At 36.0% G+C, this 63,984-nt stretch overlaps 3 protein-coding genes across 4 annotated transcripts; 2 read left to right on the plus strand and 1 right to left on the minus strand.

Annotated features, from left to right (window-relative positions):
* Window positions 1–6,191: 6,191 nt before the first annotated feature.
* LOC100887935 (transmembrane protein 187) lies at window positions 6,192–9,550 on the plus strand. Its single transcript, XM_003729653.3, has 2 exons — window positions 6,192–6,297; window positions 8,783–9,550. The coding sequence occupies exon 2, from the start codon at window positions 8,792–8,794 to the stop codon at window positions 9,431–9,433; it is 642 nt and encodes a 213-aa protein (XP_003729701.2). The 5' UTR covers window positions 6,192–6,297; window positions 8,783–8,791; the 3' UTR covers window positions 9,434–9,550.
* On the plus strand, window positions 6,214–25,746 carry LOC592866 (protein-cysteine N-palmitoyltransferase HHAT). 2 transcript variants are annotated; one of them, XM_030998601.1, is made up of 12 exons: window positions 6,214–6,303; window positions 15,617–15,813; window positions 16,281–16,348; window positions 16,761–16,877; window positions 17,286–17,480; window positions 19,744–19,977; window positions 20,888–21,059; window positions 21,830–21,980; window positions 22,392–22,427; window positions 23,188–23,389; window positions 23,796–23,940; window positions 24,754–25,746. In XM_030998601.1, exons 2-12 carry the CDS (start codon window positions 15,621–15,623, stop codon window positions 24,876–24,878), a joined length of 1,638 nt encoding a protein of 545 aa, XP_030854461.1. In that variant the 5' UTR covers window positions 6,214–6,303; window positions 15,617–15,620; the 3' UTR covers window positions 24,879–25,746. The 2 variants fall into 2 exon arrangements, with proteins under 2 accessions (XP_030854461.1, XP_030854460.1); XM_030998600.1 differs by lacking the exon at window positions 6,214–6,303 and adding an exon at window positions 13,246–13,344.
* A 2,086-nt stretch (window positions 25,747–27,832) lies between these two features.
* On the minus strand, window positions 27,833–45,848 carry LOC755969 (aldose 1-epimerase-like). Its single transcript, XM_030998448.1, has 7 exons — window positions 45,818–45,848; window positions 33,136–33,290; window positions 31,643–31,852; window positions 31,119–31,203; window positions 30,337–30,484; window positions 29,005–29,179; window positions 27,833–28,149 (listed from the first exon to the last, which is right to left on the minus strand). Exons 1-7 carry the CDS (start codon window positions 45,846–45,848, stop codon window positions 28,072–28,074), a joined length of 882 nt encoding a protein of 293 aa, XP_030854308.1. The 3' UTR covers window positions 27,833–28,071.
* Between the last annotated feature and the right edge of the window lie 18,136 nt (window positions 45,849–63,984).

Below are 63,984 nucleotides of genomic sequence, written 5' to 3' on the forward strand. Positions count from 1 at the left end.
ATCGTTGTAAAATATGATAATATGGGAGTGTAGAAGATAATACATTATGTCTAATACGTTGTATATCATTCTCCATGTGAATGATGACAAGATTGTATGGAAAGAAAAGAGAGGAAATATTTTTTAAAACCTGATAAAATTTTCTTTTTTGCTTAAAATTTGGTCTTTATAAAAAATGAAAATGTGGAGTATGAAAATGTCAAAATCTGTCAATGTTTTATTATGAAGCTTTCAACCCACTTAAAACAAAACTAATATTCATGATTTATGAAAAATAAACCATAACTATAAGAAATTAAATATTTTGTTTTCATGTTTGTGATTTTATACAGTAGTCTTTGTGTGCTTTTGTGCATTCAGGGAACTCTAAATTTCGAACTTTTTCATTATTGATGATATCTTCAGGAATGTATGGAAAAATACTCGTAAAAAGACATATTTGAAGGGGAAAAGTAATTGATAATCTTAAAATGGCTTTGCTCAAGGCATGGCATATAAACAAGATTGCAAAGTAATTGTATACATGTACAGACCCCATGAATAAGTAGATGTACAAGTCTAAAGAGGATATGGAGTATTGTGTAGTACATGCATGACGGTGAAGGATCTACCAACTCAGAGGTGAAGCTATACGCAAATTGCCTTTTCCCATGCGGAGCGCGGAAGCTTTGACGTTTCATTAAATTATTACTCGTAATCCTTGTCTGAATTCATTTTCGCCCATTACGGGTGCTGCCGGCAAATTTCAAATATTTCGTATAGCGCCTAAGGCTATTACATGGTAGTTGCGGCCATGAAAATATCAAAATATGAAGTTCTGATATATAATTTTCAAACGGGAATAGCAAATCGGTCGATTGTAATCACTGTTTTAAGGCTAAAGTAATAGCAGTCTTGAGAGGGCGCTATACAACATAAAGAGTTTATTATTTACAATTTTATCACGTTAGACTCGATTTCAACCACGACAACGATCGTTGACGTTTCATTAAATTATTAATTCAAGATTCAAGATTATTTTATTGGTCCATGCATGCAAACATTACTTAGAATTTTTTGCTTCCAATGGGTTTTTTTGACAGTGAAAATGCAAATGATAGAAAATACAATATAACATTTAACAATAGAAAACGATGTAAATAAATATGGATAATTATTTATCAATGTGCACGTGCCCCTCAATTTCACATTGTCAACAATTACCATGCGTCATAAATTACGTACCGTGCGGCATAATATTTCCCGTAAGCTCCCCCTTTCCTCCCTTCCATGCATTACCAAGCCTACAGGAGTTGCAGATGCTTCATCAACACTGATTGATAACATTTTTGCTAAACATGTCTTGTTGTATAGTAACCAGGTGTTATTATAGCCGACATATCAGACAACTATCTTGTGTACGTTTCCACCGCATGCATGTTCTACACGGTCACAAATCTGAAAAAGTTAAAGAGAAGATTCATTGATTTAAAAAACTAACTTTAATGTCATTATTGCAAAAGTGACACTTTGATTGGCCAAGGTTATCAAAAGCCAATGCTTAGACAACATTCAAAGTAATGATTATTAACAATTACAAAACGCTTAGATACAGCCCCGACATAGCACCTGGAAAGCTCTCCGGTCGCTGCTGAGATATGACGTCACATGTTGAACATGATGTGCACAAGCAGACGATGTCCCATGACATCTCACACAATTTCACTGCCTGTTTTGTCATCTTTTCTTCAGTTATTTCTCTTACTTCAATACCCTCAGGCGAAATGTTTAATCTATTGCCTCACTCTAAACCCCGTGCATGGTATTATTTGGATGAAAAATGCAAGGAAAAAAGAAGGAGAAGGAATCTGTCGCTTGTAAACAAAATAGGACGCCATTGTATTTTCAGCTGCATACACCGCGGCATGTTCGGCGTTTCAAGAGGGAACAAATGACGTCCATGCTATCATTCCGGAGGTTTTTTAATTTGAAAGTGTGGTTTCTTTGATTGTTCATTACATCCTATCCTGTGTATTTACAAACAAAAGAATTTAGTTTTCAGAATGGGGGTCATATCCCTTTTTGAATGATGTAAAATTCCATCACATTTATATACACTAAACTCATTATAATTTGAGAAATAAAAGCATTGCAATTATGTTCATTCGTCTGCTTGGGCAGGGTTGGTTCATATTGTGACGGCATTAAAACATCGTTATTTTTCCGGCGAATCTCTCGCATATCCCAGATGCTGTAGAGGTTGTTTTATTTGTATTTTTATAAATCACCCGATATGTAGTTGAACTAAAACTTGCACGATGGCCATCTGTTAGCTTACCAGTTTCTAGTAATACGCTATTTGCCATATTGTGATTTTCTATGAATCCGCACTTTAAGCGCACAACAGGATCACGTACTATGTCGGAGCAAAATATTTCTCGCTTCAAAGGCCCAACTTTACTGGTCTGAAGTACTTGATACCAATGACGTGGACTGTGCATGCGATAAGTTCATTGATACTCTGTTCAATACTCATTTTCTAATAAAACCACCGTCCAAACCCAACTATAAAAAAAAAAATCCCCAGGTCTCCTTGGATTACTAGGAATATTTTAAGAAGTATCAACCGGAAAAATATTCTTTTTACAAGTACAAATCCTGCCGCACGGATATATGCAGCTAAATTCAAATACACCTATCGTAATGTCTTGACTTCTGTGCTACGTCAGGCTAAAATGGATTATTTTTCTTCCCAGTTTTCTTTTCACAAAAAAAGATATAAAATCTACTTGAAAAATAATTAATGATGTACTTGGGAAAGTTAATAATTTGATAAAATTATATGCAATGGTGATGTCGTAAAATACTCCCTAGGTATTGCTGAAGCTTTTAATTCACATTTTTCAAATATTGGTCCGAATCTCGCCGTCAACATTTCCACGCCCACTAAACCCTTCTATACGTTTTTAAAGAATCGAAATTCTCAATCTATATTCTTTTTTCCTAGTCATGAAACAGAAGTAATTGATTTCGTGTCGAATATGGATCCAAAAAAGAGCGCAGGATATGACGGTTTCTCCTTTAACTCACATTTTTAATTTACAATTGCTAAATGGTATCGTCCCAAGTAAAATGAAAGTTGCAAAGGTTATCCCAATTTTCAAAAAAGGAAATGAAGATGAGTTAGGAAATTATCGACCAATATCTCTCTTAACAACTATTTCTAAATTACTTGAAGAAAAAAAATGAATATACCCGTACTATTAAGTTCCTTACTGGATGCAATATTTTGACAGATCACCAGTTCGGTTTTCGACAAAAACACTCAACCATACACGCTATTTTATTATTGATTGATAAAGTAGCCAAGGTAATTGATAATAAGTCACATACGTTTGGTATTTTTCTGGACTTCTCCGAGGCCTTTGACAAGAGATTTAAACTTGCCTATTATGGCATTCGAGGAACGGCCTTGGAGTGGTTCAAAAATTACCTTACCAACAGAACCCAATTTGTCTCTATTAATGATTGTAACTCAAGTATTCTCACATCCCAATCCTAGAATTCTTCTCGATTCCCTGAATTTTTAATTGCTTTTTGTAGTTAAATGGATACAAGCAAACAAATTGTCCCTGAATCTGAACAAAACTAATTTTATGATTTTCAGCAATTCACTATCGGAGCTACCAGGACAAGTTTTGGTTAGTGGCTTACCCTTAACCCAGATAAACTCCACTTAATTTTTTTTTTTTTTTCTTTTTTTTTTTTTTACTGTAAACTAACATGGAGTACTCAAATTGATATGTAAACTATTGTCTAGGAACGTGGATGTAATAAATAAGTTGAATCTTTTTTCCATCTCATGTCTTAAAAATATATTATTCAACTCTGCTGCTAAATTACGGGGTGCTAGCACGGGGAAATTGTTCAAAAACAAAAATCAATTCGATTTTCACTGATGATCAACAAAAAAAGCAATGAGAATAATAAATCAGATTTCCAGGCACACTACGTTTTATTTCTTGCAAATCGTTTTCTGAAAGTACCTGATTTTTACAATTATTTCCTCGGAATTTTCATGTATCAGCCTAGTATATTCCCACCCTCCTACGTTTGCTTTGAACAGCGTCATTAACTCCTATCCCACAAGACAAAGAGACAATTTCATCTCCCCCAATCCGGACATTTTTTGCCCAAAAAACAATCATGTACATACCGGTCTCTTTTTGGGGAATGGTTTGGATTCGGGGTTAAGGAAGCACCATCATCGTTAAATTGCTTTAAACGCAAACTTCGAATTTTTCTGTTATATTCTTACATTATGTTTGCCCTCCCCACAGTCCATATTTCTTCAATGCTAATCTTAATTGTTAATTAATGATGCATGTTCCGATTTTGTAATGTATATAACTTTGTGCTATGCTTACTAAATTGCTCGGGTAACTACGCATTTTGACTACGCATTTTTACCGGGTGATTCTGGGTATTGGTGCTATTGCATTATTTTGTATACAAATGTCCTTATTTCATTGTGTTTTAAATTCTCTCCTCTAAATTACATTTTCTCTACTGCTCCTGTTTTCATCTGCATAACTTATTTTTTCCGGCAAACCTATATTATACAAGCATTGGTTTTTAATAGCTTCCTCTACTTAAGCTATTATATGAATTGAGAGTCATTGAGATGTGCTCATTTATACTACAATTGTATTGTATAATTTCTTATTTTATATGTATATGTCTATATTTTATGTAAAATGTGGAACAATAAAAATTTGATTTGATTTTATTTGAATTATACACATGTATGGAATTGGGGATGAATGAATTACGAGAAAGTGAAAGGCGAGTACGGGGAGGACACAGTCTTATTCCAAAACGGTTGAACCTGAAACAATCTTCGAGAAGATGGGTATTGACTGTCTGTCATTATAGCTTGAACTTTGGCAAGTAGGCGTTTTTCATAAAGTGCTAGAACAGGGGCAGGTCTGGTCCTATAACCATCTGTGCAACTCTCCGAGTTCGATCGTCTCTTCCGGGCCCCTTTTGCTCGTTTGACATGTTACCAAAAGTGCAAATCAGGTTGAATGTCAACACGCGTTGGATGATCGATTGGTAGCTAGAAGAGTTTCTTTTGAAGCCGTTTGTAAGACAAAAATTTATACTGATTTATAATGTCATCACATTTGCAGTACGTGAGCGTTACATATGATGATTGTAATTTGTACTATGATTATAATTTGTTTCAAGAGAGAAAAGAATAAAAACTGACCATAAAAAAAAAAGAGCGCCAATTACAAGATGGTTCTATCGACATGAAAGCTCTTTAGTTTCCGAGTTTCCGTTCACTGGTAGTCAATGATAGGTAGGCCTAATGGTTGTCACACTAAAGGGCAAAGTCTTCAACTTGAGAGATGACTCAAGAGGGTCATTAGAGAAAGAAGACGATTCGTTGTTACTGTTTTCGTTTCTTAATCCTTGTCTGATTTCAGTTCCCCCCCCCCCTCCTGACAGGTGCGGAGGGAAGGTGTCGCACCCCCCCCCCCCCCACGACCCCCTTTGGCGACGACCTGGTTGTTATCCAATTGAATGCAATTCCTGATATATCATTGTTTAATTCTCTTTCATTTTTTTCCTTTCTTCTTTAACTCACAAAATTCTTTCTTTCCCCCTTTTTTCAATCTTTTTTTGTTGTTCTTTTTGTGCTTTTTTTTTTTAGGGGGGAGGGGCTACACGCCTGGCAAGAGGGACCCCATATCATGAACACTGCAAAATTGCGTCCCCCCCCCCCTCCACCCCGCCCCTTTGCCGGTAAAAATACATCTTCTTATAATATTATCCCCCTTTCTTTCTTTTCCCTTCTTATTATTTTCCTCTCCCCTTTTCTCTCCCCCTTTTTTCTTCTTCTTTCTTTCTTTCCTTTTCTTTCTTTTCCCCCTCCTTTCTCCCTCCTTTTTCTCTTTTTCTCCCTTTTACTTTTTGCCACTTCCCCCTTTTCCCCTCCACTTTTTTTTAAGAGTTTTTTGTTTGAGAGTAACGAGCAATTTTCAGCTTTCAAATAATGTAGGTCATTTATTTAGTTAAGCGTCTCAAAAACATCAAAATGTAATCTATTACCCCTGTTGCCGTTACCGTCACCCGCGAGACATGCAAAGTTTTCTTTTACCTTTTTGTTTTGGAGACACTGTAGGTGGCTGGCATATTGGTCGCTAGTTTCGAGAAGCGTCGACAAGAAAAGATTTTCGGAATAACCAGGACCTGAGTTATACGTGACAGAGAATAGGACTAATCACTTGAGAATATCAATTAATTGATAAGGTAACGGTAAGTGTAAACAATACATACTTCTAGGCCTAGATTCTAGTGACTATTAACATTATTAAAAACATTGACCTGACAGTGACATGCAAAGAAACGAGTGGGACTGGATATTCTCCAGTTCTCCGGATATTTTTTATGACAGTGCCCCCATCTGGGCTTAGCTTTAGAATAACCCACCAATAGGGTTAATGTACATAAACGTCGAAGACTAAGGGTTATAACGTCATTCACATGATACTTAGTTAGGGACAGAGCTAACTCCGGGCAGGAAGCTCCAACACCGGCGCCGCAGTTAGGCCTAGATTAGACAGCAATAACCATCTGATTTGGGTCATTTCTTTAATAAAACTGACATTTGTTGTCATTCCCCAATACAGATGGCAACCCAGAGATCTCGTACCGCGGGGATAGCTATAGCCAACAATGGCAGCTTTTTGTGTCAAAACATTTTCTCCCCGATTTTCTTTATTTAGATCTAATTTTCTGATTTCTAAATCAGATGTAAATTAGGTCGGTATGTCATTTGTCCTAATTACAGTTATCAAAATTTGATAACTTAATATTAAATAGACAATTTACGGACTTACTTAGAGTCTATATGAATTATCCAATTTGTATCTCAGATCCGCGAAGCAGTACGTTCATGCATTCGAAATATTACCCGGCGGCCGATATATTTCCGGGTCCACCACCAAAACATAGCCAAATGGCCAATCAGAGCACTCGTTTCGTGGGAGTTCGTTGGTCAAGCTGGGCCGACTCGTATGTAGCTACGGTAGCTATTGGACGTTCGAAAAGAAAAAATGAATATTCATCAACTAAAAACCAAGACGGATAATGTTGACGACGAGACTTTCTCGGATTAATCATTAATTTAGGATCTAAATGAGCAAGCTATCGTAAGTCAAATAAGCTATATATATGTTATTTTTAATTAGACTCTAAATTATTGTCATATTGCAGCATGTATGAGGATGTAAAGAGTGAAAATCTCGTTGCATATCTCATTCATCGCGGTCCGGTCGAACCGAACCATTTGTTCCGTACAGTGCCTCACAGAAAGAGGTCCCCAGACTTCAGTCTCTATAATCGGAGGTCTAGTGGAGCCAGACGTAGTCTCAGTGGAACAACCGACGATTAGAGAGACTGAAGCTTTCGGTCTAGGCCTAGATCTACTGTCTGTTAGTGTTAGGACAGACCCAAACTGGCGCTGAACGCTTCGGTCTCTAGACTTAGTCTTGGGGCTTATGGCTCTCTGGAGAAAAAAATTATGATATTGTATTCCAGATCAGAGCTCAGAGAGCCTTAAATGGCTCCCATATGAGCCCACGGAGAGGCATGTGAACAAAACCTAAAATGTGTCCCAAATCACACTTTCCCGCACCCGACCAATATTGGACAGTGACCTCGATAAATTTTATGGCACTTTTACTCCTAATTATCTCCAGAATTTCAAAATCTGAGGTAAAAATAACTAAATAATAGCAAATATCTTACCAGAACAATATGGCTTAGCTCCCTTTTCACGTGTAGCGTGTGATTTTACAATCTCTACACAATGGCATGGTGTTGACCTCTGACTACATGACTGGCACTTCCTTAATTGTGCTGCTTCCGTATGATGCGCTGTATGAGTGTTATTCGTCAAATCAACCTTTGGTCTGTCATATCATGACAAAAGTAGTGCATCATTGTCAACCAGTCTAGAATCTACTAATTTGATGACTGTCATAGTTTGTCAAAATGAAAAAAATGGTGCGTCACATAAGTCACCGTTTGTACCGTCATGTACTAGTTGAATGGTTCGTCAAAATGTTGACATGAGGCTGCGTCATGTAAACCCGATATCCGATTCACATAGGACCAATGACGCACAATTTCCGGAGGTTACAAGGTGCGTCTAACAATTGATAGGTGCATATACATGTAATTTCTTAAGTAACACTAAACCTAATCCTAACCTCAACTCTAACCCCAACCTTAACCCTAACTTTAACCATAGGTATTTGACATTTATGTACGTAAACCGTATTGGTTTTATAAATTATTTTTTCAGGAGTCATACATGTACCGGTATGTATTATGTTTGAAATACAGTATTTGGGTTAACTTCAGAGGCTGTGCAAAACCTATAAATTTTCTTTCACTTTTAATCTGACAGTCTAATCTTACTACTACATTTAGTTTGTCTCAGCTTAGGCTTCTTATCCTAGACCTAGGCCCCACCTAGGCTTAATTAGCGAAAGATAGGACTGCCATGTACAAACCTACATGTAGACAGATATCTATCTGGTATGGGGAATTAAATAAAACTGACATTTGTCAACCTTCCCCATACACAGACAGTAACCCTTGCCTCACTCAAGAGGAGGTCGGGGGGGGGGGGGGGGGGGGGGGGGGTAATTAACTGATTTTTGCCAGAATAAATTTGCCCTTGGTTTTCCTAATCCTTTTTGTTTCTTTCATTTATACCTATATCCAGGTCTCCACCATGGCACCTTTCACCAACCCAGTATTGCAGTCATTCGTCTCTGTGGCAATCCCTTTGGCAGTGATGGTACTGACTGCTCACTCAGGACTATTTGACAGTATAGAAGTAGAGACGGGTTATGACCATTATGCTGAACCAGCAGATTCCAAACTTGGTCCGATGCCTTTCCCTAGTTTCATCAAAATGCCAGCCAATGCCTTGGTAAACATTGGATACCTTCTTGTTGCCCTTTACTGGGGAGTCTACATATTCATTTCCAATAATAAGCTGGCATCCATTCAAAATATGGATGCATATTTGATGTACGTCTTAGTGTGGATGATGTTCCTTTACGGTCCCATCCAGTTTGCAAGGATTGTTACTCAGAACCGTGAGTGGGCCATTCTAGATCAGTGGGTGACACTTCCTATCTTTGCATGGGTGATGGTGACATGTAAGACATTGTTGACTGATTGGCAACCAAGGGTAGCTGTGCTAACGATGATGGCATCCATCATGAGCTACAATCTTGTGTTTACAATGGAGCAGGGGTTTGATGTTGCGCTACTGCCCCATATTGTGTACGCCGTCTCGTCCAGTTGGAATCTCTGTACAAAGTACACACCCCTGGTTACAAAAGAGACTTTGGTGCAGCTGTGTTGATGTGTGCTGGGTTTGTGGCCCTGAAAGTAGCTGATTTTCACCTTGCTCAGTTTGGAGCCTTTCAAGAATTCACTGGACATTTCTGGTCAAAAATCTGTGATGCTCTCCAGGCTCACTTTGCTCTGAAAGTGCTTTTCAAAGTAAGTCTTGTCAGGGGAGCAAGAAATCTAGCAAAAAAGTTGTTTTGATAAATTATGTTATTACCGTATGCAGTGCTGTGCCATATGAAACTGAAAAGACAATCAAAATTTATCAAATGAATGGCAATAACCTCCAATAATAAACAATTATTTGTAATACTTCAAAACTGTTGTATGTGTTGTGCAGTTTTCCATCAAAGATATTATTTAAAGTATGTTCAGAAAAGTCATTAACTTGTATGCATTTTAATAACGTATAACTTAAATGAATCCAAAGTACTTGTTGGCATAACAGAAATATAACCAAATGGCAAGTGAAAGGTTGATCAAAGAACTATGTGATTGATGTGTTTTTTGTGTGAATGTTTGAATTTATAACAGATTGTAAAAAGTATTTTTAAAATAGGGCAGCATTTTTTAAACATACATGTAATAATTAATCACCATTAATTACTCTTTGATGTATAGATTATTTTGTTAAGAACAAATGTAAAGATAACAATAATTACTTTGAACATTCCATGGAGTGCAAACAATGAGATTTAATCCTCATTTTTACAGTTTAGAATTTTTAGAATATTAGTACGTACATTTCAGCAGTGGAAGTAAAACTTCCACGTATTGCTTGAGGTTTGCAGAAATAATTTGTGCATACATTAAGTAGTATCGTTGCATGGGAAGTATGTATTGTTTGTACTTTATAAACCACATTGATGATAATAGACATACACTGTATGAATACATGACTGATTACTGGTAGTATTCAATCTTCCTGGCAAAACAAAGTTTCATTTGGAATTAAAGATAAAGAGTAAAAGATCGTAGTGGTAAAATTGTGGTTCAAAGGTTTTGGGTGCAAAATATCCATTCAATATTGTTTAAATATTGCCTCCAAAGGTTTAGATTGCAATACTTCAACCTAAATTCATTGTCTTATTACACAGGAGCCACAATACTTTCCTGTAATGCCTCCGTCTGAATGACAGAGCTTTATCCATTCATATGATATTGGTTGGTTGGCTTTTGTGCACCAGTTATTGGAAAATGAAACCCAACAAGCATTACCTGATAATCTTATTCACAACTGTCAGTCATAGGCTCAAAGCAATACAATGTACTTGTAGCTGCTACCGCTGTCTAACCAGTAAGGAGTAGGCAAGGTGTGCATCTAATTATTCATATCGATTCTAATATTCTATTGACATCAATGTTGTTTGTCCTTATACCCAGCCTTGAATGCCATCAGTTTTAGGAGCAGGCTGGCTGTAAGGACAAACAACATTGATATCAATAGATCAAATAGGTCTCCCCCCCCCCCTAAGACATGATCCCATTCTGTAGTGATTAATGAAATACATGTATGAGCACAGTAATACAGTAGTTCAGTGTTACTGACACACATTTTAAGGCGTTAAAACACTTTATTAATTAAACCTTTAAAAAGCCTTTGAAATTTCTGAAAGTAGAGAAACTTCTGATCCATTGCATCATGCATGTTTCTATATTTTCAGTTATTCCAGGGCTCCTTTTTTTATATTTAAAGACCCTGTCGGAAGTGAAAAATTAAATAGATGAATTATCTATCAAAGGGAAGCTTACAAGCCATAGATTACAATTATACCAATTACATTTACATATGCCATTTTAGTGCCTATAACCGCTCTCTGAAAACTCGAAATCTAAAGCTTTGAAAATCTGGAGTTTTTGACCTAAAAGCTAGCTATCAAATTGATGACATCATCTTATGTGGAGTACGCATATTCACAATGACTTTGCATTAATTAAGCACGGCTCATCGCCTCAGCTATATATAGGTGAGGCTATCGGGTGCACATATTACATGTATGTTGTCACTGGAACTGCGGCATATTTGACCCCTGTTGACCTGTAATTTGGAGAGGTGCAGAAAGTAAGGTTTCAATTCGCTTTTGTGCAATACTGCAAGGGAAAATATTTTGAATTCCTTTATAATTGCATTAGATGTTCATTCAGCTTTACATTGATAAAAAGTTGTATTTTCATTGGATAGGATCTTCAAAGATTTTAGACATCATTTAAGCATTCCAATGATAGAGTACATTTACTCTTCTGTTTCTCTCTTTTTTGTGATGGTTTAAAAGAAAACGGTGCTTTCAACATTTAAAACATGGTTTCCACATTTCACATCATACTAGTATTAAATGTATACAGGTATGTATGTACATCACTTGTATACTATTTGCAGTCTCACATTAATGGAATGCAATTTGGCATTATATTTTAACTAATAATTTGAGTCTTATCATTAATCCCAAAGGAGATAAATGTTTTTGATTTTAGGGTAAATTATACATGTATAAACCTGACTGCTTTCTCTTCTAGTTTTGATAAAGAATGTATTACTTTTAGATATGTACAACTACAAGTGATATTGTATGGTTTTAAAAATACATATTTTGTACTTTCATACTTTGCTGTGAAATTTTATGAATTTATATATGTAAATACACCGGGCAAAACTGTTCATTGACTAGTTATTTCATTGTCGTTGTTTAATTATAATTTTATCTCTGAGATAATGTTTGATGCTGGTTGAAAGCTGGTGATTAATTATGGAGAAGTGAAAGAGCCATCACCCACATCGAATATAACTATACAGTCCAACCTGTTGTATCGACCACCTGTATAGGAAGACAACCTGTATATAAAGACCACTTTTTTTTCTTTTTTTCACTTGAATATATGGCTTCTCATTGAAGCCTGTACTACAGGAACCTGTTCATATGGACCACTTTTCTTGTTTCCCTTGAGTGGGCTTTATATACATGTTTGACTGTACTTGGCAAATGTTCCAAATGCAGTGTCGGTGAACTCTTCCATTTTTGTAAAGAAAATTTTAAAAATGGTTGGATTGTTAACTATTATAACGACTGAAATATTAGGGGGGGGGGGGGGGTCATCAAAATTTGTGACTCTGAATTTTTATGGAGGCATTATATGAAGGGACTGGGGAAAGGGGGCATATTTCCCCCAAACAAATTTCCGAACAAGAAAATGAAAATGAATTGCGACTTTTCAGATGTATGTCTTCTTAAGATAAATAATGAAATCTGAAATATCCTCAAACATTCAAATCAATAGGTACACTGTATGGGTATGTAGGATGTGTGTGTGTGTGTGTGTGTTCATATGTCTGTTTTATTTTCCTTCATTATAAAACTGGTACATACTTCAACATTCAACAAAACTGTATATAAATGTATACCGGTATATATATATATATTATTTATCTTAGATTTTTCAGGAAAAAAATTAAAATGAGTTTATTGAGAAATTAAATATAGGATCACAATATTTCGAAATAAATTCAATTGCCTCATACAGTATGTATGAACAAGTTAGAGCAAGCGCAGGCCAGATTTGAATACAGTATATTTCATCAAAATTAAATACCGGTTACTAGAACACCGGGCTAAAACATGTTTCATCTGAACAAAAACAATTGACAATAATGTTTGTATCAGTCATATACCTGAAACTCAGGGTAGACTTTATACAACAACAACAAAATATATATAGTAGGTCTAATAATTGAATTATATCCTAGATAATACATAATTGCATGGTCAAACATAATAAACATGGTCAAATCAAATATGTTGTCCTTGGCCTTGCCTTTGCGTTTTCTGAATGGAAAACGATATCGATAACCATCACCATTCATGATCGGAGCTCACCTGCAGACGACAAAATAATACAATTTTGGAGCACCACGAAGCATAAGACTATACAGTAAATATAAAATGATTAGAGAATATTCTTTTTTATGAATATAATTTGCAAGAAACTAATTAATTAATTTTACATATGATTTGGTTCATACAGTATGATTTAACCTCCACTTAATCAAATTAATGAAACGTAAATGTTATAACAGTCCCACATGTTCATGTTTGGGTTTGCTGGAGGAATGGAGCAACAAATTCATGAATCATGGCAATAACTTAGTATTAGTAGGCCCTAGGCCTATACTATTAGTACAGTAAGTTACTTAATTCAGTTACTAGGTGACAATTCTCTGAAATGGAGGTCGTACATTCTCCTTTTATTTAGTTTTTAAAGAGGGAGAAAACCAGAGAATGAATAAGAGAAAGGTGAAGTTGTGGCAGCCGGCAGAGGCAGAGTCGGAGAGAGAGAGAGGGCCATCTTGCATTTAATATAATTTCTTATTAATGAGTAAGCTAACTACACTGTATTCTTGGACTGTCACCAGAAATAGGTCTAGTGGTCGAAATGTATATCGACCACTTGGAAGTTAGACTCGGAGCTCATTATTAGGGTCTAGATCTACTATTAGGTCAAGGAAGTTTCTGTTCTGCCTGGTCTAACTTCGGTGCGGAGCTCCCTGGAGTTAGTTCTGATCCTGAAGTCAAGGGATACATACATGTAGACTCTAGGCCTAGATGACCAATAAGAATTTTATCGTTCAAGAGAGAGTGAGAGTGTTTGTTGCATCTAAAACATTTTGAAATTGAGTCCCATTTCTCTGTTGTTTGTCCCTCCGCTTTTCGGAGATCAGCGAGTTTATCGCATTCAAAGTAGGGTCTAGTAGGCTGCTGTAAATATGTTATAAAATCCTTTGTTGGAGGGTATAGAGTGCAGGCGATGGGCATGAATTTTGTAAAGATAGTGAAGTGTCATCTTTAAAATAGAATCATTGACAGTTTAGGGAAGGGATGGATCATATGGCAAGAGAATGGCGCAAGTCAGATGGGAAGGGTCCTGGGTGTTGAGCAGTGGTGTATTTGGTGCAGAGTTGAGGACATTATGCAGGAGTCTACTGGCTCTGTCGATAAGGTCTTCCAGTAGGTTGACAGTAGTCGAGCAGGCAGCCACGTACAGCATGAACTACGGTATCCTCCTCGAGATTGCAGAGAGGACACTTTGTGTTGGTTGCTTTCTTAATCTTGGTGAGGTATGTTGGTGTGAGGAGCTGTGCTCTTATTGGTCAGTGCCTGTCTGATTATAGTTGATGGTGGGTCTTTGGGGTAGAGGTTCCTTGGGTTGATGGATTTTCCATGCCAGAATGCGAGCACATTGCAGTTGTGGGGAGGGACTATTACTTAGTACCCTTTTGATTGCTAGATCTATTGGCCGTATTGCATATATATCTAGGTCTAGATCTAGTTTAGACCCTATGAAATAAATGGGGGAAACAAATACATACTCTAAATGTAAATAGATCTAGAACTTACTCATGAATTCGACTATGAAAAATGAGAGAACCAATATGGGCGAATGTTTGAGCAAATCCGATTAAAAATAGGAAAGTTATGAATTTTTGTAGTTGTATATCAGTGCATGCAGTGAAACACAAATTTGCAACACTGTGACTAGGCTAATAAAAGTGGTGCAAGGTGAAGAGTGGAGTGCCCCAGGGCAGCGTACTCTGCAAAACACTGTTTGTTCTCTACATCAACGATCTCCCTGAGTTCAGTGTTTGACTCCACTGTAAGAATCTATGCAGATTTGGGCCCCCCCCCTAAGAAATCTTGGATCTGCGCCTGTTCTCCTGCGTCTCTACTCCCAATCTAAGGCAAACATCTCAGTCCTCACAGTGGCAACTCCAGTTTAACGCAAGAAAATGCAGTGTTTGCATTTTGGATCTCGATCTGGAGATTGTCAGGAGCACCACACAATTGGGAGTACAGCCCTGAGTGCAGTGTGAAGAGGAGAACGATCTAAAGATTCTTATTGACGACAAACTGAAGTTCCGGCCAAGCTGTTTAAGAGACTAGTCCAACCGCCTCCTTGAGTATGGAAAGGTAATCTGATCACCAAGGAATATTTCAGATGCAAAGGACATGGAGAGAGTGCAGAAGAGAGCAACATAAAGGAGATCTGAGATCTCCACAATGAAACACCTACCTTACACAGAGAGCAAGCTACAAATTTGATTCATGAAGGAAATTAATGTTACTTCTTTCTCTCGCTAGTCCAAGTCAGAGACTTATCGAAAACCAGTACTACATCATTTTCTTTTAATATATATTTTCTTCTTCAGTACTATGCTTAGACATAGGAACCAGGCTCCATTGCAAGGTGAAGATGAGGCACCAAAGACCACTCCTAGTCCTATTATAGCAAGATATGTCAGCAAGGAGTATGCACCGTTGCCTCTTTTGGAGGTATTCATCTATGCTGCATTCATCATCACAGTGTTTTCCAGGGCTTTCTTTGCAGTTTATGAAGCATCTAAAGGTGAATGATAATTTCTCATGTTTTCTTCACATTGTTCAGTGTACTCTTGCAATATGCAAAAATTACATATTTCTAGAATATTGTGTAAATTTAAAATAACACAAATTAAAATGGCACAGGGCTTCTTCTTCTTATGTGTGCAAGAATAGCTTGTGAACGCATTGTCAATACTGACGGAAGGATTACTATCAAACTCGGGACATGTATGCATCTTGTAGAGCCAATGAACTGATTAGATTTTTAGGGTCATGAGGTCAAAGTTCAATGGGTCATCCATGTATATGAGAAATAGTTTGTAATCACGAGACTCTGAGAACCTGTTAATGGATTACAATCAAACTTGAATTTGCAAAATTGCTTCTCTTTTGGTTTGTTAAATCGCATCATTTTCGACTGCATGCAGTCAAAAATCCATCTAGTTTAATCTTGAGTTCAATTTATTCCTTTCTTATCCATTTTTTGTACAGAATACAAAGATGTTCTCTATTCTTTCAACTTTGAAGAAGGCTGGTACATATTTTGGCACAAAGATAAGGTATAGTCTTGTACTTGATATTTTGCTTGCAATGCAGAAAACTATAATTTGTACAATATTAACAATGGTAGGCAGTGTCTATGAAATTTTTGTTGACATAACTGTTGCCTTTAATTGCTTAATAGGACCTGTATCCTTTTTGACTTGCTGTTTCTTTTGAAATACTAGTTCACATATAAGTGTATGTAATTCATTATCTTTATCCAAATATTATGGATTAGCAAAATTTGTTCAACTTTCATGATCTTGAAAAGATTAACTTTTTTTAAGGTAGCACCTTGTGAAATTATGATTCCTGCTAAGCCTTGATTGTTTCAAATATTAATACCTATTTACAGTAGGAGATGGAGAAACTGAATACTTACATCAGTTTGACATCATATATTTGTTTTTGATTTGTATCATTGTGAAGGATATTGGGGACTTTGAGTGGACTCATTGGAGGAACATCTTCTTCTCTCCTGGTGTATTGGTTGTGATGGTTCTCCATGCTGCTTTAGGAAGGATTGTCGGCTATGTTTATCCAAAGGTAAAATAAGATACATTCAGTTAAATGTATTTAGATTTTGAGGTAATGCCTGTTGACATACATCTACATGTATGCAGGCCTTAAATTTCAATATTTTTAGGGCAAGGCCACTTTCCTGTAGGGCACATTCCTATATTACAGCACAAATAGGAAGATTTGGAAAGGGCACAAAAAATATCCCAAGGCCAATGAGGAGGGCATTAAGGCCAATCAAAGGGGCATCCAAGGCCATGACCTTGGTGGCCTTGGATTAATTGAGTCCCTGTGTTTGATCTTATTTGATTGTGTTAATAGATTTCTGTTACTTCTGTCTATAGTGGAGAAATACATTTTCCTTTTTTGAGAATCAGCAATTTCAGATTTATGTATATGATTATATTAATCATTTATTGTTTCTGTGTCATGCAGTATAGGACATCGTTCCTGCTCTGCTTTGCTGTGGTCAGCATCTATTTGTTTGTGGGTCTTCGACTCCTTCTGTACTTCCTGTGTCACTCTCTGCTCATGTATACTGTAACATGCACTGCCAGCATGTCGACTGTTTGGTGCATTGTGTTGATGCAGATAGCTTCTATCAACCTTGACTTCTTTCTTCGATTCCAGGTATTTACAAGGAATAAAGAATCAAATGTAGGATTTTATGAATTGTGTGTATCCGTAAATATATGCTAAGAAGTAATGTGATTTCACCACCTTTTGTATGTGTTTTAATTCTTCATAAATGAGACTTATAGATGAGAGGGTTACTTTAATTAAACAGTATTAAATATTCTGTTCCATTAGTATTTAACAAGTGTAAAAGTTCCTAAATATGTAAAAGAAGATAATTTTTTTTTAAAGTAAACAAGAATAGAAATGTTGTTTACAATAGCTATTTCAACTGATCAAGTCCTCAAGTAAATTGAATTAAAATTTTGAACAGAAAGTTACCAGATGAAATTCTTCCTAAGTTTTATACATTCAATTAACTTCTTGTGCAATAATTATATAATGTGATACAACCAAATAATTTTTCACTCATGAATCCGGACATTAACAAAGCTTTGTGCAACTTCAACATCCCATGACCTTAAAGGGACCCTGTAACTTTCAGATCCTTAAACAAAATCCTTGATTTAGCTCATGCTGCAATCATAATTATAAACCTTTAGGTCATTCAGGAATCCCCTGACTTTTACAAGCCGATTGCCTATCTGGTTATCAAGAGATTTATGATTGAAAATCGAAATTTTATTTTGCGTTTTCCTAACGGTTTTCATAACACTACAGTCTATGGGGGAAAATGATTATGGTAAAACCGTTCACTCAAAGATTTTTACTTTTTTGAGGCACTTCATGATCAGTTTGAAGCGCAATTTGATTTAGGGCTTCAATATTACATCATATCACAGACACCTCAGATTTAACATTGTTAAACGATGCCTTTAAAGGAGCAGCATTATCAAGTTACCCTTTTTATGCCTCCGCCACCGAAGGTGGTGCCGGAGGCATCATGTTTTCGGGTTGTCCGTCCGTACGTCCGTCCGTCCGTACGTCCGTCCGTCCGTCCGTCCGTACGTCCGTCCGTACGTCCGTCCCGTTTGACCGTTATCACAATATCTCAAGAACCATTTAAGATTTAAACTTAAGACTCGGGAATAGTATTTATCACCATAGGAAGACGATCTGATTAGATTTTGGAGTACGTAGGTCAAAGGTCACAGGTCACAGAGGTCAACTTATGAAATTCCTTGTATTGAGTTTGTTAGCGCGATATCTCAAGAACCATTTGAGATTTAAACTTCAAACTTAAGGATAGTATGTATCACCATAGGAAGACGATCTGATTAGATTTTGGAGCACGTATGTCAAAGGTCAAGGGTCACAGAGGTCAACTTATGAAATTCCATACATTGAGATTGTTATCATGATATCTCAAGAACCACTGGAGATTTAAACTTCAAAATTAGTGATAGTGTGTATCACTATAGGAAAACAATCTGATTAGATTTTGGAGCACGTATGTCAAAGGTCAAGGGTCACAGAGGTCAACTTATGAAATTCCATACATTGAGATTGTTATCATGATATCTCAAGAACCACTGGAGATTTAAACTTCAAACTTAGTGATAGTGTGTATCACTATAGGAAAACAATCTGATTAGATTTTGGAGCACGTAGGTCAAAGGTCAAGGGTCACAGAGGTCAACTTATGAAATTCCATACATTGAGATTGTTATCATGATATCTCAAGAACCACTGGAGATGTAAAAACTTCAAACTTAATGATAGTGTGTATCACCATAGGAAGACAATCTGATTAGATTTTGGAGCACGTAGGTCAAAGGTCAAAGGCCACAGCGCACATTATGAATGCAAAAACAGCTTGTGATCGCGTTATCTCAAGAACCGATTGATGGATTCATGCCAAAATTAGGTCATGTTTGTTACTTGCAGAGCCAATGAACTGAGTAGATTCTTGGTTCATAAGGTCAAAGGTCAAAGGTCATGGGCCCATTATGTATGCAAAAATAGCTTGTGAACGCATTCTCATTAGAACTGACAGATGGATTACTATTTAACTCAGAACATCTTGCAGAGCCAATGAACTGAGTAGATTTTATGGTCATGAGGTCAAAGATCAAAGGGTCATATATGTATATGAGAAATTGCTTGTAATCACAATATTCTGAGAACCTGTCAATGGATTACCATTGAACGTGAATTCAATTTTTTTTTCTGTTTTGGTTTGTAAAATTGCTCTACATGTATAACGGAGGCATCATTTTCGACTGCGCGCAGTCAAATTCCATCTAGTTTTTAATGAAAGATATTTACGCCTGCAGAGAAATGATCACTAAAACAATTTCCTTCAATGTCTTTCTAGCGTTACATATTTACAGATGAGGATGATCTTAACATGATGGTCTTCACACTTGCCATGTGTACTCTAAGACACATCAGTTTTGCCTATGAGTTTTGCCACTTCCATTCCACACCAGTAGCCAGGAGACCTAATGAGAAACAGTACTGGGGCATCCTAGATTTTCTACTCTACATCTATTACCTGCCACTCTTCTTTGGGGGACCTGTTCTCACCTATGATAAATTTTCCAGACAGGTAACCATAAAAGTGAAAGATATGACATAATATTTGTTCAAGCATAAAAGCAGACAATGTGTAGGCTTGCTCATGGAAAACCACAGCTTTTAATTACCACAGCGGTTTTTAAACATACTTTAGCCTAGAGTGATCAGCATTCTGGTATCATTTAACACACAGATAAGTGAGTACCGGTATATGTTGGACCTGCATTGCATTCAGCTAACTTTGTTATCCATACTTGCCATTCATTAAGTACACAAAAAATTGCAGGCATTGCAGCTAATTGTAGGGGCATTACATCAATATAAAGTTTGGTCTGGAGGCCTTACTATGTGCTTGCAAAAAAAATAACCGTGTAAACAAAATGTACACTAATCTGAAACCAGTCAAAAAATAAGAACAAATTAACCTGCTGAAAATACACTTAAAGATATAAACTTGAGTTCTGGTAAAAAAAAAAAAGAAAATGAATTCTCACAGAATCAAACGAAACTTAAACTGAATGTTCAAGATTACAAATAAATGTCATGTGCCAAACAATTTTGGAAGAAAATGTATATTTAGCTGAGCAAAGGGCATAGAAAGATAAGAAAATCAGGTAGTACTAGCCCCGACACCATTTGTGTAGTCCCGTATACATCTTTCTGTGTACAGTGCTTGTTACTTTACCAAGACTGGGCCAAATTTATATTTGGATGATTCCAGAACCTTGCATTGCACACCAATACTTACATGCTACATGATCAACTTTTTCTGATCCATTCCACACCTTTTCTTTCACAATACAATCGCATTACCAGAACTCACCATTATCTTTAACAAATTAAATTGTGATTTGGAGTCTGTGTTTACAAAACACATACTTATTCTCTAAACGGAACTTGTAAAATAATTGAAGAAAAATTGGTTTCACCTCACCATGCAGATAAATTTGAGTATCCATATGTTGAATTCAGTTGAGTGGAAGCACATCTTGAAGGAGCTTTTCAGGTATATCTTCTGGGCCATGTTCATCGAGACAGTGCTGCATTTCCTCTACTTCCCAGCATTTCACCAAAGACCATTCCTACTCAATAGCATGTCATTGTGGGCTGTGGGTAAGTGATTGCTTTCAAGTCTTAGAAGGAAACTCTGAACAAAACATGTCTAAATGAAAGTTAGCAGTGGTAATTGATGCTTGTTCAAGAAAGTGAGATGAATATGAAAAACAGTTTGATGTTGTTTTTTCTTATTTGTAATTAATTTATTAGAACAACATGTAATCTGGAAACAATCCAAACCTCTGATTCACACAGCCAAAATACAATTAAAAACAGATTTCTAAAATAAGTACATTGATCAATAACAAACTTATTCTTTTAACCTTTGTACAGTGTTTCAAACTTATTCTGTTAGGATTTGAACAGGGGTATATGTTCATAGATAGGAATCAGGTTATGATGTATCCATTTCTAATTGAGAAGAGAAAATGAACACTTTTGCAATTTCACAAACAAATGTACTTTTTTATTGGTGTGATACCTGTGTATGACAGTTTCCTTCATTAAACTTTGAATTTGAATTTATGCATTTTTTTTTGGTGGGGGGGGGGGGGGTAGGGGTACATTAATCATAGCTATTTAAAATTGACAATTGTTTAAATATGGCACCAGTTTCGAGTTTTCAATATCAGTGAGGGGACATGGAGTTCCTGTTACAGCACACTCATTCAGAACATGCTCAGCAGTCTGAATTTCACCACCTGGACAAAGGCCAGAGTCTTTGAGACCGCAGAGCTTCATGCTTGCTGCCAAATGGCCTAGCTGTATCTGATTGTTGACAGTTCAGTTGATGTATAAACTGTTCCTATCTGAAATTTTTCCTAAAGGGGGTTTGGCTCTTTGCCAGCTACTGTTCTTTCAAATGAAGTACACGGTGATGTATGGACTACCAAGGGTCCATGCCATGTTCGATCACATCAATGCTCCTCTTCCACCTGTCTGTATCCTAGGCATGTACTTATTCCAAGACTTCTGGAGGTATGTCTTCTGATTGCTAGTTTTTTCTTGTGTGGTTCCTCTGTATTTATTCTGTACTCAACCTCCCCCGAACTGACTGGATGTACCCTCTGCACATACACAATTTAGCAGAGATATATCTTTTGCTCATGCTTCTACAAAGCTTTTAAACACAGTTAGATTCCTTTACATGATGTTCCAAGTCACTATGTAGCTGTGATGTGGCAATTTGTTCAGATGTGTACCCTCAATTTCATCAGAAATCTTGAATGGAACCTCAATATCTTGTACATTTATATTTCGATGCAAAAAGAAGAATATGGGACTAAATACATGTTTCAGTCTGGTTTCCATTTTGCTACCAAAAATGTACTTGGGCTTTAACAGAAAATGACTTGCTTTAATCTATTTAATATTTCCATTTATATTCAGATACTTTGATAGGGGTCTACATTCATTACTTGTGAGGTAAGTTTGTGTGTTTGATTGATAATAATATATGAGATTTGTAAGGCAACAAATCCACATAAAATTAGATGCTTAAGGCGATGAAAAAAAGAAAAAAAGAAGAAGCCTCTGCAATATGAACAAATGAACAGGAATGAGATGGAACAAAGAAACATTAAAGAAAACAATTAATTAAATGCTGAATCAACCAGATATGTTTTAAATATTAATTTTGAACACTTCAACTGATCTGTATTACCTACCGGTATGCGTATTGAACGGACATGACACTTTTGTCCCCATTTTATGAAACCCCTATGGCTTTGCCTTATGTTCCATAGGCTATCGAAGCTCATATCAGTCACCTATGTTTGCTTCATCACAATTTACCACCAAAAATGTGAATCTGAAGTGCTAAAGGTGTGAAATGATAATGAGACCCCAAATTCTTGCTACATTTCACCCTAAAGGTTTTTTTTTAAATAAAATCATGCACATCCAGAAAAGTATCTCAATCTTACTGATATACCACTCAAATCAAAGAGGAGAGCTTGTTGAGCTCTGTTGTTTGATACTAAATGTGTCAAGGTAGCCCAAACATTACTGGCAATCATGCCCACTGACTGACTTGTGAACATTTTCTGTGAATTGCCCAATGGAAAATTTGTTGTGATGGGTGGGGCTAGGAATAGACTACTCATGCTATGAGATATGTCTCATTCCAACTGATAGTATTGTTTGTAAACTGTTAACTTACTTCATATTTCAAACTTTATTCTAGATGTATTTACATCCCGCTTGGAGGCTCTAAAAGGGGTTTTGTATGGCAGATAATGGCCTCCATATGTTGCTTCTCCTTTGTGTGCTTCTGGCATGGTGCTGATAAACACCTTGTATACTGGGCTATCTTCAACTGTGTAGGACTCCAAATGGAAGTTCTAGTTGGCAAAATTGCACATTGGACATGTCTCAATAATTTACTGGTAAGCTGTATTTTCCTTGCAGAGTTAAGGTTTGTTGTCTAGCCCGATAAAAATCCAAACAACTAGGATCATTCTCATTTCTTTTTCTTCGTAACATTGGATAACAATTTCACAAATTCCAACATACTATAAACATTGATAATTTAGATTATTTAGTGCAAGGGTAAATATGACAATGACCCGGAATATATTACAGGGATAACAAAAATAATCAAATTACTTGTAATACTTGTAAACCTAAATTATTTTTTATACAGTAAAGGGATCGAGCCTCAGTTTGAGAGAAAGCGAGAGAGAGAAAGAAAGAGGGGGGGGGGATCTACCATTATCTATGTTCTAATATTAATCTTGTAATAATATCTACATTCTAATTTTGTTCAATTGATTTGATATGTTTATCTTTCAGTTGAGGTACTTGTCTGGTGCAATGTATAGAAGATTGATAGCTCTACTCCTCACTCCTAACTACATGTGCCTTGCTCTGTCCAACTTGATCTTCCTCTGTGGGAATGATATATCATACTCATATTACAATAATCTCATATGGAATGGTGAGTTATGAAATCTTGCTCATTCTCATTCAGCACTCTTTGCTGGTGTCCAGCATTATAATCTATGTTTTATATAACGTTTTCATATTAACATACCCTCTTGGTACACTACTGCCTCTGAAGAAGAAATGTTTGTATGAGCTTAATACCATATCACTGTCAGCCCCCATGATAACATGTAGAACAATAACAAAATTACAAAATAATTGAGTGTTATCATGCATACCTGCAGAACAAATAAGTTATTGACTATGTTATTGGGGAAAGATAATTAACAAGTTGATGGTTATCCCATTTGCATTTCCATAATATTGGCATTTGATGTTTGCTGAAGACATGTAGTTTTTTAAGTTTATGGAAAATGCAGTTCATTTTTCTTTTCCATAATAATTAAAGTTCCTTTGCAGTGGTTTAGCTGTGTGTATGCCAATGCAGTTTTTATAATGTTGTAATTGTGAAGTATTTCGTGATGTTTGCCTTGATGTGAGGTAAATATGTACCTGGTAGGAATTGATCCCTTGAAATGCTGGAGTGCTGTAAGTGTAATGGCAGCTAGGCTAAAGATAGGGTAATAATTAATGCGCCTCGGAATAAAAATGTTAGATAGACGGCGCTACAGAAATGCCTATAATTATTATTTAGAATGTATACAAATTTGAAATGAATATGTCAGAATTTCTGTTGAAAAGGTCAGTGAGCCTGTAGTATTCATGTAGAGTTTTGTTAACAATGTTTAAATTCAAAGCATGTATGCATGGATATAGCTGTAATTTGTTGGGATTTTCTTCTTTTTTCCTTCCTTTATTCTGGTAGGTTGGCCCAATACTTGTCTTGCTACATTCTTTACATTCTATTGCACCATTCAACTCATCATGTCCATCAACAGCAAGTATGGCAAGGATTTCATGTGCAACAAGTTCTATTACCGCACATGGTAAGAAAACCCAACATTCAAATTTAAAGAGAAATTCAAGTTCTGGGGAGAGATAACAAATAATTTGTGAGCTTTTTCATTCTTTTTATGTTAGTGTGGAAGAACATCGGAGAAGAAAATGTTCACTGAAAAGCATGGCTCTTCAAATGCCCTCATATTCTAAATATGTCATGTAACAGCGTAAAGTTGTGGACCACATTTTTATGCCATATGTTTACGTACCGTAGTCCGATATACATCTTTCTGGGTATAGTGCATTCGACTTTTACTAAGACAGGGTAAAATATTTTATCATTTTGATGATTCCGACACCGCCATATACACTAATGTGCTACGTGATCACCCTTTTCCGATCGATTCCACAACGTTTCTTTCACAATGCAACCAAATGACCAGAAGTCATCTTTATCTTCAAAGCAAGTGTCTACTGTGAATTATTGCTCCAAGACTGCCAAGTTTTTAGAATGTAAGAAAATCCTCAATAGGGGAGAGGATTTTTTGCTGAAAAACCCAAATGATCAATAGATTATTCACATGTATTTAAAACAAGTATTTTTATTTTTACATGTCTTTCATGATGGGTTTACAAGGTGTGTTTTTTATATGAAAATATGTGTATCTTTAATTATTTGATGAGTAATTGTATTGGCCTGTACATCAAGTCCTGATAAGATGTTTTAGTATGACAATTACTTGTTTCCATTATCAGTATTTGCAGAGAAACTTTACCAATGCTTTTAATGCTCAGAATTTTTACCTAAGGTAATACAAAGGTTTTGGTATGGGGGACATGAATTTGGTTCAAATGAACATGTTGGAAGCATATGCGATCCTACAATATGTAGTGATCTTTGTCGCGGTTGAAATTGAGTCTAAAGTGATGAAATTGTAAATCATAAACTCTTTATGTTGTATAGCTCCCTCTCAAGGTCAAGATATTAATTTAGCTTTAAAACAATTTTTCTTGACAAAAATAGATTGATTGGCTGTTCCCCTTTGGAAATTATATATCACAACTGCATATTCTGTGATGTTCATGTCGCAGCTACCATTGGATGGCCATATACTATAGGGGCTATTTGTAATTTATCAAAATTTACCGGGAGCACCGCTAAATTTTGATATTGAATTTTTCTCAAAAGCAGAAGTGTTTTAGGGGCTAAATTTTCTAGTGCTTTTATAATACATTCTCAGGGGCATCCAAATTTATGAAAATTTTAAAACTTTGTATTACCTTTAACAGTTTGCCAAAAATATTTTTATGGCCATGATATTGCCTGCATCGCAACGTTTTTCATTGACGAGAAATGTAATTATTTGTGTGTTATAGCAACTCTGATTTATTGAAATTGAATTAACTCAGTGAAATGAAATGCTTCTGTTGGATTTAAGATTCAGGATACAATATTATTTTATTTCTAGTACAGAAATTTGCTTTCCCTTTGTGTTTCATGCAATGTAAACATAAACAAAACATGTTATTGTGTGATAAGTTTGAGAGGAGTATTAAAGACTGTGTTTACAGTATGAGTAATCATCCTTCTGACTCTCAGCAGGTTGTAGAACTCGACATTATGAAAAGAATTCTGAGTCACATCACGAATGCATTCAGATATAGTGAACTGAATAAACAGTAGCAACTCATGAGAAGAAAGAGAGAGAGAGAGAGAGAAACCAAATTATATGAACAGCAATAATTATTGTTACAAATTTTATATCTTACAGCAGTTCTTTACTCTGTATACATGTTATTACGTGGTATTTTATTTTACACATTGAAATAGTAGGATAATGATTGTGCATTCACAGACAAACCAGTCACCTTTAACCTTTATATGTCGGAAGGTATACAACATTGCATGAGTGCAGTTTTCATTCAAAGATTACCGGACTCAACTCAAGCAATGACTTAATGCCAAATCATATAGAGATATAGAAATTTGTCCGTTCATATCGTACTGTAGATAAATATGTTCAATATTTAAAGACTGTTTTATACGAAGATGTGGTTTTATTTCTTCCAAATTAGATTACTTAATACATGTTTTAGATTTTAGATTCTTAGTTGAAGTTGGCTGTTGTACTTTTTTTAGGCCAGAGTTTGGGGATGTAATTTTTGCATGTGTTCTTGGATCTTACAGAAACAACAATAGAAAATAATTGTACCAATTCCATTATCTTGAAAATGAATGTCTAAACAAAAATGCAATGGTTTATTTTGATGAGAAAAATGTTGAGATCAAACAATTAAAGAGAACACATGAAAATCTGTGTTAGTAGGTTTATTATTAGCAATCATCATTTCAATGGTCCCTATTGTCATCCATCTCTGTGATGGTGTGAAATGAATTCAAAGCAGTAAATAATATTTGTAATGTATTCCTATCTTTAGGAGATACATGCATTTGATATGTTTCAGTTCCAAAGTAAATCAACTACAAGTAATGTGATAATTCACTAAATTACAGGAAAAGATATCTACAGAGAAATGTATACAACCATTATAACATATCTTAGAACAGTGAGATAAAAATAAAGAGAAGATAATGCTTACAATGAACTACATTCAATTGCTTTAGATTACTAGAAATTCTAGCAGATAAAATCCTGTTTTATCATATATATTTTATTGAGTTGTAAAATCTGAAATCACCTTTTCCAAATCAATATATGTGTACGCATGTTATAATTCTATTCTTGATTACTAGAAATTCCAGCAGATAAAATCCCTGTTATATCATATATTTTATTGAGTTATCAAATCTGAAATCATCTTTTCCAAATCAATATATGTGTACATATGTTATAATTCTATTCTTGAATAAAAATACAAATTATTGCATTCGAAATTTGTTATTGATTAGTATTTTTAAAAATTACTACTACATATATTGATATCAACATAGGTCTACTAGTAGGTTTAATGATTTGAAAAATATCTGTTTATAGGCAAATAGCTTTCTTATATCTACATTTTATTTCTTTACATATTCAGCTATATGATTGGCACACTGGTACTCTTCCAATAACTATCACTCACAAATTCTTTCTGTTATTTTATCCACAAACAGACCTGTTTATACCACATTGATTCTGAAAGTAAACATAGCAAACATCAGAACCAGTTATTATTCCTCATGAATGTTGCATTGTTGCAAAATACAGTCATCATACCTGCAGCAGAATGCGGTGTTATTCTAGTTCCAAGAAAAGGCAAAGGCAGTCAGATGTGTGTACATGTCACCAGGCTGTAAGATGCAACTTGGAAAGTTGGGCTGAAGTTGGGGGAAGATAATAGTTTATATTCTTAAATGCAAACATACACACAAGCGCGCACACACACTCACACGCATAAAGAGTTTAAACAGATACACTAACAACAAAAAATGAGTAAACAGATCGTGTAAGAGACGGCGATATGGATAGAACTATGATGTGCCATGCAGCATATGAATATGAGACAGGAAATATATGTGGTGAGAAAAAATGGAGAAGAGGTGAGAAACACGGTGAAAGAGAATAAAGAATGATGGAAATATTTTGTATTATGATAAATAGGAAATATTTTAATGTGAAGGTGAGAAAGATAAAAGAAAAGTGGGAGAAATAAATTACTAAAACAGAAAAGACATTTTTCATTTACTCATTTATTTATTAACCACTTGTGGGATGGAACACCCTAGCTGATCAGTACCAATGTGGATTTTCACAGGGGTCTACACACATTAAAAACAAAATGTAACAAAACAATCACAGATAAATGAAATATACAAAACTAAAAATCAATGAACATACATGTAATATAAATATCAAGTTCAGAAAACCAAAGAGAAATACATGCACATAGGAAATACATATAATATAAACATAAATAACTGGACACACACACACACACCAATGACGTGATGAATGGAGATGGAATAAGAGAAAGAGAGAGGAGTAATGAAACTAAAAGTGATGGAAACAAAACATTTTGTTCAATAAATGGGAGATACTCATTTACGAGAGGCAAAATTAATTGATCAATTGCTCTTAAAAGGAATCAAATGATGCAGGACACAACTTAAAAATGAATAAGTGACATAAGCGTTGTCGATCCATCTTTCATTTCAATAAGAAGACTAACTTACCTGGTTCACGGCATTTGGATAGAACTGAGATTCCAGACAAAGAGCGCTGTGTTTAGGATAGATTGCGCCACACTTTCCCACGGTAGAATCATTCAGATAATTGGCAGTATAGAACTGAATACCAGGTTTGGTCGTAGAAACCTCCATCTTGCGACCACTTTCCTTGTGTGTGACGCTGTACAGGAAATATAAGAGTAATTTATGGTTAATAAAAGCATATAATAATACCTGCAGCTGTCATAGATTTTTAACTAAATTACGTTTAGAAGCTTTCGGTAACACCATGACTGTGAAAGTATTCTTTTCGTCAACAAAAAAAAGGAAAGGCAAAGGAAAACAGAAAGCCTCCAGTCGTAAATACCCAATCACCATGGAAACTTACAGAAAACATGTAGAACAGAATAATATTGTGGACTTTTGATTCAAGTTTTTTACATTTGTTAATTAGCTGTAAAACAGGGATGTCAGTTACGAGCACCACCCCCCTCCCCCCCCCCCCCCCCCATTTTCGGTTTTGTTGGTTTTCTCGAGCTATGTGGATTAAACCTACCGATATACCTGGTGAAACTAAAGACAGCTGCCTGTCATTCTTCTTTCATATTTTAATGTAGCTCATCATAATCCACCCCGTGCATAGCTCATCTATAGTGGTTTACAGTTCTTTAAAGTTCCTTTCCCTTCGTACATTATATGTTCATTTTAATGAATGTATTTGCTAATATTTTGTGTATTGAAAAAGGATAAAATATTTGGTTAGCCTAGATGTCCAATGATTTCTTTCATCGTTGTCCTTCATCTCTCAAAGAAAACAAAACATTCTTATCTGGAGTTTAAAAGAAAACTTATCGTATTTTACTTATTTTATCTCCATCTGTCGTTTTACAATGGAATGAACGATACTTTTGATTGATTATCATTTTCTATTAGAAGTTTCTTTGAAGAAACAAATGAGTTGATCAAGCTCGTATTAGGCTCGGTCTTACTCTAACTAAATCAGATGGATTAGATTGGATTGGGTTGGATTTGTTCTTATTTGTTTGTATTTACTTTATTGATTTCATTTTATTTTATTTTATTTTATTGATTTGTTTTACATAACATAACAACATGTAAATAATTAGATACATTATAACATGAACAAATATGTTAGGAAGGATCGCCATTCTCAGCTGCGTCATTACAGCATGGCTGTTCTACCCAGGGATCTTAATGATAAAACAAATTAACGAGAGAAAATAACATACATCATAAATAAATAATTGATATATTAATACAACATATTAATCATTGTTCTTTCTATTTTAACAAAAAAGTTTGAAATGTAGGTATAACTGTTTTACATACATGACGCAAGGTTTTTCTGAAGATTTCACACAGAAGTTATGGTCATATCCTAATCCTGGTACTTCGTTGATCTTATCCCCGATTCTGGTTGGACTTCTCAGATCAAACACTGTATCATCAACCGAACTTATCTCACCTGATGTAAACAGATAAATAAATGAGATTGTAATAATAGAAATTGGGTAAAACAGTGGCTAGGTAAGTTGCAATGTTCTTTTTTTAATACATTTCAGTTCATGTACTAGGCAGAGACAATAAAAGAAATATCTCAAACCGTTTTTTTTTCTCCGAGTGGAGTGTATACATGAGAATTTGTAACAAATCAAAACCTCCCAGTGATAAAAGTATACACCAAATTTCTAAATTCAACCCCTACATTACTTCTCACGTTTTGAAGTTATGATTTAACAATAACATTCAAAGGTATGAATAAAGTTCCATCCAAAATGTTAGGAAAACCAAGGTAACGATCTAAGCACTAGTTGAAATTTAAAGCATGTTCTGGCATTTTCATTTACTAATACATGTGTTAAATATGAAAAGTAATTCAAATAATTTCATTTCAACACACTAACAACATTTTTTTTGCATGATCGCTCTTCGAAACTGTAAAATAGATAGGTTAATGCATTTATCAATCAGTTTCATTTTCACAGATTCAAGTTAAATAATACTGTAATAATTATATTAAACATAGAAGGTCCACAAATGCGTATTACAAGAACAAAATTACCGAAAGGAAGATATATTTATTGACATTATAAACAAACCTGATGGGATAGTTGTCTCTATTACCATCGGTGTGTACTTATCAGCGTCTATCTCCACAATATGATCTGTAACGCTGCCCGAGTCCTTGTTTTACATGAAAAAAAAAATACAAAAAATGTCAAATAAGATTTACCAAATTGAATAGGAAACGACATCCTTAGAATACTATTGAAAGGCTCTGGATGTACCATATAAATTGATTAGGTTTTGAAAACTGATCCATACATTGCTAATTTGGCTCGCACTTTCTAAGTCTGTGGTCTGGAGCGACATTTGTTATGAAAAATGCCACTTAAGTGCAAATGAAAGGGTTGCATAATTTTGGGCAATAATTATATGGTGTCGGAATTTTCAATAAAACAACGTTTAACAAGAAAATGTAAAGAATCTTCAGATTCAAACATTGACCGACAACTATGATGGGAATTTCACAAATCTTCACCTTTCTCAGTGCGGAGAAACATCTTTACAAAAAACTTTACCCCCCCCCCAAAAAAAAAAAAGCAAACAAGCAAAAACTCACGTGACCCCCGAGGTTGAAGTACGAATGGTTGGTAAGATTGATGGGTGTGGCTTTGGTTGTCTTGGCAACGTAGGATATGAGTAGCTTGTTATCATCTGTTAGTTGGTAGTTGATGGTAACGAAAACTTCCCCTGGATAACCATTCTCACCATCAGGACTTGTATAGCTAAAAGATACACCAGTTTCCTCGATGTGCCCCTCCCAAAGCCGCTGTAATGTGCATGAAACAACCCAAACTACAATTATATTACTTAGGTAATGCAAAGTTTTGGGAAATCTTGTAAATTGGATGGAGAGTAATTCTTTACAATTTTGATATATTTGGATGCCCTTTTGGATGTATTATAAGCACTATAAAATTTAGCCCCTAAAACACTTCTGCTTTCGATAAATAGCGTTTAAGGCCATTCCATGGTAACTGCGACCATAAAAATCTCAGAATATTAAGTTCTGATACATAATTTCCAAACGAGAATAGCAAACCGGTCGATTGTAGTCAAGAATCATTGTTTTAAAGCTAAAGTAATATCAGTCTTGAGAGGGAGTTACACAACATAGAGAATTTATTATTTACAATTTCATCAATTTAGACTCGATTTTAACCGCAACAACGATCATTGAATATTGTATAATCGCAATTCTTCTTATATGTTCATTTGAACCAAATCATGACCCCATACCAAAACTTTGTATTACCTTTAATATTCTTTTCAATCGAATAATATGACTGCGACAATTACGGCAGACATTCTGTTACAATTCGTGTGGTCTTGCTGAACATATCATTTTGTTTCATAATTATTATTATTATTATTATTTTTTTTGGATTTTTTTTTGGGGGTACTATTCTTAGCTTTTAAAAAAACACCTGCAATGCGAAAAAGTATCATTACGCCATCTAATCTAAAGTTGTTTAACCATCGTAAGCGATGACTTTCTCTTAATCTCCTTTTCTATGATATTCTGGTGTCCAGCTATTGAAGGAGTATAGATGGTCATTTTATATATATATATTTTTTTAAAGCATTTATAGATCTTTGTATAATTTATATCTGATCGAGACGATCTGCGTAAAGATCTTTCGTTTCATTTTTGAACATGATAATAATAGTAATGATCGTACGAGGCTATTTTCAAAAAGTTACAAATAGTAACAATGTCTAACAATTAATGCTTATATTTCACCTGATTTTAAGACAGATTACAGTCCATACATGTAATACGATTTTACAAATATGCAATAGCATTTTGTTTTATATACCAAATGATTTGTAATTTGTATCTAATTATTTTCTTCTGTGTTTTGTTCGCTTACTGTTAAGGTTTATATTCATGATTCTTTTTGCATTTAACAAAACAACCAAATAAGGCCTCACGGAAGACCACCACAATTCGTGATATTGTGCTACCCTGTATAAATATCAGAATAAAATAAATAAATAAAAACTTGAATAAATGTTGGTTATCGTACAAAAAGTGACCTATATGCTTACATGTGAAAAGTTGATGACACCGCCATGGATATGGTTTGATCCATCGTTGATCTCTAACTGGTAATGAACACCATCCAGTGCGAACTGACCCTTAGCTATTCGGTTTACTACACGACCAATCGTCACGCCAAAGCTAGGCGCGTTAGTCTCATAACCTGAGGATTAGAAGGAGAGGAGAGAAATAACAAAGGCGATAAATGATTAAATTGAAAATGAGTGAATCAAATTAATGAATGAATTAATGAATTATTTAATTAATATGGTTATTATAAATGAATAAATAAACAACAACAAAAAGTATATGAATAGATAAATGAATAAATCAATAATTATATAGATAAATTAATCAATGAACAAAGAGAAGATCCACTAAAGGAAAAAGGGAGAAGTATTAAAATATGGCACCTGAAAATGAAAGGAAGGGAAACGAATTTTACTTGGTTTAGTTCATCATGCAATGCAACATCATGAAGGTGATCCCAAACACCTGCTCATTCTTTCTGTCTTTCCTTATTTCTCTCTATCTCTTTCTCTCTCTCTCTCTCTCTCTCTCTCTCTCTTTCTCTCTCTCTCTCTCTCTCTCTTTCTCTCTCTCTCTCTCTCTCTCTCTCTCTCTCTCTCTCTCTCTCTCTCTCTCTCTCTCTCTCTCTCTATTACCTATCACAGTCTGTTATTCTCTCACATTCCCGCACAATAATTATTGAACTATCTGTGGGGGAGTCCACAAGCGCATACGGGCACATTTTCGCGAGGGAATGGGGGGGGGGGGGGGGGGGGGGCTGACGCTTCTTGCTCAAATATTAACTTTTTTTGAACTTGTTGTAAGCAAGGTAGAAAATACACCGTTTTTATTTATTTCTTTATATTATTTTGTCGTCATAAAAGAATACAAAATATAATATCGCTTCCCGTATCTTATCTTTCTTATAGTTATAGGCCTATTATTACTTCTTATTCGGGCACCTTATTAACGAATATGAGGAAATTATGAAATATCAATGTGAGAACAGTATATGGTTAATAATCGGACAATTCTATCCAAATATGAGATGATGGATGTTAGAGGGTTACAGCAGGACCCCCCCCCCCCCCCTCCGCCTTGTACACCTAGCTACAAATTGTGCCAAATATATACGTAGTATACATTTATAAATAAACCTAGGAAATATTGTTTGCAAACAGATCACATGCCAGACGTCACAAGGCACTAGCGCAACGCGAAAACTTTCATCCAATCAACTAATCCAACTATACTAATCTTTAAGTTCGTTGACATCACAGTACGTTATGTCGGGGGCCGGTGCTCCCTGGTAACAGTGTTTTCTGTTCATGAAGCATTTACCATTGTTCTGTTCTTATTGAAGTTCCTCCCCTTTCGATCATCTCGTGGATGCCTTTACATTTTGCTTCCTTACGATGCCGAATCAATATGTGGTTGAGAAAAAATTATGAGGGGTTTCTAAAGTGGAAGGTAGGAATCGTAAATCGTAAATGTTGCCACGTATGTAACAGGTCAGAATTGAACTGTTTTGTGGTGTAAAGAATGATTCTATATCTATCTATTTCTAATCAATATCTCCTCAGGAAGTGAAGAACAAGAAACTAAGAAGTGTATATGTTTATAATCTTTGTACTTCAAAGAAGTATAACTCCCACATATTCTGAGTGTGAGTTATACTTCTTTGAAGTACAAAGATTGTAAACATATACACTTCTTAGTTTCTTGTTCTTCACTTCCTGAGGAGATATTGATTAGAAATAGATAGATATAGAATCATTCTTTTCACCACAAAACAGTTCAATTTTGACCTGTTACACATAGGTTAAAAATTTGAAGCTATTTTATTTAGTAACACTTTAATTTATGAGGCAAGCTATATAACTCTAATGCTGTCATGGTATTTCGAATTACTCAATGTTGATGACAATTTGACGGACATTATTTTGATCATCATCTCGGTGTGTTCCCTCAACATCAAAATGTGTTGGCATAATGACGGAAAATGAATGGTGACATTTGTAAAGCAGCGAAGGAATACAAACGGTTGCTTCGTAGAAAGATGTTTCTATACAGCAAATCTCTAAATGATAATCTCAGATCAACAAAGAAGACAAATCCACAGGAGTATTGGAAAATTTTGAGTGGTAACTCTGGAAAGCGAAACAAAAATATGGTCTCGCTGAATGATTTTCTACATCACTTTCGTAATCTGAATGTTGCTCAAGATGAAACTGGTGCACTACACCAAACTGAAATGGTGGCAGACTTGGTCATAAATGATGAATTGAATGCTCCTATCACTGTTGAGGAGGTTATTTTGATGATTAAGAAATTGAAAAACAATAAGGCATGCGGTATTGATCAAATTAGAAATGAATTTTTGAAACATGCAACCGGTAAGGTTCTGGAAGTGATAACAATTGTTTTTAATATAGTTCTAGAAAGTGGAATAGTGCCTCATGATTGGTGTGTTGGTTTGATTGTTCCAATATTTAAAAACAAAGGGTTGGAGAAAGATCCAGACAACTATCGTGGTATTACCCCTTTAAGCTGTATAGGAAAGTTGTTCACTTCAATATTAAATCATAGAATTACTTTATATTTTGAAAGTGAATCTGTACAGAACAGGCAGGTTTTCGTGAAGGTTATTCCACAATGGATCATGCATTTGTGTTGAAATCTATACTGGATATTTATTTGTCAAAGGGAAGAAGGATTTATTGCGCCTTTGTGGATTTTAGAAAAGCCTTTGATATGATAGATCGAGCATCCCTTTGGTATAAATTATTATTGTCAGGAGTAAACGGCAAGGTATTTAGAGCCATTAAGAATATGTATGCCTCTGCTAAGTCGTGTGTTACGACATGTGGTCAAACCTCTGAAACATTTGCTTGTAATATTGGGGTAAGGCAGGGTGATAATTTATCCCCCTTACTTTTCGCAATTTATCTTAATGATTTTGTTGGATATATCCGAACCAAATTTAAAGGTTTACAGTATTTATATGATGAAGTGTGTTCTGATGTTCTTGATAAAATTACTGATGAAGACTTATTTATTAATTTACATTCATTGCTATATGCAGATGATACAATTATCTTGGCAGAAAATCCAGAGGAACTCCAAACGGCTTTGGATGCTCTGTCTAACTACTGTGAGAAATGGAAATTGCGTGTGAATACTGAAAAAACAAAGATAATGATATTCTCTAGAGGAAAGGTACGCAAGTACCCAGTTTTTAAGTATGGGAACGGTATTATCAATGTGGTACATGATTTTGTGTATCTTGGGGTTAAATTTAATTACAATGGTAATTCTAAAAAGGCAATATCAAAACAGGTGATTCAGGCAAGAAAAGCCTCATTTGCAATGACCTTAAAGGTGCAAAGGTTAAGATTATCAGTGTGAGTTATTTGATCAGTTAATCCTGCCAATACTGTTATATGGCTGTGAGGTGTGGGGTTTTGAGGATTTAAGCCAGATTGAAATTTTTCATCGCAAATTCTTAAGGGCCATACTGAATGTCAATAAATATACACCTGACTGTATGATTTATGGTGAGACAGGCCGTAATAAAATTGATGTTCAGGTTAAATGTAGAATGGTAGGTTTTTGGCTAAAAGTAGTCAAAGGAAGTCATTGTAAATATACATTTAGATTCTATAATCTTTTAAAGTTACTTATGGAAAGAGGTTCCCAGTCTCAATTATCTAAATGGTTGTCATGTGTAGAGAATACATTCAATAATGCTGGGCTAGGAAATGTGTGGCAAATGCAAGGAGATGGATTCAGTAATACATGGATTCTTCATGCTCTTAAGCTCAGGTTGACTGACATGTCAAAGCAAGAAATTATGTCAAATGTTTGGTCAAATCGCATTTGTGTTAACTACCGAATTATCAAGAACGAAATTTTATTTGAAAAGTATCTGGTAAAGTTGAATAGAAGAGGTGCAATCACTTTGTGTCGATCATGATGCAGGTCACACCGCTTACCAATTAATAATGGAAGGTTTGAAAATAATCCTGAAGAAAGTAAAATTGAATGTCCTTGTTGTAATTTAAAGGTTTTTGGAGATGAATTTCACTATATTTTTGTCTGCCCTTTTTTCAAGAAAGAAAGGCAGTTATACCTAGATAGACAGTTTGTTGTGAGTAACCCTAGCACATTTCACATGGACAAATTATTTAATAGATCTAGCATTAAACAATTAAGAAAACTCGTAAAATTCATAAGAGTAATAATACAATTCTTTTCATTGGTTCCTAAGGCTGAAAGGCATGGTCCTATTTTTGTTAATAAAAGTGTAGTAACTCGTTGTGGTAGACAAACCAAACCACGTGATATTTTAGACTTATAACTTTAAACTGTATAGTGTATACTTAGTCTTTAGCTCATGTTTATTGTGTTTTAGAAATATAAAAATGTATGTATCATGTCTATGTATTTTATTATCATATTTTACTTTGTTTTTTATATATCTTTCTGTATTGTGTTGTAAATATGTTGTGCTCTCATACCCCGGAAGTGGGTCGATAGAGTCAATAAAATCTTATCTTATCTTCAACGAATGAAAATATTCGCACTATTGAACGAATGAAAGAAACATTCATTATTTGTTTTATACAACATCGAAGAAGATCTAATAGAACGTTAATCAACAAATTATGCTTTACTCCTTAAATTAAAGTTGGGAGTCAAGCCTTCTCGATTACATTCAGATTGCCTTCGCGTCAGATAAACGCAGGGATACGCGCACGGCAGAGAGGTACGCAGTCTGCATATAACCAAAAATGCACGGCGCATATTATAACCAAAAATGCACGACCGTGCAATATAACTCTTATTGAATATCATGTGACGAACAATCCTCCAATCAAATGACAAGGATCCACGTAGGTGTTGTGTTGTATAAAACCATTTATTAAATGCTTATACAAACAGAAACCACTGATATTGGCTCAACCGAGGAGGGGGTGTGCAGAGCTTATTCGCCCAATGATATCCATAATAGCCAGCTCCTGCATGAACGAAAATGTCTACTTGACTTGAGAGCTAGTCCATATTAAATTTAAGAAAGATCCCTCGTAGTTCCAAATCGCCGTGACCCCTCCCCCGGCCCCTCAAAAACAAAACAACAAAACCGCCATTGACACAATGAGCCTCGAGATCTGAAGTGTCAATGGAATCATTAAATCCTAACTTTGCCAGATTCTGGTGCCGCTCCCCACCGCTGAATGATTAGGATCAGTAGCGTACGCAGGATTTTTTCAAGGGGGGGAGGAGGAGGGGGGGGGGGGGGGGGGGGGGTAAGAGGTATTTCTTTTCTTTTTTGGGGAGATCTCGAAATTTGAAAATTTGACATTTTGATCCGTTGGGGGGGGGGGTGAGGTCACCTTTTTTAGGTCAGCCATTGGCATAATTTTTTATTATTATTATTATTTTTTTTTTTTTTTTAATAATAAAAAAATATCTCAAAGGGGGGGGGGGGTTTGCTCCAAAATACACACATAAAAAAAACCCTCCCCCTGCGTACGCGCCTGATTAGGATGAAGGGTATACACCAATATCATGTCCGGCGCTCTTTACCCCCCCCCCCCCCCACATCCCCCATTCCTTGTCTAAACTTTGCAAAGGGCAAAGGTCCATAGGGCTATACATATTTATTCTCTATATATATGTGACATTATTTTGAAGATGTGCATATAGAATGAAATTAAACCACACTTTCTTCGTATCGAGTTTGGAAGGTCTTCTTGTTTTATTCATTATTTTCTTTTATCACGAGTTTTTAGCGGCCCTGCGTTCATTTACTTCAACTGATCTCTCTCTCTCTCTCTCTCTCTCTCTCGATCTTTCTCTCTCTTTCACCCTCTCTCTCTCTTTCTCACACACACACACACACACACACACACACACGCGCACACATCTAAGCCTACCATTCGCTTTGATATGTTATTCTTGTTATCTGCTTCATTAGGATTTCAAGAATGATGGTGGGAAATTATCGTTGAGTTGTATTTCCCTGATTCCATTATTAAATTTCTTAGATTTAGATAGCGATGCATAAACACATGTATAGCATTTATAATAAAACGAAAATCGAATTTAAAAATGTAAAACAAAATAAAATAGAGACTGGGAAGCCAGAGCCTAGCTGTCATTACGTTAACCAACATAACTAAAATAACATATTAACATTTGCAAACCGAAGATTTGGAATGATCTAGATTCGCTAGTATACCAGATTTCAATTACTGAGTTGTGGGATATATTTAGTTGATATATATTGGAGCCTCTCCCCCAAAAAACAAAAAAAAAAAAAAAAAAAGTAATAATAATAATAATAGATAAATAAATAAAATAAATATGTCTAGGAAGAGACTTAAGGTTTGCACTTGCTGTGGGGAATGCCCGCTATATGACGTGTTTAGATTTGCATCACAATGCCCACCAGGATCACAAAAGTGTAAAATACGTATTTTACACTTCTGTGATCAGGACCGACTCACTGAGCGAGAGATATGAATTACTTTGTTTGTTTTGTCAGCTGTTGTTGTGTGAATTTTCCTCTAGTTTCATTTTTGGACCACTTGGTTCGACAGATGTGCACCAGGTACCTGCTTAGAAGAGACCTCTCATGTCACTTGTTGCCAGTTACTTTTATTTGAACTGTGTAAGATTATCTGTGAATCCTTTTACATCGGCTATCATTGGATAAATATTTCTGAGGAGAGGGCTCGACGTCTCATTCCACGATTCATTTTGCATTGAATACAATCTAGGCAAACAGTGAGTATGATTATGTTGATCTAACCAATAGCCACTGCGTAAGTTCATCGGAATAGAGTAACATACAATCCATGTTTATATTGTATAAACCCTAAAGCTTAGTAATTATCATAAACAATTTGAATAAATGTTATTAGTGGTTCTAGGACACCTACCCTCAGGACATCCACCCCCGATAGCCACCCCAGTCAACTACCCCCTAGGACAACCACCCTAGGACAGCTACCCCCTATAGGGCAACCACCCTCTAGGACGACTTCCCCCCGGGACTACTACCCCCGGACAACTACCCCCAGAAAACTACTCCCTAGAACAACTACCCCCGGACAACTACCCCCAGAAAACTACTCCCTAGAACAACTACCCCCGGACAACTACCCGCAGACAATTACCCCACACGACAACCATCCTCTAGGACAATCCCCCTGGACAGCTGTCCTAGGGGGTAGTTGTCCGGTGGGTAGTTTCCCGGGGGGAAGTCGTCCTTGGGGTAGTTGTCCTAGGGGGTATTTGTCCCATAGCTGTCTGGGGGTGGTTGTCTGGGGGTAGTTGTCCGGGGGTAGTTGTCCTGTGTGGAAGTCGTCCTAGAGGGTGGTTGTCCTATAGGGTAGTTGACTGGGTATGGTTATCCGGGGGTGGATGTTCAGGGGGTAGGTGTCCGGATACGGTTATTAGTATCGTGAGAATGATGAGAAGGTGGACTATACCCACATTTAAGCATGACTTAAGGTTACCAAGTCTATACCTGGGCAAGGATAAGGCATTTTGGATCTGGTAACACTTGGAACATCATCCTGTTCGAAACGATTCTCCCAAAATCCCCGGTACAAAGGACAGTGGACTTTTCATTATTTTAATGAACCTAAGATAGGTCTTCCGTTGAAGATGTGTTGTTGTTTGTTGTTGTTGTAGTTTATGCTCGTGGTGGTCATTTATGACAACTTGTCGGTATGCCCAAATTTAGATTTTAAAAATAAATAAATATAATATGTAATCTTCTTCATTCCGGGTTCTTGGAGCGTGAATATCATCTTTCATTAATTAAAAGTGTCATTAACTGAAGACTAGTTATTGGAATCATTTTTCAGTTATGATAGGTTTGTCGGATTGTTCTTGTATAACGTTCATTTTTCCAGCCATGTTTGCATCGAAGCCAAACGGAGAAATATGCTCAAAGTTACTAATGCATGAATTTGTAACTCCCTCAGTTTCCATTGTAATTTTCCTCTTTTCAATCTGTTCCGCTGAAAAGCTTTTGAGCGCCTTTCATCCACGCTCTCCGAATTTCCTGTATGTAAAACTGGTGTGTGTGACCAACATAACAAACAATTCAAGTCCTTTTTAAAAATGCATTTCTTTCGAAATTTTGTCATTTTTTTAAAGAGAAGATTTGAATGCCTCAGCTACACGAAGCTAAGCAGTATAACACAGTGCGTAGCAAAAACACTATACCCAACTTAAGTAGCTCATCATTAAAAAGTAATAATTAAGGTGACATATGAATCATTTTTTTATGGTAGAGGGTTGTTTCCTGTCTAACGATACCTTATTCATAATTGTCCTGCCTCGGATGAATTAGCACCATGGTTTTAGTTAGTGCCATCAAAATCTGTTTGTACCGAGTTTATTCTGATGCACATAATGTAGGTCAGGCTATATTATTAAAGCAAGCGTTACTTTGGTGTTAAATCTTGTTCAATGTTAAACTCTGTTTTGAGCTTCAGTGCTTCATTGTTTAAAATGATCCACTGTTTCTAAGCGTTTACATGACCTTATTTCAATCCACAGGATCACCTTTAAATATTTTAAACAGCCTTCTATCTATTGTCTCATGATCTATAAAATCTCATTATTTCCAATGCGCCACCTCACACTCTTACATTGAGTAAGGGGCATTATGTATTTGTCTCGAACCGTCCATAACAACCTAGAATGTTTACTCTCCTCACAAAGTCAGTATATACAAGAAAGAAAGTCATGACAACAATTTACAAAAATATTTACAGAAGACTTTCTTGTAGAAGATAAGTAGATAGCATCTATGCATTTGTCCATTTTACAGGCGATGCAAGAGAAGCCAAGATTGTGTCATCAAAGAGAATAATATTATTAAATAATTGTTTAATGAGCCTTTACTTGAGTCTGATTCGACCTCATTACCTGTTCTCCTCTTAAGGCATAACATCAATGCGAATATGTTAAAAAATTGTTTTCGAAATGAAATAACAATGCGTGGATGTGTTCGAGTGTGTGAGCGCTATTGTTTGTGTGATTGCGTGCTTTTTTAGAGGATGCCAGAGCATAAATGAAATTGATTAATAAGTACACAACATATCTGTCATATTTTGTACCGGAGACGGATGAATCTTATGTGATCATTTGAAGTGCCCACAACTTGAGTATTGAAATACGGACCCATGTGTTCTTCAACATATACATAATATATATGTCTAAATATACTTTGTCTAGTTCTGAATTTTGTTTTACTAATGTAGAACGCTGACATAAAAATGTTATGGTAAATTCAGGTTTTCTCTATCTTTTTTAACATCAGCTTAAAGGTACTATGTCCCTTTTGCAGCCAACCTCAAATTCTGTAGAACTTTGCAGGAATTATGAATATGTCATGTATGTCCTATCTGTGAAGTTTAAATGTTTGCAGTGTCCTAATATTCAAATTATGCAAGGAAACCCGTTTACTTACTAGACTTCACTGTCAGACACTATTGAGTGAGTGACTGCCTTTTGTTTTCTTCTTTGGTAATAACATACATGAAAAGAGTTGTAAAGGGTACATGAGCATTTTTCTACATCAATAACCCACTTCTTGTGATGGCCAAAATTAAACTGATTGAATCTTTGCGCAGCATAAAACTTACGACCATTCGGTACAATGATCTGAAAATCAAGACTATGACTTATTGGCTCTATAGCTCCTAAGTCGATTTGACAACTAAAAGTCGATATTTTCCCACTTGAAGACATTTTCAAGCCCCACATTATTTAGGGAAGTTCTAAATTAGTATTATCTTTCAAATGCCGTTGGAATTTAACCTTTTCATCATTTTGGCCTGCAAATGGGACATAGTACCTTTAACGGTTCAAAGCCCTCTTAGGTTTAAATATAGCGTACCATATTTAAATGCATAAATGTAGTTCAGTATTTACGTTTTAGGGTTTTCACTATAACCTGAATTGCATTATGATCCATATATATTTCTAAAATCTTGTCAAGGATGGTGGACTTGAATATCAGGTCAAGTGCCATAAATCGAAGCCAAAATATTGTTTCCATTCTTCACTTCAGCGTTATGTCTGTCTGACTTTTCTCGTATATTATTTTAGCGAGGAATGTTTGTATCAAAACGGAACGAAGGAATACCTAAATTTAGACATGCTTACAATTCCAAGAGTTTTCCTTTGTAATCTTACTCTAAAGAATCTATTCAAGAAACAGGTTTTTGAGCTTCTAAAGCAGGGCTCCCACTTAGCCGAGTTGGAGCCTCGAGTTGTGGCGAGCTGGCGCGATCTTATGGCAAGCAGTTTTATCATTAAAACATATTTCTTTATGTCAAGAATTCAATTCTTGATATCACGAAATCGAATTCTTGATATCAAGAATTACAATTGCTTTACAACATAAAATTATTTCTTGATAACAAGAATTGATTTATTGATATTAATTAATAATAAAACGGCTTGCCATAAGATCGCGCCAGCTCGCCACAACTCGAGGTTCCAACTCGGCTAAGTGGGAAGCACCCACGCTTCTCGGGTTATTGTCTATCTAAATGTTCTCGTATATTTTTATGGCCAGGAATGTTTTTATCGAAGTGGAACTGAGAAATACCCCAAATTCAAGTTCCCACACAGTTTCCATTGTAATTTTACTCTTTGGAATCTAATCGACAAACAAGTTTTTGAGCTTCCAAGCACCCATGCTCAATAGGTTACAACTAGTGATCATAATTTCTTTAATATAAAGCCTACCAGCGTGAATATCATTACAAATTATTTCAATCAAGGTATGTTTCCTTTCAGAACAATCCTTTCAAAAGTGTTTTTCTTTCTTCTTTTACCCCAGCCGCTGTGCCTAGATTTATGTGGTTTCCAGGCAGAGTCACTCTTCTGTCTGTCTCTCTCTCTCCCTCTCTCTCTTTTGTGTTGAGAAGGTCAGGGTCCATGCGTAAACCCATATCCTTTATATACTCTAAACTAAGAAGCAGAACGAAAAGCAGTACACACATAATACATTCCCTAACACTTTTAATTCAAATTCTAATATATGCGCATAGATTTCCTTGGTAAAGGAAAATTTTACTTGGTAAAATGTGTCATCGCAGTTTATAGACCTATAGTGCACAAGAGCAACAAAACAAATACATAATAATAATAATAATAATAATAATAATAATATTAATATTCCGCTTTTGTATAGCGCTTAGTACGTCTAGGATGTCTCTAAGCACTTTACAGATAAATTACTATTATCCCGGTCATTGGATTCAACATCTCCACTCCCCTGGGGAGCATTCCAGCCAGGCGCTTATATACTTGACGCTCAAAAACTGTTTGACCGGGTACCCATTTAACACCTGGGTGGAGAGTAGCAAGTGCATGTTATTTCTTGCCAACGGATATTAGTGCCGTGTCGGCATTCGAACCCTCGACCTTCGCATCTCAAGTCAAGCGCCTTAAACCACTCGACCACTCCTACAACACAGGAAAATCTCGGTCTTGTGGGTCGTAAGTCTAGTGAACCCTCACAAAAGTTGTCTCATGGCACACAACACCAATATTGTCGGTCCTGTAGAATGTAGCATTACAAAATTAATTTGGAACACTGAAACAGGTTGTTAAAATGTATTTATTATTGTTTTCGTTTTAATTTTTGTTTAACTCTTACGGTGACAAGGGTTTTTGCTTGTTTCAAGATTTCACCCGAACTCAAGCAATGTTGTGTGCAATTTATTATAAGAATGTTATCACATTTTTTAATGATACCAAGGATCAGTTTTACGAATCAAAATTATTTGTAAAATATATCGATGTGTTTCGTCTTAATTCGTTACGAATATGTTCATTAGTTGTTTTGCATTGTTTACTATTGTTAAAAGCTATAATTGGAAAAGATCTTTTGAAAAATTTGGAATTCTCTCAAAAAAATGTTTATAACTGCATACAACGGTGTCACGAATTTACATGTTTATGATAATTATGCAAATTGTGCACGTATGCACACATTTTGGTAAAAACGGAGATCACTAACAAACACAAACCATGGTACGTACATGTACATGGAGGTACATAGTTATGTTACATAATACATACATATGTATTCATTTGTGAGTGTTCAAAGTCAGTGATAAATGATCACTTAAATCATGAAACCCCTATCACTATAATTATGGAGGCCTATCCGGTATTGGAACCCGGGACCTCTCATACCCAACACAAGAATCATTTCCCATTCGTTTACCATTGTCCAAGATCTTGTACACAATTTGCTACTTTCTCAAAAATATTTAGAATACTTGACTTATGCTCTAAACAGTTATTTAAATTGACCACCATTTACGTTTCTCTTGGTGAATCAATGCGTGTTAAAAAGCACTTCGAATGTTAACGTAGTCTCTGAAACACGAAATTTGTCAGGAATATACCTATTTACTAACATATTTTTTTGATAACCTGAACTCTTACCCGAGGCTGACCCGACAAAGCAACACGTTATTTAATCAGACTTGATTATAATTATTGAAGTTCATTTATTAATAACAGGTTAGTAATGCAATAACTCGTCACTAGGTCCCCAGGAAAGAAACATCTATAACATTTTTAATATGTAAGCGAACCGGTCATTTTTTAGGACTTATGACCCAGTTAAACCTTGAGCTGCCATACGGTCGGTGGACCCCATGTTTGTGATTATTTCTCATATAAGTATTTCTATTTATATGTTGACATTTCTCCACAGCCTGGAAACCATACACGATGGCAAAGAGGCTGAAAATGACCGAAGATGAACCCCCGAGTCATGACATACCAATTACAAGGTACATATTATGTTAACCATAAGTCCACTGTGATGCATGTATTATTATTAAACTTGCACTGGTCACAAAATGCCAATAACTGAGAAAGACCATTTATCACTTTTGAGGGTAGTATACGAAGAGATTCGATCATACACAGTATAGGTTATTATTCTTTAAAATGTTATCCGAATGAACTATTGGTAGTAAATATAAACGATGGTCGATACATGTTGTGAAACATGGAGGTGCGTTAGTGGAAATGAAAATATGTCGTTATTCGTTTTTTCATTTCAGAGGGAAAGAAATGATAGACACCAAACCTTACAACGAATCTTTTTATCAGTACACTAAAAAACAGATAAGATTATATTTGCCCTACAGTTGACCATTATAAATGGTAAAATGCTCAAACGACAGCCTCCTTTCAATTCAATCAAAGCATTACTATGTAAACATGCAAATACATACGTGACTCCGCACCACAAAACAACCAAAAAGTCATATAGTGTGGTTATCAGTTAGAGCCTAATTTAGCTTTTAGAATTTCCTAAAAGAATATTATTTTTTGACTCTATTCTGGCCTGTTCGCTTGATGACATCACAAAGCTGTTCGATGTGATTAATGTCAGGGGATCTCGATTGCTACTCCGCGCGCTCGAGCCCGTTAGCTTCCAAGTAGTGGTTGGTGATTTGGGCACGATGTGGTCTATACCATTATCGTCCATAAAGACGAAATCCTTTGCAATGGAAGCTGCGTATGGAATCACATGTGGCTCCAATACCTCATTGAAGGACCATTGGGCTGTTAACGAACCTGAGGTGTTTCTCAAAGACTACGATCGACTTTAAGTTGGACTTAACTATGGCAGGCTGTTCATGCCACTGTTTGCCTTTACCATTTACTGCATGGCATTGGTCTCTGAAGGGACGTATAAATCGTGGTCACAAATCTACAGAATTTACATTTTTTGATAGTTCATTATTGTAGGAAAAAATATTGTCTAAAGATCATAATTGAGAGACCATTGTGAGAGCAACCAGTGGCACGGATGACCTATCATAGTTAAGTCCACCTTAAAGTCGATCTTAGTCTTTGTGAAACACCCGCTGGAATGGCAGTCCGTTATGCCATTGGTTCTTAATTCACCACACATCATATTGTTGTGTATTGTTTTTATAAACATTAACAAACATACCTATTCAAAGTGATATGGTTTTCACCCATTATGTGTACTGCGGTGAGATTGAGAGCTCATGGGCAGCCAACAGGAGAACATGTATTTAATTCATGTCTTTTAAATTTGAATAAAATGTCCAAACAAGCGATTTAAGTTCTAAGAAATATATGAAGTTATTCCAAAGTAACAAAAAAGAAACATTTTAAGTCTTATTGAAAGATGGAATTTCCTGGGATGAGAGATAGAGCCATTAGTGCCATGATAGCTTATAATCCACTTTACAATAATTATGATTGATACGCAGGCGTCTTTTGTTAATTCCGTTTGTTGCTACGGCAAGCAGCCAGTGAAAACGAATTCGTTTAATAAAATTATGGAAATGCAAGCACTACTTGAAACGAACAGAACTTTGTTATTCCTTGCTCATTTTTCCTGATTGAGGTGTCATATGAAAGGGCAGAAACTCAACTTTCTATAAATGTGATTTTCTTTTTGTAATTCAGATACCGTCCGCCAAATGACTTTTTGGTTTCCTCTCTTCAAATTCATTTTGATCACTCATGCGTGAAATATGCATTATATGAGTTGCATCAAATGAAAGAGGAGGATCTAAGCTTTACAAATATGTGTCATTTATCAATTATAATTGTGATTGAGTTATGATAAAACATTGCTAATTATCGGTTTCGTTTTTTCTGGGACGCAATGTATTATATGTATATAAGAAAGCCCCTATTACAAAGGGAACGTATTCCATATCCTAAGAAAACGCCATTGCAGATGAACAAGTAGAATACTTCTCAATAAAAATGTAAAGGAATGGTTTAGTTCAAATATTTCATATTTCTTTTTAATTAAAATTGAAACACTAACATGACTAAGTATTGTTGAAGTCTTGAAATATATCTATTCATTCAATCTAAGAATACTACTAGCTCACATACTAGTGTATTACGGAAATGAACGAAATGTTAACTCTGTTAAATAATGAATCTCCATACCGATGACATGAAATATCAAGCAGGAAGGAATTGAAAATTTACCAGGACGTTTCGATTTTCTCTTATGATTTGTAATTTATGATATCCAATGAATAGAAGTCTTGATTAGCTGTATAGTATACCTTTAAATATAAATGTGATCTAATTATATGCTTCTTATATATTCTAGTGGTCGAACATCGATTCAAACAAATGGATTCGATGACGTCATCCTCAAAGTAGCAGACGCCATATCAGAAGATTGTGATATAAGGAGACTTGGTCGTGAGCTGGGAGTACAGAATCCTAATATCAACAGGGCATTGGAGACGAATTGGGCTGGAGGTAGAAAGACAAGTAATGGTAACGTGATGATGCTTCAAAACTGGGCAGAGACGGTCAAACCATCCGAGCAACTCCCAACTCTCAGAGCAGCTCTCAAAGAGGTGGGCTTACTAGAGGTGGAAGAGACATGTTTCACAAGCAGCTGCAGCGGTAAGCTTCCCTATAATTGTAAATGAAAGTACTTATAAAGCAACTCGATTACTAATCATATGGGAAAACCATGTCTTTGGTTTGAGTAAAATTTTCCTTTACAAACTACATTGTATATCCACACCTAAAAACAGTTTCTATTTTCACAAAATATCACAACATGACCATATTATGCACATACATTTTACTAGAACACGTGAAATAAAATGTAACACAGAATTAAATATTATAGATCATGTTTATCATGAACTTAGTACTTTTTCTAAAAGATCTACTATATTTCGATAGAAAACTTAGAATTTGTTTCATACCACCGAAAAATAGTTAGAGTTAAGTTATGCCAAAATATGTTAGTTTCCATCTGAATGATGCGTTGGGGCAGCATTCATCATGGTACATAACACGTGATAACTAAATAGAAATTTCATGCCAGAAAGACTTTATTTTCAAAAGCTTCATGTGATCTGCAAGCTCAATTTACCCGTCGGAGAAATTGCGCTTTAAAGCCAAGTCTCAAGATCAATAAATTTATCTTATGCTCTATCGTTTCATTGGTTTATACGCATATGAATCTATGCCAGTGGCAAATCCAGCTAGAATTGATAACCCAAGGGAGGAATCCCATCCGACTGAAAAAAGCAAGAACTTTGGCTGCCGAAGACAGCCCGGCATACCCACTGCAAATTTCATTTTTATTAATGTTAGTGGAAGGGGGTTGAAATGCACGGATCTGCGTCCGTATGCCGGGTTTATCCTTTGCCGAACACTTATTATCAGCAGAAACTGTTTAAACAGAAACAACAAAACGTTTTCAACTTCCTCGGCAGTGATTTTGAACCACATTCGTATCTAATTTTCTTACTTACATTATTATTTTGCAATAATGCTCATCTCTTGTTCCTCAGGTGACGATGAGGCGATAATGAAGTTAAAAGAGAAACTGAAAAGTAGATATCGCAAGAAATTTGGTCAGATCAAAACATCGCCTGTGAACCCTGAGTCACGGACATGGCTTCAGCACATCTACGTCAGTCTTGTCCTAATGTTGGGATTACGAGGGGAAAAGGAGGAGCCAAGAGATTATGAGGGGTTGCTGAAATTCATCAAAAACTGACACACCGACAGGTTTTGTAACACGATTAGCTTTAATTGGAGAAGCTGGTGTAGGGAAATCGACGCTGTTTGCTAAGATAGCTCTTGATTGGGCTGAGGGTAACATTCTTCAAGAAATCAATCTGCTTTTTCTTGAATCATTTCGAGAGATTCAAGAGAGCGGATTCTTCGGGGATACTGTCATGGGCCATTTCCCAGATGATTCAGAAATAAAGGGGAAAATGGTTGATGAATATATCAGGAAAAATCAGAGAAAAGTCCTTATCTTATTGGACGGACTGGACGAGGCACAAATCGACATCAAAAAGACAAATCGCAATGACGCTATCGTATCGATCGTAAGAGGAGAACGATTCATTGATACCCCAGTCGTCATCACAACCCGTCCTTCTGGAGCAGATCAGATCAAGAGCATCATGACGATTAATGACCATTACACGTTTGGTAAGGTTAAGGGCTTCACAAAGGAAAACATGGCAACATATATTGAACACTTTTTCAAAGATGATTCTGATTCTGCTTCGACCCTCATTAACTTCATTAACACAAACCAAGTGGTTTCCGAGTACATGGCACCCTTCCCAATATTCTGCAGTATGCTATGTAGCCTGTGGAAAACGCCATGTGAACGGGACAATATTCAGACAATGGAAACGTTCTCTCAACTCTTGAAGCGTCTTGTCTTTTCACTTCAGGAGCAATACTTTTCCAAACCAAGTGAACTAGAAGACAGCTATGGAAGCCGCATGAAGAAAGCTAGTGAAAGTATGAAAGATATTGGTTGTATCGCGTTTCAAGGTCTGTTGGTTAAACAGCTCATCTTCGATGAAAAGGCGCTGGGCTCATGCACAGAGGCTGCAATTACTGCATGTAAGGTCGGGATTCTTAGCAAGGAAATAAGGCCAGCACCCTTGCAAATCAGAGAAAGTCAGCGAGAGCAATTCATCCAAGAATTTTCTTTCCCTCATAAGTTACTGCAGGAGTACATAGCGAGTTTCTACCTTGCATCGTTGTTCCACGAAGATCGTCAAGAATTCAACAGAATCCTGGCAGCCACTCTTTTAAAACACTGCGAGGAATTCAGATATGTCTTGTACTTCACTGCAGCTCATGGAGGGGAAGTAGGAAAGTCGGTCCTGGAAGCTCTATGCAAGAAAGTTGATGACATGGAGTTCATCATTCAGTGTGCATTTGAATGTCATGATTCAGAAGCCATTGATCCCGTCAGGAACCTGTTGAAGACGAAAACAGATCTTACGTTACCTTCTAGTCTTTCATTCGACGCATTTCTCGTCACACTGGAACCAATAGGGATGGAAGTAGTAAGTTTCGTGAATAGAATTATAGACGTATCTCATTTGCATTCATCTAATTCACGGGTAGCCAACCCGCGGCCCGCGGGCTCTTCTGGTGCGGCCGCAAAGCATTGAAAAAGTAATTATAAACATAGTTCATAAAAGAAATGCAGGCCGCATAGCAGCGATGAAATATATAGGGTAAAATATTTACACACAGCTATCTCTATTTCCTTAATTTGTTTTGGCTTATGCCGAAAGGGTGGGTAGGGTAGCGTCGCGTCGCGTTGACTTGAACGCGACCATTCGTCCAAAGCCCCCCCCCCCCCGGTTGCGTTATTTTTTTATGCGGCACAGATTGGGGCATGGCGCGTGTTGAGCCTATATTGGAAGTACGTTCTTTCCCTTCTGAATAGTGTCTGCACATACGTGAGACTAGTCATGTCCCAGCCCCCCCCCCCCCCAACTCAGGTTTCGAAATGACCGCATGCGTGTTGCCAAAATGTCCGGTAAAGGGGTACTGTTCGTGCGACAAAGTCCAGCCCGAGAATTGTAAAAAAAAAAAAGGGGTGTATTTGACTTTTCACCCTGAGATTTCTTTAAAAAGGGGGTGTTTTTTCTTTTTTTCTCTCATTTCTTTGGACTCCCGAGAAATTATTCCGAATTTAGGGGGGAACATTGAGCATTTTTCCTGATTAAGGGGGGTCTCCAAGGTAGGAAAAGCCCGCGAAAAGCCCGCGAAAGGGGGGTTCGGAAATGTTGGCAGTCCTCAGATAGGGGGTGCTTTCAAAAAGAGGGAATGAGCATATGCGTACCCTAAATAACACTGAGTGAGGGGGGGGGGGCGGGAGTCATGTTCGCTAGCGCATTAGCGCTGCGAAGAAGTTTGAATATCCACCGCGAACTATGTGTTTAGATAACATTCCTCTTCGTTTAAGTTAGTTAAGTTTTATTGACTAATTATTGTAATGTTCTCCTTCTTGACGTGCTCTTCAGATTTCCAATTTCATTTTAATTGTTGATGTAATGATTTTCTATACGGTAGTGGATTACACGTAACACTATTAAAAACAGACCTCTACTACTTCTGTCTAGTACGCACACGACCACTATTAGTCTGTAAATCAAGACCCCTTTTAAAAAAAAGCCCCAATCTGTGCCGCATACAAAAATAACGCCCCCCGGTTTGGCCGAAAGGGTGCGTTGACTAGTCTTCCACATCAGTCGTTTATAATAGAATTTAAGGAATAGAAATTTAAGTCATTTAAATTCAAATAATAAAAATAGAAACAGATTAAAAATTAAATCAAACTAGTTTTGACGTAGTCTTGCAGATCAGGCGTTTATTGCTACGTACACACGTGCGGGCACATTTAAGAATAAAACAGGAGAAGAAATGTTCAAACTGGTAAAAAATTAGTTTGTAATCAACACACTAGAAACGATTTAAAGTACTATATGCGGGCACTTTGCCGGCGAATGTACATGAATAAAAAGTGATATATTCGGTCATGATCTTGATACACGAATATGAGGATATTCGGACCTCTCGTTGCCCTTACATACATGTATCATGTTTTTTAAATGAAATGGGTTTGTTTACAATGTAATCTCGAAATAAAAGATATAATGTATATTCGGGCGTCTTGCTGTCAAAATATTGTCAGCGAGCGAGGAAGAAAGACAATTTATCTTTGAAATTATATATTTCTCATGGAAATCATCCATGGATTACTAGAGGGATACTTAGATCGATAAAAAGAAGAAACGTCCTATATAAAAGAAGTATGAAAAAACGATCACCAGATAATGTTGAAAAATACAAGAAATATAGAAATAAATTAACATCAATTATACGATGTTCACGTCGTTTATTTTACTCTAAGAGGTTTGAAAGTGCAAATGGCAATATTTCATCTACCTGGAAAATTGTAAAGGATATTTTATGCAAGCAAGGAAAACATGAAGTTCCAGGAAAAATTGTTCATGGTAATAAAGAAATAACAAATGCAGAAGATATTGCAAATGCATATAACACTTATTTTGTCAATGTTGGCCTAAATCAAGCCAAGATGATAAATAAAGATGGAACCAACTTCACACAGTACCTCAATGAACCATCTAATACTTCTATTTTTCTAAAACCAACGGATTACATTGAAATTCTCAATGTAGTGAGATTGCTAAAAAACAGTCACTCTTCTGGGCATGATGAAATCAGTACATTTTTATTGAAAAAGATCATTGGTTCAATTCTAACGCCTCTTGTACACATTTGCAATCTCTCTTTGATGACCGGAGTGTTTCCTTCTTCTTTCAAACTGGCAAGGGTGATTCCTGTTCATAAAAAAGATGACGTGATGGTCGTTTCTAACTATAGACCAATCTCAATACTGCCTAGCTTTTCTAAAGTTTTGGAACGAATTGTTTATAACAGGCTCTACAGTTTTTTAGATAAATGTGAATCATTGAATCCTGATCAATTTGGATTTCGGCGGTCTCATTCTACAGATCTTGCGCTACTGAAATTTTATGATCGCGTTTCAAGTGCACTCGCTGCTCACGAGCATGTCATTGGTGTATTTATGGATCTGAGCAAAGCATTTGACACACTTGACCATTCAATTCTTCTTTCTAAGTTAGAGCATTATGGAATAAGGGGCATAGCTTTACAATGGCTTGCGAGTTACTTATCTATGAGAAGACAGTACACTTATTATAACTCTGTTAACTCTGACATTCTGTATCTTAAATGTGGTGTTCCGAAGGGATCCATCCTGGGCCCATTATTATTTCTTATTTATATCAATGATATTTGTAATGTATCTAAAACTTTAAATTATACCTTATTTGCAGATGATTCGAGTGTTTTCTTGTCTCATCGTGAAATCAACACTCTTGAACAGAAACTAAATTCGGAACTACCAAAGTTGACTTTATGGTTTAGAAGTAATGTGCTCTCTCTCAATGTTCTTAAAACAAATTATATTCATTTTAGAGGTAGAAAATCTAATGACAACCTTGCTCTTAATATTAAACTAGATGATATTTCTTTAGAGAGAAAGACATGTACGAAATTCCTTGGTGTCTATATCAATGAAAAACTTGACTGGAGCGACCATGTAAAACACATTGTTACACCAATCTCCAGAAATATTGGCGTACTGTATAGAATAAAATGTTTTGTTTCTGATAGAATATTACTTATGCTATATAATAGTCTAATTTTACCACACATCTCTTATAGTAATATTTTGTGGGCAACATCCAAGTGTGTGACTAATAATATTCTTCTGCTGCAAAAGAAAGCTGTACGCATATGTACCCGAGCTGGTTATCGTGACCATGCTACCCCACTATTTGTTAAACTGAAATGCTTAAAAATTGATGATATTAACTTCCTCCAAATTGCCATATTTATGTTCCGTTTTAATATCAAATTATTACCTACGTCATTATCTTCAATGTTCCAACCTAATAACATGGTTCATTCGTATTCAACAAGGCAGTCATCGAATTTACATGTGGTCAATCCTCACATTTCATTAGCCCAGAAATCAATCAGACACAGAGGTCCAGATGTATGGAATTCTTTACCTAATGATATTCGAAATATAAAAACAACAAACTCCTTTAAAAGAGTACTCAAATGTATTTTCATTTCACAGATGTAAGATATTACTTACATTATAATCTATTTATCAGCTCTAATTAAATCTAACATAATTTTGTTACTAGGCTTAACGAAATTCTTTTTTTTTCTTTCTTTTTTTAACTTTGTAAATAGTGTAAATAGTTCACTACAAAACTTTAGGAATTTTATTTGTCATATATTATATATTTGAAAGGTGTTTTAACGATTCAAGCTTTATTTGCTTATGTTTCATCACCTTTGTGTGTTCATTCTTCAAACTGTATATAAGTTGCAACTTGTCTTTGATAAAACAATGTTATATTCTTTTTCTACACCTATTCATCCATGATCCATGTAAAATTGAAAATGATTTGTTACATTATATTAATTGTTCATGTGATGTTAACTTCAATGAATTGTCAAATTTTGAACATGCATAAATAAATAAATTAATTAAAAATAAAAAAATAAATAAAAAAATACATACTATAACCCAGGGGCGGCCGAGCGACTTCCAAAGTGGGGGGCACCAACAAAAAAGGGCACTTTCTGAAGAAAAAAAAGGGCACCTACAGTGGGAAATCTCAAAGCGAAAATATACAATTTTTTAGACATTGGTATATACCCCTACATTGTGATTACATTATCAGGGATGATTTCAATATTTGTTTCTCTTCATACATCATACAAGATATCGCTTAAGCATCATACTTTACAGTTGGGTGTGATGTCTGAATATGCATTCACGAGCAAGCGAAGCGAGCGAGAACATTTTTAAAGATCTGTGAGGTCGCAGTGCGAAAAATTACCTCTTATAAAGAGGAAAAAAGCCAATCGTGATGGGGTTATAAGCACATTCTCATAACGGAAGACTGAAAAGACCTTTGATAAGTAACATAATTATATCATCTTTAAATGCGAGCGAGCGCAGCGAGCGAACTTTGGGGGAAATTGCTCTTAGTCGCTTTTAATAAATAAGGGGCACGTTTAATGATTACATGAAAAGGGGACAATTATCGAAAGGGATAAGACACTTATTAGAAAAGAAAAGGAGCACGTGTCAAAGTACAAAGGATAATTATAAGAGGTGAAAATGAGGCATTTTTTCACCTGAAAAGAGGCACTCACCAGTGATGAAAAAGAGGCGTTTACGAAAATGGGAAATAGGCATTTGTTGACGGAAAAGGGGCACCCATTAGATTTTGATAGGGGCATTTATAAGAGGTGAAAAGGGGATAGGTCCCGTATTAGAAAGGAAAAGGGGCGCGTATCATTATTAAAAGGGGAATTATCAGAGTTGATAAGGGGCACTGACCAGATATGAAAAGGGGCACTTATGAAAATGTAAAAGGGGCACTTATAATAAAGGAAAATGTGCATTTGTTGAATGAAAAGGGGCAACGTTCAGATTTTTAAAAGGGGCACTTATGAGAAGGGGAAAGAGCTCTTTCTTTTTAATGGGGGCACTTATCATAAGGAAAAGGGGCACTTATTAGAAAGGGAAAGGGGTAGTTATGAGAAGGGGAAGGAGCTCTCTCTTTTTAATGAGGGCACTTATCATAAGGAAAAGGGGCACTTATTAGAAAATAAGAGGGGCGCATGTTAAAATGAAAGGTGTGCTCATCCGAGTTTAAAAAAGGGGTAGTTATTAAAAGGAGAAGGGGCACTTCTTACAAAGGAAAAAAGGGGAAGTTGTCAAAGTAAAAGGAGCACCTCTCAGTTTTGAATAGGGCAATTATCAGAGGTGAAGGGGGCACTTATTAAAAGTGAAAAGGGGCACTTCTCGTACCTGAAAAGAGGCACTTACTAGAAATTAAAAAGGGTACTTATTCAAGATAATTTCAAGATTTATGAGAATGGAAAATGGACACTTATTGCAAAGGAAAATGGGAACATGTCGAAGGAAAAGGGGCACGTGTCAAAAATAAAAAGGGCACTTGTCAGAGGTGAAAAGGGGGAAGGGGCACTTTTACTATTAGTAATAGGGGCACTTGTCAAAGTAAAAGGGGCACCTTTCCTATGTAAAAGGGGCACTTATTACAAAATAAAAGGGGCACTTTTCCTATGTAAAAGGGGGCACTTTTGGGGTATCTGAAAAAGTGGGGGGCACTGTGCCCCCCTGCCCCCCCGGGAGGGCCGCCTCTGCTATAACCGTTTCAAAATAAACGTTTTCCAAATGTAACTAGCATTCTCTTGCGGCACCCCGGTTGAAAAACGCTGCGCTGGAGATACAAAATCAAATGAGATGAATTACCAGAGAGCGGATATTTATTTTCTTTTGACATGGCATGGTACATATAACTTTTTCTATTTAATTATTGCAATTTCTATTTAAAAATAATTTACCCTATAAGAAAACATATTATACTTCAGCATGATAACAGAAATAAAAAGATAACGTGAAGAAAACCTGAATTTTGGATCATGGATGAGGGCCTGTTCTATATACAAAGACAAACATACAATCAACTGATTAAAAAAGTTGTAGAGGATGCATTAATGAAATCTTACATCTTAATTTCTTTGTTGTGCCATTGTTGGTGAGAGAGGCTGTAACGCATACTCATCTGCGCGCAATGTATTGTTAAATTTCTAAGAAATTTAAGAAATATAATTGATGTTTTTTACTCGGTGGCAAAACAACGGGGGGGGGGGGGAACTGGGCAACCTCCGTCCCCCCACCTCGAATTGAATAATTTGATAAGACTAAAATAAAATTCATAAATAACTAAGAAAATGAAAGTTTATGAAATTTTCTGTAAATAGCGATTTGGAGAGAAGCTCGCATTATACGTCACATTATTACAAATTCCATGGGGGATGATTGTCGGGGGGGGGGAGGTAGTTGTCCTCGGGGGTAATTGTCCTCGGGGGGTAATTGTCCTCAGGGGGTAATTGTCCTTGGGGGGTAATTGTCCTCAGGGGTGATTGTCCTTGGGGTAATTTTCCTGGGGTGATTTTCCGGGGGATGATTGCGCGGGGGGTAGTTGTCCTGATACGTCCCCTCCCCTATACACCGCATACAATGAGATGTACAGTGTTCAACCAATAAAGTTAGGATATTCGTTACGCTGTGTCCTTGATTTTGTTTGAAATAACAACCAAAATGGCATCGACTTCGATACCTGCAAAGAAAAGTAAAGCTGTTAATGAAGGCAGAAACTTTAGTATTTCTTCATGGAAGAGAAAGGTAAACTACTTTGGCTCATTTGTCACTACGAAATCACACTAAAAAAGTGAACCTGATTTTTTTCCCACACTGATTTTGTTGTTTGCTTGTTTGTTTTTGCAAAATTGCAGGTGTACACGTATTGCATGCGTGTGTGGGTGTGTGTGTGGTAGGAGGGTGTACTCACATATGAGGACATACAGGGGTGTGCCGCTCTAATGGGTCACTTTTTCACCCAAAAATCCCTAAACATGAGTCCCACGTTTAACAAAAATATCATTAAAAATGGGTCCCTTTTTCAAAAATTTCAAAATTTTTGTGTTTTTGCCATGTTAACACCCCAAAAAATGCTCGAAAATTGTGAGAATTTTTTTTTTCTCGAGAAAGGTGACACAAAAGGATCCCTAAGAATGGATAGGGGTTTTGGGGCTTGATGAGCGGCACACCCCGTCCAATCCAAATCTGCGTACACGGGGGGGGGGGGGGGTGGAGAAGACTACCTACGGCCCGCCAAGTTAAGCTGATCGTTAACTGTGGCCCGCGAGCTTTTACAGGTTGGCCACCCGTGATCTAATTGGAGAATGGCGTTGAAAAGAGCCATACTAAAGCTTTTCGACTTGCAGTCATCGGACTAAAACGCAAGAATGAAACAGTAAGCCGAAATTGGCCAATAAAAATGGAAACTAAACATTGATCGATTTTGGCTTTCTGTTTCATTCTTGCGATTAACTCTGATGAGTGCAAGTCGAAAAGCTTAAGTATGGCTCTTTTCAAAGCTATTCTCCGACTTTGTAGTCCCAATAATCTTTTCAATTCATCTAATTGTAAATTTTATTATATTGCGGGAATACTGTCAGTAATTTCACATGCAAATATGGCTAAAAACAAAAGTACAACTACCCATCATACCGTATGTTATTTTTGTCAAGCCTTCTGACCCATAATCATTTAGAACTGCCATGTTGTCATTATATACGTATTATAATGGGCTGTATTGCAATGTGTGATCATACCACGTGAGAATGAAGATCGTGTCGCCTTCCTCTTCCTCATATATAAATTTAAAGGACTTACTAAGAAGGGAAGAGTACGGCTATTTCAGGATTAAACACAGAGAAAAAGCTAAGCCAACCAAACGAACTATATAAAATATAGGTCCTTCTATATTCAATATGCCCTCCAAAACTATTACAATATAGCCACCCACTTTTCAGGTGTACTTATTACACATGATTAATAAAAATGATAAGTCTAAATTTAATTTGACCTGTTCATATCACCTTCCATAATTCGTGATGATAAATATGAGTGTTTTTATCCATGCTATATACATAATACATGCTGTCAGAATCTAGCCTAATTGTGAAGCATGGACCTACTAGTTCCATGGGTGAAGACACTAAGAAAAACGTATTGGTGTGTGTTCTTTTCCTTTTACAAATGATTGCACGCTATAAGAATTTTTGCACAAATTAAACCATAAGCATGGTATCTTTGATTATAATTATTGAAAGTATTATTTATGGATCAAATGCTAAAATGCATTTGTTTTGCAGATAGGAAGAAGTTCCTCGATTCGTGAAACATTGGGCGTTAGCGAGTCCTTCGAAGCTAACGCTTCATCGTCTGATGTAGCAGCAGCAGTAGGACTCTTCACATTGCAGAACTTACGAAAGTTGGTCATTTACACCCAGCGTCTGGATGACAAATTCTACACAGGAATGTCTGCTGCAGCTCCACAGTCAATGGTCTCTGATTATTATATTAATGTTGATGAATCCTAAATCATAATTATCATTATTTCTTAATGACTGCATGTTATTTGTTGCTTTAATAAAATAAATTACATTCACGAACAAAATTAAGTTATTTACACTGTTATTTTCAGTCATTTCTTTTCATCAAGGTGAGAAGTCTAAACATCATTAAAGGGTTGTGAAAAGGTTCTTGCTCTCCTCTTTCTTCAGCTTCACCCACTTTCTCTTCATTTTTCATTTTTACATAAGTTATCATGGATATGTAGCTTCTGTCATTTTGCTCTTTGTCTCTATGTGGCCGCGCTTGGGAAATCAAGGAAAATCTGACCCCAGTTAAAGACTTTGCCACCAGTATAGGAAAAAATCATTTTCACTTACATATTTTTCTTTTTGTTCTTCTTCTTCATCTGATTTTGTTTATTAAGGTTGATCTTTGATGACGTTTTTACAATAGGGAACAAAGATTATACTTGCACTTCACACACTATACAACGCAGGAAATTTGCCACTCGGGATGGGAAGAAATGTTCCCTTGACGCTATTCCTTCCCGCCAGTAAACATACACACGCCCAGTGTTGAAAAGCTGGCGCAATTTTTTTACACGCAAGCCTGACCCGTTTCGCCATAATTACTCATAAAAGTGCGCTGGTGGGAAAGTACACAAACATAATACAACTTTAGTCTTTAGTTATCTGTAGATGCCTCATTAATTGCATTTGTAGAGGAAAAATGCAGCCAGTCTTTTACTTAAATTAAAAATGCCTTTACTTCTATATGTAAATAGAATTTAGATGGTTATTAATTTAAGTATGTGCACATATTAAACATGTAATGAGTTCAATACTATCTTTATGTGTCTCTTTTTGTCTTAAATCAAATTATCAAATTGATATCAAGAATATTTTCGGTAATTCTGGTGCCAGTAACTTTCTTTTTCAAATGCCTCCATACTTTTCAAGGTGGGGTGGGGGCCCGTGGTCAATGATAAACCAAAGAGGGAGAGATAAACTGTACAGTATTAAATTGACAAATTCAACCTGATCGTAAACTTCTCCAATATCCCAATGTTGGTGACATGAGAACAAATTGTCATTGTCATTATCATTGGTTGCTCGCTGATGACGTACACATTATATTTTCAAAACGCTTTCAAAATATCACGCTTTGCTACAGATAATTAGGTCTGGACTCAATATGCACCTTTTTTCCTTTCTATTCATATTGGATAGGCAGCGTTAAATATCATTTACTTTAGGCGACCTTCCACTTTCAGGAAGGAGTTTTAATCCTATCGGTCCTTTCTAATTACATGTATGTTATAACAACGGCTTACATTTCTTTCTTATTTTATGTTTAAGTCATATTGTTATGCGAGAAAGCATATTGATGGTAAAATTTTGCATTCTAGACGACTTTAAAATCTTAATAGTGTGTCACATTGCTTTGTAGAACTTTGAATAATTATTTATACTAATAAAAACAAAAACAAATGATTTATGGGTAGGGAGACCACTTACAAAACTTCCTGTGGATATGCCCCGTAGTCTATCCGGAATCGCCGCATCTGTTTGCAGTAATATTTTACTCATCTTCCCTCAGTTTGGAAAGAAAAATCCTGATATTTTATAACACCATAGTAAAGGTGTGGTATGAGAGGAATTCCCCTTATCTTTTAAGGAAATTCAGCCATTTACATGTTCAGGAAACACTTTCTAGGTCCCCTGTATATAATACAATAGGACTTCAAACGTAGCTGGATAATGGCTTGACGGTATATATAATTACGCCAAAGTACCAAGCGTATAAACATCAAAGAAAGTTGAAGGGGTTAAACAAAAAAATAATACCATCTGGCCCCTCGCCAAAATTAGAAGGCTTTGCATGTTACTGACCTCAATGTTCACACCTTCTCTCCTTTCTCATGGCGATAGTCAGTGTTGATTTACCAAGTAGATAATTATTCTGATTTCGGGGGAATGCACCTCTTCGTCTAAACATGCTATAAAATATGTATACATGGGAGCAGCAGCGCCGAGCTCTATCAATTTCCAACCGACAACATGAATGGCTTTTTCTGTTTAGTTAAGGATTTGTAAAGGTAGTCAAACAATTGAATTTTAAATATTTTATCGCTAATTTTCTGGTGATTTAAAAGCCAAACTTTAAAAATAAAGAGAAGAAGCAACTGGATTCGCATCCCTTGTAATAATATATAAAGCCCAATTTATACAGCTGGAAGCCGTCCATATTTTGGACTGAAAAGTCGGTCTTTAATTATGATCATGATTGAACATAATTATCCATCATGTACAGCTGTGTACTAGTGTTATTACAATATTAAACACGATGAACAAGTAATATCATATCTAAATCATATACTGTTAACTGTAACTGTCAAATTAACAAAGGAGAGAAGGTAAAACAATATCGTCCACCGTCCTACCCCACCCGGCGACGTAAATTTGTGTCCACAAAGTAAATTTCTAGCTGAAATACATGGATCACCATTAAATTCCATGCCCCCCCCCCCCGGCCCCAACGAGACCCACCCCGACACGAAAGATTTAGAGGCGCCTCTTCCCCGTCGCTTCTGTTTCTGACGCATTTGAGGATATTCTTACAGCATTTCGCGTAATGTCTACAAATGTACAGTGTATATACAATTATATATAAATAATGTTGTCGACTTTATGTGGTTGCTCAACGCACAATTAATTAAATTAAGAAATTAGGGGAGGGTGTGCTAATAAGTCTGATTTAAATATGCTTACGGTCATTTATGTAACATTATCAACCTCTACTAAATCAACTTGATATTACTATTCACTTCTAATCAACCTGTCTTGTCACATCACCAGATTGAGGAGCTAAAGCACGAGTACGCAGATCTGGGTTCTGCTGCATCCTCTCATTACGCAAGAGGTCTCTGCTTCATGCCGAATCTTCAATCACTGGAGCTGGAGAGTGTGAAGCTGAGTGATGAGTTCTACTCGATGATGGCCTCTGAGGCAACAAAATCAAAGGTATACCAAACAGGATTTCCATTCAACAGGATTTTTTCCAAATAATTTTTTGCATTTTTTTTCAAATTCCACATATGCGATAACTGTTTGTTCATATTTAAAAAAAAAGGAATTACACATCATGAGTTACAAAGACTCTCATATCAATATTATAAATAGTTTTCCTATGCTGACGAAGAAAAAAAAAGACCTGTCAATATAATAAACTTTGGTGTCATAATGATATAAAAACTATCAAAGCGTGTTTTAGAAGCACGTGTTCTAAAATAGTATTTCGCATTCTACATATTTTTTGGTTTAATTTTGTCAATAGTCGCAGGAAATTAATTCTACATGTGCATGGTAAAGAGACGGATAAAACGCCTTTATTTTGCTTCAACAGACACTGTCTCTCTTCCAACTATTTATAATTGATGACCATTTTTTTCCTTCTTCATCTCGTCTTCTTTTGTTCTAAGCACACCTATTTCCCTCGGGTTTTTTCTCTCTCTATATTTGTCTGTCTCTCTCCAGGTCTCTCTCTCTCTCTCTCTCTCTCCTTCTCTCTCTCTCTCTCCTTTTGTTTTTTCCTTGCTTTAAAAGTCTAGGTAGAGGTTCATGATGTTACATTAATGACAGTGAGAATATTTTAATCAGACATGTCATCAATACTTGATAATAATATTCACTCTATTCAATCTGTCCTGTCACATCACCAGATTGAGAAGCTAGAGCATCGGGACGCAGATCTGGGTTCTCATGCATCCTCTCATTATGCAAGAGGTCTCTGCTTCATGCCGAATCTTCGATCACTGCATCTGCATCGTGTGAAGCTGAGTGATGAGTTCTACTCAACGATGGCCTCTGAGGCATCAAAATCAAAGGTATACCAAACATGATTTCTATTCAAAACGATTTTTATTTTGCAAATAATGTTGCATTCTTCAAATTCCACATGTTTTTTATAAAAGATAAAAAGAGAAATTACACTTTTTTTATTAGTTACGAGGACTCTCATATCAATAATATATAAATAGTTTGGCTATGCTGACAAGGAAAAAGAAGACGTGCCAATAGAATGAACTTTGGTGTCATAATGATATATAAGCATATCCAAATGTAATTTAAAACCACGTAATCTACAAATAGTATTTCGCATTCTATATCGAACATTTATTAAGATTTTGTCAATAGTCGCAGGATATTAATTCTACATGTGCATGGTAAAAAGACGGATATATACTTTTATTTTGCTTCAACAGACACGGTCTCACTTTCCAACTATCTATAATTGATAGCATTTGTTTGTCTTTCTTCATCTCGTCTTGCTTTTCACTTACCACATCACTTGGCCCATTGGGCTTTTTTCTCTCTATCTATCTCTGCCTCTCAGT

Source organism: Strongylocentrotus purpuratus, unplaced genomic scaffold (genome assembly GCF_000002235.5).
Source record: "Strongylocentrotus purpuratus isolate Spur 01 unplaced genomic scaffold, Spur_5.0 spur5_scaffold_5, whole genome shotgun sequence".
Taxonomy (NCBI): Eukaryota; Metazoa; Echinodermata; class Echinoidea; order Camarodonta; family Strongylocentrotidae; genus Strongylocentrotus; species Strongylocentrotus purpuratus.

Coding starts and splice junctions, on each gene's coding strand:
- LOC100887935 (XM_003729653.3), top strand. CDS start 8,792: ATGGCACCTTTCACCAACCCAGTATTGCAGTCATTCGTCTCTGTGGCA.
- LOC592866 (XM_030998601.1), top strand. CDS start 15,621: ATGCTTAGACATAGGAACCAGGCTCCATTGCAAGGTGAAGATGAGGCA. Junction 16,349..16,760: donor TATTTTGGCACAAAGATAAG/GTATAGTCTTGT, acceptor ATCATTGTGAAG/GATATTGGGGACTTTGAGTG. Junction 21,060..21,829: donor CATGTCATTGTGGGCTGTGG/GTAAGTGATTGC, acceptor TTTTTCCTAAAG/GGGGTTTGGCTCTTTGCCAG.
- LOC755969 (XM_030998448.1), bottom strand. CDS start 45,848: ATGGGGTCCACCGACCGTATGGCAGCTCAAG. Junction 31,853..33,135: donor GTGTCATCAACTTTTCACAT/GTAAGCATATAG, acceptor TGCACATTACAG/CGGCTTTGGGAGGGGCACAT. Junction 31,204..31,642: donor ACTTCAACCTCGGGGGTCAC/GTGAGTTTTTGC, acceptor ATGTAAAACAAG/GACTCGGGCAGCGTTACAGA.